This window comes from Lissotriton vulgaris, chromosome 6 (assembly GCF_964263255.1).
Source record: "Lissotriton vulgaris chromosome 6, aLisVul1.2, whole genome shotgun sequence".
Lineage (NCBI taxonomy): Eukaryota > Metazoa > Chordata > Amphibia > Caudata > Salamandridae > Lissotriton > Lissotriton vulgaris.
Window position 1 is genome coordinate 1,125,318,357 of NC_141694.1, and position 72,089 is coordinate 1,125,390,445.

Here is a 72,089-nt window from a genome sequence, read left to right on the forward strand (position 1 = left end):
TCACATTTCTCCCCACCTGAAAGCTCTAAACTGGCTACCATATGAGGCCAGAGTTCAAATGAAGTTAGCATGTATTACTCACAAAGCGGTGCACTATAACATGCCAGGATACCTAGCCAAGAAAATTAAGCTATCGGGAGGAATCAGACCATCCAGAAGCGCCAAGGAGCTGCTGCTGAGGCCAGCCATCTTCCGAAAGAAAAAGACCTATGATCGAGCATTCTCCGGAGCTGCCCCCAGAGTCTGGAACTCACTACCCCCAAGCATTAGGAAGATTCATAATATTGTACTATTTAAACGTGAAGTGAAAAGCCTCCTGATGAGTAAATACCTTGCATAGGGAAGCCAGTGGATCGCTGATATGATCATTTCCGTCAGCTGAAAGGTGGCCTTTTTATTGGATACCTTCACTGACAGGAGATTGACTCCACACATAAGCCTCGGCTGTATCATTATGACTACCACAGTCCTATGTGAACTTATAACGGTTTTCACAGCCAATCTTTATAACCTCTACCTCACCTTATCGAATGCTAAGGATCTTGATATAAGCTAAGCCTTCTCACCTTGTATTGCTAATTGCACATGTGTTTGGAACATTTGTATTTTGACACCTTTTATAGCCATAGTTTCCACTACCTCATATCTGTTTGTTGTATAATTGATACTGTACTGTCATTGTGTAACGTTCTTCGATGTTAAGCGCTCTGAAACCCACGGGTCTTGTTCGCGCTATACAAAACTCTATAATAAATAAATAAATAAATAAATAAACAAATTTACACAAGTAACATTATTTCACACAAAGTCTGTCTAGGATTATTTAAACCCCCAACTCTAAGGACTGCATACAAAGTTACTGCACACTAGTGCCCTAATGAGAATATGCACAATCACAGGAGAAATTTCATAAAAATATCTTTATTAGGTGATTTAACCGACCAATTGATTAAAAACAAGATCATTCACATTTATTCATTAGAAACATTACAATCTTAAAAGGGCTGAAAAAGCGTTGACGCGGCGTTTCGGTGATGTCAGTTGTCACCTTCTTCAGGACAATATTTCAAATATTAAAATCACTATTAAAAAAATACAAAGATTACAATTATTTCCATTCTCTTGAGTGACCAAAGCTTTGCACAAATATTAACACACTTAGTGGTACGGTGACTCCTTTGACAATTGCATTCCAATTATTAATTTATTTAAAAACCTTGTGCATATTCTTCATAGTCTCTACTATTTTCTATTAGGCCTTAGTCTATACAAAACAATGTATTTGGACAAACATCCTTTACTAGTCATTAACAAGCGTAAACACACATTTCTGAATCTCGCAACCTTCTATGGTCTAACCTTACTCTGGTATCCCTCTTTGCGCCGTTTGAAAAAATCCACGGACCCCTTTTTTTTTAAATTAAGAAAATTATACTGTCTTTATTGTACAGTGCAGGGCACCTATTTCAATTGGTGGCTGTGACTGGGCTATATGGTTTTGTTTACTTAAACCTCCTGCCCTGGAGGAGTAACATACTTCTTCTCTCATTTTCATACATTGGAATTTAGTCATTCAGAACTTTTATTTGTAGACCATACCTACTTGGTGGTTCATTGATCGCTTTTTTCAATTTGCGATTTCTGAGATTTTTACTCGTTTGGTACAGTTTCTAAAAATGAAAAACACGGATGGCATAAGTTTATAGGACTTTTTATTTAGTTAATCGACCAAAGGGATTATTCACAAGTTTTATCTACCTTAATTCTGTGACCTTTCACTTGAAGACAGAGTTTCCAATTCTCTATGTCATTATTGGGTCTGATAAAGGTTTTTTCTAGATGGCAGAGAAAAGTTTGTTCTATTATTTTTAGCAAAAAAAATGTTTTACATAGTACACCATTAGTTTTTGCTTAAATTTGATTGTCTGCACAAAAAAATTTTGCATTACAGTTTTTATGTTATTATCCTCTTTTAAAAAATGCCTTGCTACTTGGCTCCTTAAACGTACATGATTAGTTCTTGGATGAGGATGTTTAGGGGCATAGTTTGTTTTACTTAAGTACCATACGTATCTAAAGCTCATTTGTTTAAAGCGTTATTTACCTGGATTGATTTTGTTAAAATCCTACGGTGGACAGTGGTATTTACTCCTTGCCCAGCCGAACAGGGGGAAGTTTCCCTGAAAGTATATGAGGGAACTGTTACAAGTTTGACAATTTACCACTATTTGAGATAGTCTCATTACGTTGTTATATTATTCTTACCTTAATTAGATATCATATGTATATCTCTGTATACTCCCACTATTTCTTGGGCGGCGGCTTATGTTCAAGCCTGGGCGTTCAATCAATTCTGGCAGGAAGAATTTAAAAGACATTTTTTTTTATATTCTTTCTATTCTTTTGTCCACTCTAACTTGCTTAGGGCAATAGGTGGATAAAGCATACCTCCGTTCTAAAGCGGCTCAAATGAGGTCCCTTTGCTTACTTACTTGTTTTAGAGGCTTTTTCTGGCGTCTCGAGTGGGCATCTGCACCGACCGTCTCACCGGGCTGGAATGGCCTTGCTCATTCCTTCTCTGTTTAAATACCTTTCTTAATTGTTTCAATTGCAAGGTCTTAATGTTTTTCACCTGTGGGTGTCTGCTTGTTTCTATTCGATTGTGCAAAGACGGCGGCGGCCATCTTAAAGTTTCTTCTTCGTAATTGTTCGGCAGACCCGATCTGTCGAAATATTACTTTCTACTGATGTTAGGATGGTCTAATGCTGTTTTATGAGCGGGGTTCGCCTCTGCTTTACGTCTCTATATATTTAATGACAGGTTTAAGGTTTATTTTGGATGAGACTTCGTATTGCGATCCCGTGTTTTTTTAAAGCTAAAGGACCTGGTTTGTTTGTTTCATGCGTATCTATACGTTGTAAACAAACCGGGGTCAGGTTTGTTTAGATTGAGGGTTCGTGTATCAAACCTGTTGCCTCTCTGTCAGTACGTGTATGTTATACGTAACTGGGGCATCCATCTTGAAAAGTCTCTGAGAGCGCAAAAACAGCGCGTTTAATGTTTACAGGGTGTGTATACGACCTAATGGTGGCTGCTGATTCAAGTTAAATAAATATATGGTTGTGTTTATAATTTTTATTCTACATCTGTTCCGAATTTATCATGTTGTTGTCTAGTCCCACAGTGGTGGTTCTTTTTGTGGCTATTTTCTTAACCGCTTTATTCTCTGCCATAATTTGAGCGTGAGCCCACTGTCACCAGGTTTTATGGGCAGCCATCTTGCAATGGTTTACTCCATCTTACTCGGGGTGTATTTATCGGCTATTTGGCAGAGGTTTTTCATTTAGTTCTAATTTTTTTAAAATATTGTTTGGTCAATATATATTATTAGCAATTATTATGAGTATAATTGTGGTCATCAGGTATTATGTGGTATCCTATCTACTCCAAATCTCTCCACTATAGGTATCTCTTGTTTTTATTATGGATGGCAGAATAACATTATGGTGGCATTGTCTGTTCATAGAGATTAGTTCTTGTTTACTTTTTACGGGAGGTTGACAGGTATTACAGAATAGATGAGTTTGCATAGTGCATATTCTCATTAGGGCACTAGTGTGCAGTAACTTTGTATGCAGTCCTTAGAGTTGGGGGTTTAAATAATCCTAGACAGACTTTGTGTGAAATAATGTTACTTGTGTACATTTGTTAATCTCTATGCAACCGTGAATACATCATATGGTTCATCCTTAACCTGTTGGTAGAAAATCCCTCAGAGGTAGTATTTCCTCTTCAAAAAAAACTTATGAAAAGGGAACCTTTGTTTTTTTAGAGCATCTAATTACCCTGTATGCACCCTCTGCCCAAAGGGAGCTCCCTTCTCCTAGGTAAAACATTTCAAACATTGCAACCAAAGGTGCACCACATTCAAAGTATGTGATGTGTTTTAATCTTAAAAATGTAGGAATTGGCCACAATTCTTTTTCCATAATCCTTAAATAGTCCTCTTTTATTGATGCTTCTTGTAAACACTATAAAAGCCAGAAGGCTTTGAATGTGGTGTACCTTTGGTTGTAATGTTTACATTAAAAGATTGTACATGTTGCAGGTACTCAGATGAGGATGTCAGATTCTTATAACCCCCATCAAGATTGATAATGTATAGCAGCAAACAACCTGATCCAATTGTTTCCTGGCGTTTTGGAAACAAAGCATTCCCTTCTGCCTAACCAAGCCCCTTGCTCTTAGTAATATTGTTCTGGAGGATTGAGAGAGCACTATCAAAACAACTAATAGTTTAGTTACGGATCTCGATGCGTCTGTTCTAGCACTACGTCTGCCACCTTTTAGCTGCTTGCCTATATGTCAAATATCGATGGGTACTTAACCGCAGATGGTTATACAATTCTTATGCCTCACTCTTCCATGCTGTGTTTTTATGCTACAATTCGAGGAATTATTCACAATGGGGAATGCACCACTGATTTAGAGTTCCAGAATGATTATGTCCACCCAATACTTGTAATTCCAAAATTTCTTTATTCTTCACATCAAAAATTGTTAAAACACGGATTGGATGGACATAACCATTCTGGAACTCTAAATCGGTGGTGCATTCCACATTTGTGACTGATTCAGCATTGGTCTTGGTGACTGCACTCTGGAAACAGTGGGAGTGGTGGATATGCACACCCCATGATCCCAATACTCGGAAAATGTGAATTATTTTGGGGGATTTTTTCTATAGGGGAGGTGCGCTACATGTGCATTTTTATCTGGATGTTTGGCTTACTGTTTCATCCTGGTATTTAATGTGAGGAATTATGTTCTTATTCAAAAAGCACATTTCAATTCTTTCATTCACTTCACCTGTTATATCTGCAAAAAAGCTATAGACTATATATCCTCAGAGGATATGGTTGCCAGGCTGGTATTGCTTTAAAAATCTTTAATATGTTTCCTCTATTCAATATATCCCCCGTACCTCATGAGGCATATACCAGATAGATTATTATGCTGTCCCTACATGGCAAACCTAGTCTGGAAGGTTAGGTTCCCAGCAGAATTTATTGGAGGCCTCTGGACCATATATGGATGACTGATCCTGATGGGTAGGAACTTGACTCATGGCAGATATAGCGGTCAGATCAAAAAGCTCTGCCTTCGGCTTTTCTTCTTGAGTGGATCTCACTACCTTGCATTCCCTTTAGGATCAGAAGCAATGAGGTTGCTAATGCATGGTCCATTTTTGCTACTTAATAAAACTGTTGCATTCACACCAGCCTCTACAATGGGCACTGTCTTCTTTAAGAACTTGTACAGTTGTCAATGTTCTGTTTGTGATGTCTGGGACAGCTAACTGCTGTCCTTCTGATGGTCTATTAGAATCAGAGATGTGGAGGCCACAGCATCTTTAGGTGCATGCTTATGGCCCCTTTATCACATGGTGCGGCTTGCTAATGCTTGTTTAGTTTGGCATACATGCGTTAAAGCCAGAACAATTCTAACATGACCGCAATATGTGTGCGTACATGCACACACAATCACAGCCATCTTTGAATGTTTTTGTTCATGAAGCATAAACAACTATTCCAAGATCACTGTTAGACCTAGCATCTTCTGGTTTAGTGCCTCTGCGCACCTTATCACTGCTTTTCAGTGCTAATGTGCAAGTGTTACTACTGTAAATTGTGTCATGATTGGTGTTTCCCTGATTGCCTTATTTTGTTTTACTACTAAGTCCCTAGTACAGTGCACTGTGGGTGTACAGGGCCTTTAAATTAAATGCTGCTAGTGGCTCTGTGGCACTGATTCTGCCACCAACACAAGCAGCCCTTCAAAGGGTTCTCAGACCTGCGACTGCACTGTCTGCGCACAGTATTTACTGCCATGTCAACCTGGCAAATGCACCCACTTGCCAGCCCTTAACCTTCCTTTTTTTACATGTAAGGCACCCCTCAGGTAGGCCCAAGGTACCCCTGTGGGCAGGATGCAGAGTGTGTGAAAGGTGGGACATATACTAGTGTCTTGTACTGGTGTGTTGTAAATGTCCTCATAGTGTACTGGTGTGTTGTATATGTCCTTATAGTGAAATACGGTGCTTTTCGTTTTCACTGTTGAGAGGCTATCTCTCAATGGGGACTGCTTTGTAACACTATTACAAACGTATTTTTTTGTGTGTATTAGCTGTCTGGGTGTTAGACTGACAGGGCTGTTTTGTGCAATCGCACTAGACAGACCCAAGAGAGGGGGGTTGAGGAGTGTCCTGCCTTTCCTGGGTACCTCATAGCCAGCTGAATACACCTGGCTACATTTAGAGTAGTAGGATGAGTTGTTGCTTGCACATGAATGGAATGTGAATGCTTCTTACAAAGCTGTCCCCAACTCCTGGACAGAGCCTGGCCTGGGCCAGAAGGAATTGGCTTATGTGTGGCAGTGGATCTTTGTTGGTACCAACTTCAAAGAGAAATGTGGTATAAATATTGGGACCCTGACCCCAGAACTTTAGAACTCTTTTGGGATCAAGAAAGAAGACGAGTTGGAGAAGCTGTGAGGAGAGACTACCACTTTGCTATGTGTTTTGCTGGGTTGGACTGCAGCAGCTGTTTCGTCTTGGGCAGAGAAAGGACTGGACTAAACTTTCTGCAATCTTCTTTCTGAGTGTCTCCAAGGGCTTGAAGTAGAGCATGAACTCACTGTTCAAGAAGTCTCAGGAACAGCAAAGTCCTCACCTTCGCCTGGGTAATACCTCTGGGCTCGCATGCCTCAGTTGCACAGGGGGAAACTGCAATCCAATGCAATAACCAAGACTGCTGGCGGTTCTGTGACCTGAAGGCACCGCAGAGGGCACCGCCCCACTACAAATCTGGTCTCACTTACAAGGTCTGCCGCTGCCACCAAGCCACTGCTTGCACCACAACATGAAGGTACAGCACTCAGCACCGCTTCACTCCACCACCTTTGTCTCACCGACGACACTGCTGCCAGCTGACAACACTGCTGCAGTATGCACCTTGGTCTTGGGGCACTGCTCGTAAGCTACACAATGCACCGCCCCTTCCCACACCACAGCCATGGCATACCAACGCCAGCCCTATCGATTGCCAATCTCCGACGGACGCCTTTGCTTGCACTGTAACCGTCAGTACCGCGATGATCATCGTCCCACTTCACACCACAGCCCTGGTCTCGACGATGCCGCTGGATGACTGCCACGAGATGCGGCCTCCACCTTGACCTCAAAGGACCGCACCCCACAACACTCAGCTTCACACCACTGCCTCGTCGCCCACCACCACCGGCCTGTTACACGGCACCCAGTCGGAATAAAAGCTACTGTTTAAAAGGTCTTCCGATACCGCAGCAGGGCTTCACTGTTATGGTTGGCCAGAACCGTGGGATTTGTTAATCCACACCGCTGTGGTAGCCCCGGTCGGAGCTATCCACTTCAAGGAACTGTTTGTAAAGTCTATTTTTGCTTCATGAGTATTTTTGAATAACGGTAAAAAAAATATTGTTTTTGTCTTGTTTTACACAGATACGTATTGGATATTTTACTAAACTGATGTGGTGTCTTTTTGTAGTGTTTTCACTGTATTACTGTATGTTCTGTTCAAATGCTTTACACACTGCCTCTTAGAGAAGACTGACTGCTCGTGTCAAGTTACCAATGGGTGAGCAGGGGTTATTCCAGAAGTATAACTCTCTTATCCTGACTAGGAAGAAGGATCCCTACTTCGATACTGTAGCGACCTGCCAACGAGAGACCCCCACTTCTAACAATGAATCCAAGCACATTTTCACACATTTGTGGCCATCTAAGAAAGTGTTAAAGCAATAATTCCTAGATCACCGTGAATGCACGGCCATGCATGTTCATGTGTGGTGGCCAGCGTGTTATCATTTTTTGTTATACTCTTTGTCATAATCTTTTAATTAATGTATTTATTAATGTTTCTTTACAGCGCAGAGTTTTGATGCTGTATGGATGAGGTCCAATCAATAAGGGGTCATAACTAATTGCAAACAAAATTATCTTGTATTGCACTCAAATCAAATCAAAACGAGCTTTATTCGCTTTTGAACATTAAAATCATAAAAGCAAGCATAAAAACAGACATTCATTATCATATTTTACATTAAAAGAGAATTAATTTATACAGAATTAGCAATTGAAAAATTCTTGTAAATTCATATAAGCTTATGGACATACACAATTCCTTTGGGTGAGCATTCCAACATTCCAATATACATTTCCCACGGTTCAGTTGTTAATTGCTTTTCTTGTCCTTAATACATTCTTTAAAAAACCCGTCATAGACTCAATACAGTAATAATTATCCCTGCACTCATACTTCAAGCAATTCATAATGCTGCCAGAGAGTGCCTTGATCTTGGTGACGCTTTGTCACAATTTTTTGTTTTTCATAATATGGATATTAATATGCACTTTATATACAAATATTTAAAGTGTGACCTTCACATTAAGCTAGCCATGGTTTGAGTAACTCATCTTAAACTAAATGTTCTGCATCTGCTGTGTATTTCTCCTTTCTCAGGAGTCAAGCTGCAGTAGTTTATGTTAATTAGAATGTAGCAATTTTTTTAATTTTATGAGAATTGTTTATCTATATGCCTTCCATAAAGAATAAATAAAGAATTTCCATACCAGTGCTGAGAACAGGCCGACAGGGATGTATCATCCTGCGTCAAGATATCTCTTGAAGGTCAACTAGCATAAAACTTCCATTGTGTGATGGTTGGTGAGAAGGAACACACACACACATTGGGAAATGCTCACTCCTGATTGGTCTCCTCTCTCTGAGAGCCTTAGGGAGTTTTTAATTTTGAAGTGCCGAGCAAGTTAGTTGAAGAACCCTCTTTTCACTCTCTCAAGACTAATGCATTAATCTTTGCTCCAGCTCAAAGGGGTAGACTCCTGAGCAAATCCTTTCTCAATTACGTGACTGAATCTTTATTTGATCTTGACTTTTGCAAGCTGTACTTGCTGACACCTCCGGCTTGACTTCTCTGATGAAATTCACGATTTCCTCCTAGTTTAGCATATTAGGTAATCTTGCCTTCAATTTAAAGGGAATTGCCTCAATTTTGCTCAATGATAATACTCAAACTTTTGGTTTGCTTTTGCCAATTTAAATTGATTTGATCTATATAACAGAGACATGTACGTAACTGACTATTTATCCTGATAACCTTAAATTATTTGAGCTTGTAACTTTGTTCATCAGCTAATAAACCTTCAAGGCTTGAAAATCTACAACTTTCTGTCATCTTTGTGAGGCCTAGTGTGCTTTGCTGTTGTTGATGTATGGTTGATTTGTTGATTTTAAGCCTCAGCACGGGACTTCAAGTCCATTTGCCCGAGTGCATCTTGTACTTGAGTGTGCACCAACAATATGGTAGCACATGATCATACCCATTGAGGCTTAGAGAGTTACATTTTGCCCCTGAGACTGTTAGAATTTCCCCAAGCCCAGTCCTGTCCCTGAGGTTCATTCTCCAGATTGTTGTATTGGCGGTGTTCCAGCATTCCTGAAACAGTTGCAATGGCCTAGGAGTATGAGTATGAGTATGAGTAGGATTATGTATCTTTGATTGTGTGTTGGTGAGCGTTGCAGTGTTTTCAGTTTTGATGAGGTAGTGTGTGTCTCAACCTGGTGTCCATTTGGATACAGGAGGACTCTGTGTGGAAGTTGAGATTTGCAATGCTGTTTTGCTTATATATTTGCTTGTCCTTATAAAGGGACACATGCCTGCTGCAAAGTGCTAAAGTTTGCTTATCGGACTCATCGTAGTCTAAGATCCCAGGGTAGATATTGAGTTATAGTAAGTTGTGACTTGTGTGTTAAGGTTTTTGGTGTCCGACCGTGAAATACAATTGCCCACACTAACATTAGGAAGTTATTAAACTTCTATTGTGAGGTTGTATTAACTGAGATTGGTGTTTGATCAAATCCTTTGTGCATGGGAGCAGACTGCAGTAGTCAGGGTGATTTCCAGCTGGAAGAGAATTCCCCAGTCTTTCCCTAGAGTGATAGTTGACTTAGAATGTTATTTACAGAAGCAGACAAAAGTTATTGTTTTGTTTTGTTGAAGCTGATCGTTGTTGAGTGAGAGCTGCTGTGAGGTGCTTAAAGTCGCATCGAAAGCAGCCATGCTGGTACTGGTAGGTTGGTGCTGGGATTGATTTTTACGTTAGAAAATGCCCTGCTGTGGGTGGTTGGTTCAGTGGTGTCACACTAAGAATCGATGTTAACGCTGTTGCATATTTCCTTGTGATTTACTGAGAACTGCATTTTCACAACCCAAGGTACATCTACAGTGACAATAGCTGCTAGTACTTCAGGTACTGGTACTACCTTAGATTCTGTAGCAAGTCCAATCGGGAGTCACTTCTATCATGAGTGTGCTATTTGCAGAAGTTGACGAGAGTCCCGACCACTAACCTCAGAGAGGGATGCACTTTCAATGCTACTGGATATTTTGAGACAAAAGGCAGAATTTGAAGAAATTGTTACAGGAAATCTTGAGCTGGGATTCATTGATGGGTATAATGAAAAGAAACGCTTGCTCCTGTGATAAGAAGCTGCTAGATATGCTTGTGAGACTCATGAAATATGGCGGAAATAGCCAAAGAGTCTGGAGCTGATTTTTTCAAAAGTCAGAATCTAAAGAATTTCAAGGATGTTCATAAGTGAGGAAACTTTCAGGAAAATGCGAATGCCTGGACTAAAATGGCACCTGAGGCAATTAGTCTGGAACATCCAAAAGGAGAGTGATTTTCAAAATAATAAAGATCTGTGGGATCAGAAAGTAAAGAGAAAAAAAAAGAAAGACAATGCCGGAGGACCAGACGGGGAGGTTGTTAAGAGAGACTCAGCAGTAAAGGCATACCATTGGCAGAGACTCATTGGGGGTGTACATGTGCATGTACATTAGTGTTGTAGTGCTTTACATATTTCAAATCAATTTCCAAAACTGAGAGACAATCTTGAACTTAAGTACACTCAGGTTGAGGAGTTTGTGAAAATGTTAAAGGTGCTTTGGGTCTATAAACACATCATTGGGGAGGGCCTAAGGGATATTTAAAGACCACGCATAGGTTGTATCCCCTGTATACCAGAATATGCTCAACCTGAAAAACCTATGGGTCTGACTTCTGATTCATGTATCAGGAAAGGAGCTGTGGTCTCAAATTAATGAGAGTACCTGCTCAAGGCGTCATCCAGAAGATGGTTGCCCCTGTGTTAGCAAAATAAACACCCGTGTTGGATTCCCATCAATATCATGTATGACCAATATTCTCATGTGGTCCTCCGTCCTGGGTACAGTGTCTCTAGATCATTGAGACCAGGTAGTACCGTCTGTGGACACATGGTTTACACATGCCAACACAAGGAACAATCATAAGGATCTGGTCAGACGGGTAGGTGCAGTGCAACAAAGAAAAGTGTGTGAAAAGTTAAAATAGGATAGAGAATCTCATTCCAACTTTATTCTACCAAGACCTCTTCCTAATTAAAAACTAAGAACAGCGCAAAACTATACTACTGCAGTTTAACAAATATCTGCATAGGGGCCGACATGTTTCTGCCTAAGCGGGAATATGACCCTAGGCTTTCATCAGGGCCTCTGTTCTCCCAATAGTGCGACTGCAAAAATGTGTAGGTGCAAAACTCAAAACACTAATTATGTGATATATTATATAATTAATAAATAAATAAATAAATAAATAAATAAAGATCTGTGGGATCAGAAAGTAAAGAGAAAAAAAAAGAAAGACAATGCCGGAGGACCAGACGGGGAGGTTGTTAAGAGAGACTCAGCAGTAAAGGCATACCATTGGCAGAGACTCATTGGGGGTGTACATGTGCATGTACATTAGTGTTGTAGTGCTTTACATATTTCAAATCAATTTCCAAAACTGAGAGACAATCTTGAACTTAAGTACACTCAGGTTGAGGAGTTTGTGAAAATGTTAAAGGTGCTTTGGGAACACTTGAATACCTTCTCTGATATAATTGTTCCTAGAGAATTGTGGACTAAGTGCAAGGTATCAGTACAGTGGTGGACTAATAAACAGTCAACAGTTGCTCAAAAGGATGCCCATTCTGGTATTGTTTTGGAAAAGTATAACCAGGTGATAGCCTTTTGAAAACAAAGGTTCCACAGAAAGAGAATGATTGGTTGAAAATAATAAGGAGCACTCAAGAATCTAAAGAGTCTATCATTGTTTATTAGGAGTGGTTAATGCACGTTTTCCAGCAACATAGTGACATAGAATATCCAGAAAGAGGAAATCTCAGTAATTTTGTGTGGTGTGCAGAAAAAATATTGGAGATAAAATATTGTGTGGACAAAATATTGAATTAAGAATGTTGAGGACAAAAATATTGTGAAGGTAAGTTTCTATAGTCAAGCAAAGTTTTACTATACATAACACCACATTTATGTACCTTGATGATATATGTATATTCAAAGTACTTAGATGTGAAGTTAAGAATACTAAATCTATACTTACCTATTTGCACATACCATCTCGATATTTTGATCCTCGATATTTTTTACATGATATTCTGTCCACACGATATTTGTGTTTCAGATATTCCGTGAGTGGTTCTTATTGTGTCTCAGTTCGTTCATGGTTTGCGCTCGGGAATTAGCTTGCATATTCAGCTGAGTTTAATTTGTTGTCAGTCAAAGTCATTGGATGTAAACCTGCAGTACACTAAGTATTGTATAGATGATTTGGAAGCGAGATAGAGGAAGATATAAGAGAAATTTATGTTGACCCACACTAATCCAGTACAGAAAGACTCTCAGAAAGGCCTGTTTGTGGCAAATTCAGGTCATAGTGCTGGTGTAGAAATATAGAAAGGCAGCTATCAAGGCAGTGGTCAGATAATGCAGAATGGAAAAGGTATCCCACCAGGTAAGGGATGAGGAATGCCAGTTGACTCAAATTCAGGGTTTGAGATAGCTATGTTGAAGAAGCCTACGCCGTGCCATTATTGTAACAAGATGTGCCACTGGAAGCAGTAATATAAGTTGTAACCTAATTTTTTTCTTTTTTTCTGAGTTTTATATAGCGCAAACTTGACATCAAAGTGCTTTAAATGAGCATCGGTTGCATTACAGACGGATAATTTTTAATTATCTGTAAGGCGCGGGGAGATGAAGTGATGTGCCCAAAATCACAGGACATTGAGCATCCCCGCTGAGACTCGAACCCGGTTCACCGGCATCGAGGTCATCCATTTCAGCCATAAGGCCACATTCTCTGAATGTAAATCAATGGTCAGATGTTGAACAGGAATGTCATGCACATGCAAAATATGTAAATACAAAGACCTCAAAATGCTAATATGTTCTGAGGACCGTTAATGCTGCAAAGTATGAATGGTCCAGTGTTTTAGGTGACTCTGAACCCCAGAGTTCACCAAAGGCACTTTATGAGTCTTGGCAGTTTCCAACAGTTCCCAGTCTTTGACAATTTTGGAGATCCTGGTTCTGATCAATCACAATGATGGTGCCTGAATTTTTGATCAACAATGGAGCTGCCCACTCTTCTGTAAGAAATATAGTGAAAACAAGTCCAAGTTATAGGCATTTCCAATAAACAGAGATGCATTCTTATTCAGCTACCGTCCCTGTAAGAGAGGTCCCCTTGAAGAGGATGATCAGTTTGTGATATATGAATAAAGTCCAGTCTATCTATTGTACAGGAATTTACTCTGCAAGTTCAATTGTGCAATCTATTATACCCGGATGGTGTCGAGCTTCAGACAATCAATGAGGATGTAGAATTTAAACAGAGAACCTAAAAGGCAGTCATTGGTCTATTCCCAGCTGTGACAAGAGAGAACATACACCCTGGTCTTCAGGACTCCATGAAGGAGGTAGTCTGGGATTTTTATCGCAAAGATCTTGGCCTAATCAAAGATGTTGAACCTGTAAGAATGATAATTAAGCATTATGCAGAGTGTCCCCGAACGTCCCAGTACAACCCCTCATCAGAGGCGATGGCTGGTATTACAACTATAATTGAGTCTGTACTAGAGTGGGTCATTTTTAATAGAGATACTAGGGAGACCCTGCTATTCACCTTATAATGGGTTTGCAGAAGCCAAACAAGAAGTGGAGAATAGTTCATGACCTGCAAAAGGTCAATAATATTGTTGTCCCACGTTGTTCCGTGGTACTGAGTCTTGCTGTGATGCTTTTACAAATACCCCAAAATTCTGTGTAGTTCACAGTTATTGACCTGTGCAAGTGATTATTTTTTATTCTTTGGCATGAGGACAGCCAGTCCCTCTGTGCATTTTTATTCCAAAATAAAAGTCTGGCATGGTGCCAATTCTCTCAGCGGTATACAGCAATCCCTTCAATCTTTAATCAGATACTGCAGAACAAATGGAGATCTTACAGGTTACATGAAATTCAGTCCTAGTTCAATATATCGGATGCATGCTGAAAAGATGCCATAGCACTGTGAACCATTTGGACATAAAGTGTCCTCAACCAAACTGAAACATTGTCAGAGGAAGCTCTGTATCTAGGACGCCATACTGAGAATGGGAAAGTGTCCCAAGAGAGAATCTCTACTATGCTTAGAATGAACCCTCCCAAAATGCAAAGAGAAGTCAGGGTGCTTCTGGGAATCGTGGGCTACTCTTGTTAGTGGATTCCAAACGTTTCCCTAGTGGCATAACCTCTACAGAGGCTTACATACAAATATGTGTCTGATCTGCTACCTTAAGACAGCAAATTAATGAGCACTTTCCTTGAGCTAAGAGAACGTCTCTGTCGCACCCCAGCTCTAGGAATGCCAGATTATGACAAGGAGTTTGTATTCTATTGCTGTAAACAACCATAGGTGCTCACTGTTTGTACACAGAGCCGGGAAAATTCTAAACATCCTGGTGCTTATTATTCAGCACTCTTGACCCAGTAGCTGCAGAGTTGTCGGCTTGCCCAAAAGTGGTGCCCACAGTTGGTGTCAGCATTCAGCAATGTGATTGTATGGTCACGGGGTAGCTCCTTACAGTTATGGTTCCCCATTTGTTTCAGATCTTACTCACCCACAAGCAAACACAACACATGACACATAGCAGGCTGACCAGGTATGAGCAGCTAATTCTATCTGCAGACACCATTACTCTATGGGGGTGTTACTGTTTGAACGTAGCTACACTGTTGCCTTTGCCTGTTACTGATAAAAATATTGATGGGGTTGAGCATGCTTGTCTTGACATTACAGAGTAGTGTACAAGCCAAAATACTGACATTTGAGATGTCACTCTTGAAGAACCTGAATATATGTTGTTGGTGGACAGTACTTGTTTAAAAGATGGACAAGGAGTTTTGAATGCAGCTTAGAGGGTATTGTGGAAGTTTCCTATTTATGCAATTAACATCCGCACAAGTGAAAAAGTGACCTGTTGTGTCTCTAAAAATATGAGAGTCACTATCTACATTGATAGCCAATAAGTGTTTGGTGTGGTCTATGGCTTTGGACAGTTGTGGTCACAGACAGATTTCATGACCTCCTTTGGCTCCCCTATCTGGAAAGGGAATCATGGAATGGACATGTTAGAGGCTTTACAGTTGCCGGCGAAAGAGGGGTTGTGAAATGTGCAGTGCTCAAGAGTGGAAGTGATATTGTGACTGCTTGCAACCGATACATGGATGGATTGGCCATATAGTATGCTCTTGGGTCTTACACACTGAATAAAGACGGTTCAAAGGATTCTATAAATGATGTTGCTTCAAGCCTTTTGTTGACTGTAGCTGAAGCGAGGGAACAGATCAATAGTTTTCAGGAGGCATTTCTGAAAATGAATAGGAAGGATGGGCGAGAGCAGGTTGTGCGAAGAATCAGGATGACATATTTGTTTCGGCAGATGTGAGAACTGTCTTGCCAGATGATGTTGTCTGCAATGGCTAGATATTTTCTTGAACCAATCCGAATATGGTGAGACACAATGGTTCACTTGTTTAAGACACACTAGTTTAATTCCTGTTTTGTGTAATTGATGAGAATTTGTGTCACTAATGTGTCAACTTCTTGCAGTTAAATGTGGGCAAGAGCACAGTGGAAACTAGGAGTTACATAGGGAGATCAGGTTGTCCTTTCAATTGCATGCAGCTTGATTTTGTCGTGATGCCCTTATACACCAGAATCTGCTACATCTAATTTGTGGGGTGTATCTTTTTCTGTTGGGTGGAAGCATTCCCGACTATGAAGAAAGAGAGTCTCACTGTAGCCAGGCTGTTACTGAGGGAATTGATCCCTCACTTTTTCCTACCGGTTTCTCTAGAGTCAGATTATCAGACAAACTTCAAGAATTAGGTGATGAGAACACTGTGTTTAGCCCTCCATTTGGATCAGAGGTTTCATTGTAGTTACAAGCTTGAAGCGTCTACAGATCAATGGGACACTGAAGTCTCCCCTTGCCAAACTGTATGTCCATGTCCCTTAAGTGGCCTTATGCCCTTCCTTTGGTACTGACAGGTCGTTGAAGCACACCTCATAGGAGAACAGGAATGTCCCCCCACAAGATCCTCTTGGGGATAGCCATGAGACTTCCTGCTGTGCCTGCAGCTACACTCGTGAATATTACAGATTATATGGTTCTCGACTGCTGCAAAGCACTGGCTGATGTGGTATGCTCTATCTCTCCTCAGGTCCAGGCTGCTACACCTGTTCCAAGCTAAGATCAATGCCATGACATAGGTCCTGGTAATTGGGTCCTGGGGAAGAAAAACATCAGGAAGAGCTGTCTGGTGGCCCCCTGGTGTGGCCGCTTTCAAGTCATTCCTGGAAGGAATACTGCTGCAAAGTGTGGTGGGCTACCAAACTGGGTACATGCTACTCACACATGAAGAGTGAGACAAGCCAGGGAAGAGGTGATGACCACATCCTCTGATTGCGGAATCAAACTCAAGAGCACCCTGAATGACCAGTGCGGGGAGAAGAGTGTGTCCACATGTCTCAGAGGCAGCCAGACATAGGTACTTAATCTATGGTGTATGAGTTAGGAGCAACCACATTGAACGAAGCTGAAGAAACTGTGAACAATAACTCTGAGCCTGAAGAAGGACCAAGCAATGCAAACAGAAGGGGCTAACAATGAGAAGGTGACCAAGAAAGGTTGAGAGACTGGAAACAGAGACAAGTGAGCAAAGTAACATTAATGGTGAACAGCCAGTAGTCAGGAGATCAAAGAGAACATGTGTGCCTAGTTGAAGGTACTCAGCTCCTGAATGGACATACTTTTGTGAGAGTGTGCCTGACTGGAGAACACAGTAAATCTCAGTCTGCTTTATCATCACGGTCGTTTTGAGTATTGTTGATAAAATTCTGATTAGGAGTTTGATGTTGAGCCTCTACACAAAATGTAAATCCTCAATATAATGTGAGATATATGGAAAAGGTAAAGCATATCTTTAGGTTTCAAATAGAGATTAATGTTCCCAATTTTCATAAAGAAAAGGTAACATATAAGTTGACAAGACCTAAGTAGGATTTTATTGAAGGATTAGACGACCGAAGGGAAGGCAGTGCATTAAAGGCAGTGATGAAACATAAGAGTGGGAAAAGGAAGATGAGAAACTAAAAGTTGCTGGGATACACCAAAAGTTGTGTTTAGATTGGCAACAGTAATGAAAGCCTTGATTTATGAGGAAAAAGAAAAAATCAAATATTGAATCAATCAAAACATTTATAGAGCGTGCTACTCATCCGTGGGGGTCTCAAGGAGCTGGGTGGGGGGATGCAGCAGCTACAGATCGAACAGCCAGGTCTTAAGAAGTCTCCTGAAGGTCAATAGGTCTTGGGTATGTCGCAGGTGGATGGAGAGGGTGTTCCATGTCTTGGCGGTGAGGTGGGAGAAAGATCTGCCGCCGGTGGTCATTTGGCGGATGCGTCGGATGGTGGTGAGGGCGAGGTCAGCGGAGCGAAGCTGGCGGTTCGGGTGTAGAAGGTGAGTCGTTCGTTGAGGTATGCTGGTCCAGTGCTGTGAAGTGCTGTGTGGGTGAAGAGCTTGAAAGTGATCCTCTTGTTCACCGGGATACAGTGCAGGTCTCTCAGTTGGGCGGTGATGTGGCTGTGGCAAGGGATTCTGAGGATTCTAAAACAACCCATCTCATGTCTTCCTCTGTATGACCCATGTCCAAAAAATGGTGTGTCCGTTTTGTATTGGATTTTTTGCGTTTAATGGAGATCTTGTGTTTTATTATTCTTGTTTTCATTTTCTGTGTAGTCATCTCAACATATTTTAGCTTACATGGGCATTGGATAAGATACACCAAAGCCTCTGAGTTACGGTTTGTATGTTGAGACAAAATCCACAGTGTTTTCATGCCCAAATCCAATTGAGTAGTGAGTGTGATAAGATAGCATACAACACATGCACGACATGGAAAATGACCACGTACTGATTGTCTTGTCCACATAGCCCAAGGTACATCTGTGCATATGTTAGTGCACATCAGACCTAGACAATCACGGAGCACAGATATATGGGTCATACAGAGGAAAACATGAGATGGGTTGTTTTAGATAAACCACACTACCATAGAGATATGGGACCTCTGGAAACAATCTTATTTCGCAGTGAAGAAGGATGGGTATTTAGACTGGCTAGTCACCATACTGGGTTGAATGATGAGATACCCTGGTGCAGTGTATAACATGTTGATTGACTTTAGATATTAGGATTAGAATAGAGATGCATATTGTTTTCTGCTTTCCGACCAACGACTGACTCCACGCTGTAGAGAGACCCAGACATCGAAGGTAGTTGCAAATACAGGCTGCACTTGTGCATTAAAGTACTCTTTTGCATATGGTGAATTATGATATCCCCTCTTTATATCACTGTCGAGTATGCTATATACATATATTCGTGGAGTTACTATAAGTTTTGGTCATGAGAATCTGTACCTACCTGCGCTACATTAATATGTTTTCAAGGAGCATAACCTACCTTCTTTGTGTTTGTAGTTCTGACCTGTAGATACATCTGTTGATGAGTAATTGTTTGGACCATATCATTTTAATGACCTTTTTAGTGATGTCAGATGAAGCTTTCTCTATTCACCCCTTATGATTTATCTACAAAGTTACTCAGTAGAAATCGCTATTCACTTTAAATCACCATGGTTGTTGCTATAAACACATAATAATGACGATATATGCTTATCATCAATCCCCCCTTTTTTGACTTTTGTGATGCATGCGCAGTACTGTCATATATCCAACTTCCGTAATTCAGTATCAGAGACTTTGTACAAATCGTCTTTCTTTTTAAATCACCATGGTAACAGGCAACAATGACGACATTTGCGTAGCGTATACACGCTTTTTGACGTTTTTTGAGGCATGCACAGCACTCGCATTTCCATAGTTAAATATTTGGCGCTGGGATCTACATATTGCTCCAGTCCAGAGTTGAGAGAAGATGCGAGTTGCATACACGCAGGTGAGAGAATAGATTTAGACATCCTATGCTGAAAGCGATGGTTAAAACTTTTTAAAGTCGCCTTATTTTAAATCATTATATTGAGGGATTAGCATGTTTGTACGTCTACTTATAGACGGCGAGGTAGCATTAAGGTTTATATATCTAGGCGATAATGGTGACTAGCCAGTGCTTGATACTTGAAAGTAGAGGTAGCAATAATGATTCTGAAGCATGGGAATTGTTATAAATACCTAAATAAGTGGGGTAACCACCTCCACTTTAATGAATTGATATATAGATGGCTTGTGCCGTCTCAATAATTACCAATAAAATATGTATTTTTTCACATATTTCTAAGATCGGCACACAATGCGACTCTGGATATAGGTAGAGTCAATATATTAAATAGATACATTAGGTAAGAACTGATACCTTTTTGGGTGCAACACACTTGGTGGTGGTAGCCTTACAATGTATTGATTACACTTTTTGTTTTGTTTCACTTTACGACTTCTGACCTACCGAACTGAAGTACAATTGAAATATATGGTTGGTCAAGAATATTTTCCTAAATGTTTATGCTTTGCTACCATACACATGATTGAGCAGAGTGACTAGAGATTGGTCCTGATGAATACCCCTGAACATTGGATGGTCAAATAGGGCAGAAACATGTTGACCCACAGGGTAACATCCATTTTTTTTTTATTTTTTTTTTTTAACATCATTTTTATTGCATCACCAATATAAATGTACAGACAATACAATTATCAGTTATCATACAGCATGTACAGACTCAGTACGACCCAATCGATCTTCAACCGGGGGGTCACCTCAGCCGTGTTGCGGGTGACCTCATCCCTGCTCATTTCTCGCAGCTCCTTACAGTGTCTGATCGCTTTCTTAGGCAAATAACCCTGGGTTGCTTTTATGGTTTTCACCCCTCCCCCTCCCCAAATTTCGGTACCCCAACATCCCTCCAAAACAGCCTCCCACCCACCCTCCCCCGTGGTCGCTCTGCGCTGGACTAACAGTGTAAAAGTGTCCGGTGTGATGCAGGAGGAAGTAATCTTTCACTAAGGTGTGTTCTCCTGTATAGTGACGGGGTCCGCCCCGCCCAGTTCGCTCTCGCCATCCTGCCCTTCATCGTCCACATCCCGGAGCGCCTGCACCATCACTTCCCATGCAGTCGCCCTTTCCAGAGCTTTCTCGTCATTCAACCTCCAGGCCATCTGGTACCGTAAGGTACTTTCACACGCGGCCCATCTCAGGCATTCCCCATACCATCTTTTATACGTGGGCCCCACTTTGGACTTCCAGTTCCTTGTGATCTCCCGCTTGGCCAGAATGAGCCCCAAGTCTATAAATGTACTAGTCATCTTGTTCCTAGGCGTGTGTGGGAACCAATGAAGAACACCAACCGCTTTGGTAAACTGGATATCCCTATCCGTCGCGACGTTAAGGGCCCGCCCAACTTTCTGCCAATAGTCGCCCAGAGAGGGGCAATCCCACAGCATATGGCACAAATCCGCCCCAATTGCATTACATCTGGGGCAAGCAGCGTCGGTCGCCCCAAAATACTGTTGTATTTTCCCGGGGGTGAGGTATGCCCTATGGACGATATAGAAATAAATCAATTGGAACCTGGCGTTTCTCGAGCTCTTCCGTGCCCGCCTTAGCAACTGGCCCCAGGTCGTGTCCGGAATCTCCACCTGAAGGTCCTTCTCCCACTTGGCCTTCAGGGCCGCCAGAGGCTGCAAGGCCTCCCGCTGCATCCTAGCGTACAGGCACGTGACCGCCTTAAAGGTTCCCGCCGCCATCATGGTGTACTGGCAGGCCATCGAGGTGCCCGGTTCCTGCAGCCCTTCCCCCCAGTGAGCTTGCATGGCGCCTGTGACTGCTGCGTGCAGCAAGTAGTCGCCCCTCGGAAGGTCAAATCGCTCCTGCAGGCCCTGGAACGGCAGCAACACCCCATCTTCGTAAAGGTCACCCAGCATTTGTATTCCCGCCTCCTCCCATCCTATTAAGCGCGACCAGTCGCCTCCATGTGGAAGGGCGGTGACCATCCCCAGCGGAATTTCGGGGGCATACATAAAGCGGACCCCCGCCCGCTTACGGGCCCGGTCCCAGCAAAGACGGAACGTCTGCTCCTCGACCGTCAGGTCTCCCACCCGGAGCCTCTGGTGCAGCGTAATATACGCCAGAACATGTCGCGGGGTACCTTCCACTCTCGCGTCTTCGGGGCCTCTATATACCCTCGCCACCTCCTGAGTAAAGGTTTGCAGTTGCGCGGCTAAGTAGTATCCTTCAAAATCCGGCACCGCCATCCCTCCATCATCTTTGGGGCGCAACAGGGTGTCGAGCGCTATGCGCCTCCTTCCCGTGCCCCACAGAAAGGCTATGACCAATGACCTCAGGCGTCTGAAAACAGAGCTCGGGACCCATACCGGGAGCGTCCTAAAGTAGTACAAAAGCCTGGGCAGGGCTATCATCTTAAGCAGGGAGATTCTACCCGCCAGGGACAACGGCAGAGTTGCCCAGAAGTCCATGGACCCCCGCAGAGCGTTGATGCAGCGAGTAATATTGCCATCCAGTAGGTCGGACGGGGTGTGATATACATAGACCCCCAAATAATGCAGGCAGCGCGGTTCCCACCGGAGTTCCTGAGCAGTGAGTGGGCACGGTTCACCCGGCCTCAGGGGGAACAGACAGGACTTAGGCCAGTTGACCCTCAGGCCCGACAACCGGCCGAACTGCCCCAGTAGCTGCCGCGCTCCCTGAAGTTCGGGGCCCGCATCGGCCAAAAACATCAGCAGGTCATCCGCGTACAGTGATATGAATTGCGGTCTCCCCCTAAAAGATAAGCCTGCGTAGTGGCGGCCCAGTCTGGCTTCCGCCGCGAAGGGTTCCATCGCCAACGCGAAAAGGAGCGGGGATAGGGAACAACCCTGTCTAGTGCCACGTTTAATCGGGTATTGTCCCGAGATCAGTGTGCCCACCCGAACCCTCGCTACCGCCTCGGTGTACAGGACCTTGGTCCATTTTATATATCCGTCCCCAAGGCCGAAGCGACGCATCACCTCAAACAAGTATCCCCATTCAAGGCTGTCAAATGCCTTCTCAATATCAATGGAGAGGACAAACGGGGAGACGGCGTCAGGCCAGTCCGCTCCCATCAGTCTCGTGAGCCTACAAATGTTATGAGTGGTGTTGCGTGTCGGTTAGGCATGGGCGGAAAATCCGTTCCGCTCGCGGATTTTGCGGATTTTCGGGAAATCCGCAATCCGCGAGATTTGCGAATTTCCTGCAAAATCCGCAAATCCGCGAGCAGCGGATTTTGCTCGCACTGCTCGCACTGTTCGCGTGAGTTCGCGCCCCGCGAATAAGTGCGAAATTGCAGAAATACGATTTAAGCAAAACTGAAAGTAACTACTTACCAGGTTCAAAAGTTCAGGCACATCATTAGTAGCCATTTCCTGTAGTGCTTCCTGAGGGGCCCCTCCAGAGTTCAGTTGCCAGTTGAAACTATTATGTGACCCTGCTCTGAACCTCAGAATAGTTACACATATGCCACAAAGGTCATGAATTACAGCTAAGGGAGACAAGCAGGAGCCAGGCTGGAAGTTAAAATCCATTAATCAGCCCCTAATTCATTATTGTCAGTTGGGGCAGGGCAGGTGTTGTAACTAATTTTGCAACAATGAAAGCACTTAGCAAGTGCAAAAGATCACTAATCAGGGCGCACTAAGGAAGCAGGTGCCAGCTAAAAAAATATTCTGTGACACATTAATCAGCCCCAAATTAATTCAGGTCACTTGAGGCAGGGAAGGTGTGCTTTGCTTTGCCGAAAATAATGTACACTGGACAACCAGAGGGTGTGGTGATGAAACAGAGGGTGGCATGGGTGGGCCAGAGGGTGGCATGAGTAGTCAGAGAGTGGCAGTGGTGACAGAGAGTGGCAGTGATGAAGAAGAGTGTCCCAAACAGGTTGGACACGTAGAAACAACAAGTTCGCAAAACTTGCGACCCGACAGGTAAGTTCGCAAATTGCGAAATTGTAAAAACCCTCGCGAACTGGCAGAAACACGGGCGAACACAAAAAAAAAAAAAATCCGCAAATTCGCGGGAATTCGCGGATTTTGCGGATTGCGAGTTCGCAAATCCGCAAATTCGCGGATTGCCAATCCGCAAAATCCGCTCATGCTTAGTGTCGGTATGAAACCACACTGGTCACCGTGAACCAGGCTTGTCATGTGTACCAGCAGTCTGTTGGCCAGAATTTTACTGAGGATCTTGTAGTCCGTCGTCAACATAGACAACGGACGATACGAGGACAGAGCCGCACTCTCTCTGCCCGGTTTCAGGAGCGGGATCATGAGGGCCTCGCACATGGAGCCCGGGAGTCGGCCCTTCGCCTGTGCCTCGTTGTACACCTCGCGCAGCCGTGGGGCAAGGTGCTCTAGGTATTTACCATAAAATTCAACAGGCAGTCCGTCGAGTCCCGGGGTCTTATTTCTAGCCATCTGCTTTACAGCACAACCTATTTCCCCAAGAGAGATGGGCCGACCTAGCTCTTCCGCCTCCGAGTCCTCCACTCGCGGCAACTGCAACCCGTCCAGGAACTCTTCAAGCTCGTCCGCCCCTCCCGTTCCACCACTCTCATAGAGCCCCTCATAATAAGCACGAAACGTATTCAGGATCCCGGGTTGAGTGTGGCAGGGCTCCTCCCCTGGCTCCTGGATCCCCATGATCGGCACACCCCTCCGGATGGGGTTAGCAAGCCAAGCCAGCATCGACCCCGCCTTATCACCTTCCGCATGCGCCCTCGCCATGTACTCCTTATGATCAAAGCTGCGCAGCCGCTCTAGTTCTACCGCCAGCCCCTCCCGTGCCCCGCTAAGCCCCTCCTGCAGCTCAGGGTGATTCGGGCGCCTCTTCTCCAAGTCCCTCAGCCTCGTCTCAGCCTTATCTAAGTCATCCAGCAGTGTTTTCCGAGCCCCTGCCGTGTGGCCAATGCAGTGTCCCCGCACTACCACCTTAAACGCATCCCATTCGACCGCCCTAGTGGAGGCCGAGCCACTGTTCTCCTCAAAATATCTCTCAATGCGCTCACCCAGGGCCTCCCTGAACAACAAGTCATCCAGGGTGTCAGGTTGCAGGCGCCATGTTGGCACGCAGTTAACAGTCACCATCCATTCCAGAGACATCAACAAAGGGTTGTGGTCCGATAGCGTCCTGGCCAAGTATTCCGCCCCTCCCACCGCGGGGAGCACACACGCCGAACAAAGAAACGCACCCAACCTCACATGCAGGTCATGTAGGTGCGAGTGAAAGGAATAGTCCCTAGTGGTGGGGTGCAACGCCCTCCATGCATCCGTGAGGGCCCAGCTTTCCTGCCATTCCAACCTACGCTTAGCGACCCTATGCAGTGGGGACGCGCGCAGCGGGGGATGGGACCTATCTAGTAACACATCCTCAACCGAGTTGAAGTCCCCCCCCAAGAGGACCGGCCCTGCCAAATAACCCGCCAATTTGCCCGAGATAGTAGACAAGAAGGCGGGGAGGTCTACATTAGGAGCATACACATTACAGAGAGATATCGCCCTGCCTCTCAGCCTCCCCTCCACCGCCACATATCTGCCCTCCGGGTCCACCACTGACTTCGAGACCTGGAAGGGGACCCCCGCCCGTATCCAAATCAGTGCCCCCCCTGCAAAAGCTGAAAATGTCGTGTAGAATAACTGCCCCCTCCAGCGCCTCTGCAGAGCAGCCCCCTCCTGCTTGTTAAGATGCGTCTCCTGCAGGAATGCTATATGAACCCCCCTACGCTTGAGGTACGCCTGGACCTTATGTCTGCGCGTCATGGACTGCATACCCCGCACATTCCAGGTCACACATTTCAGGGCCCCGGTACTAGCCATCCCCCCCTACACAACCGGACCAAAGAGCAAAGAACATTGTCCGCAAAAGTCCCGCGACCACGGGTCCGCCCACCCACCCACTCCAAACAGGAAGCCGAACCCCTCCAACAACAACTACCCCCCGAGCAACCCCAACTGCTCGCTTCTCCCACCCCCCCAGGACAGGACCCCCCGCAACTGGAAGTACCCCCATCCAAACCAACACTCCCGACCACCCCTCAAGGAAAGGCGGTAACAATCGCAGTCCCCACTGCGGTGACCTTAGGGGCCAGTAAGGCGTGGCTCAATGCAATGTAAACCCCAAAACAAGTCAGCCCCGTGCACTCCATCCCACAATCCCCACCTTACAGCCCCCCAAAACCTCAATCAATAACGGTCCATTGCTGCGGGCCCAGTGCCCCGGTGTCCAAACAACGAGTTCACTCCACCAGTTCAGTTCAACACGCCTCCAGTATCTCCCCCGAAGTCTGCGGCGTCACGATAGGGCCCCGGGCTCCACCAAATTCCGACTGTCCCGTCTCTGAGCCCGTGCCCGGGTCTTCCGATTCCGTGCCCTTCCCGGACCGACTCCTGGCGGTCCTAGATAAGTCCACTACCGCCTGCAGTGCCGCCTGCCTCTCCGCCTCCGTCTGCGACACCGATGGTTTTCCAGTCCTCTTGCGGTTCCTCCTGATCCGTTGGGATTGCCTGACCGGTTGCGCCACCTTAGCCTCCTCCTCCCTGGCCTTAGCACCATCCGTGCCCGCTTTATAAGTGTCCCACCAGTCCCAAGCGTCTGCGGAGGTCGTGAAGAATAATGTTTTCTCATCCACCACCACTCTTAGCTTGGCAGGGAACAACAGGGAGTACTTGATGCCTTCCTGGCGGAGCTCCCGTTTGAGGGACAGAAAGTTTGCCCGGAGTCGCTGCGTCTCAAATGTATAGTCCGGGAACATGGTGACTCTATTGTTATCCACTTGAAATGGCCCCGCTTCTCTCGCCCTCTGTAGGAGCCAGTCTCTGTCCCGGTAGTGGAGCAACTTAAACACCACTGGGCGAGGAGGAAGGCCCAAGGCTGGTGGGCGCGCTGGAACTCTATGTGCCCGCTCCAGGGAGAAGAAGGGGGACAATCCTTCCGGTGCCACCTCCGTCCGCAACCAATTATCAAGGTAGCCCACCATGTCGTCGCCTTCGATTTTTTCCGGCAGGCCCACTAGGCGAACGTTGTTGCGCCTGTTTCGGTTTTCCGCATCTTCGGCCCTCCTTTCTAACACCCTCAGACGGTCCATCACGTCCGCCATCTGGGCCTTCATTGTGGCTTGGCCCGGGGCTAATTCTTTAACCGTGGTCTCCACGGACTTCACCCTGTCCTTAAGCTTGTCATGGTCGGCCTTCAGGAGGCCCAAACCCGTCGCCACCTGAGCTATATCCTGCTGCAGGGCGTCCTTTGTGGTGGCGATGGCCTCCAGGATACGATCCTGCATCCGCTGCAATGCCGCTTGGTCTCGCTCCGCTCCCTCCGCGGCCTCAGTATCAGTCGCGCCATCTCCCTTCCCTTTCGTCTTCCCCATCTGGGCCGTCTCGTTCGGTGGCCTCCGGGTACTTCCCTGGCCGTCCTCCGTGTGCCGTTGGGTATCGCCCTCCGGCAGGGCTCCCGGGCCCGAAGTTATCACAACAAAGCAGGAAACACTGCATGACCGCAGCCCGGCCGGCGCCAGTCGTGCCAGGGGCCCAGGGTTCTTGTTGCTGGGTCACTATCGCACTGTCGTCGCCCCTACCAGGGGGGGTCCCCAGTCTCCGCCCGAGGGCGCGCCCAAGGTCCACTCGGCACCTGGGGGGAGAGGCGCGATGCAGCCGTCAACACCCCTGAGTCGCCAGGGAGCAGTCCTTTGCAGGTCTCCAGGCAGATGTCTCCGTCGCTTCAGGGTCTCATGCCCTCGCCGCCATTTTGGGGTCCGCGACTTCTCGCCTGGGTCCAACTTTCAAAGCCGAAATATCGCTGCGGAATGGCTCGGTGTCGTCTTCCGTGGGGCCCGGGCCCTCCGCAGTGCCTTCCAGTACCGGATGATACTGGTTACACCGGGGTCCGATCAGATATTCAGGATATTTTCCGGGATCGGGCACGGAGCTCCGGGCTCACGCTGCCTACCTCCTCGGCATCCAAGCCACGCCCCCCCACAGAGTAACATCCATAACCCTGTATCACGTTGCCATTTTTAATTTCCCCAATAGGAAGTAAAAATTAAAGTTGGTTATTCCTATTGAGAGAATTTTAGATTTCTGCATGTTTTCTTCTGCTTTGTTTTTTTCGCACTTTGCCCCTCACTGACACTCATTGAGGCTATTATAACGCACGTGCTTATCTTGAGAACACTCCTGCTCCTTCCCACTGGGAAGTTGTAGCCCACATTGGGCACCTTTGTGTTTGGAGGAAACCTATGATGAAGCATGTCACCCTTGGGTGAGTGAGGGTTTTCGTCCATATAAAGGCTATGCCCAACTATATACATATTTTTTTTCTAGCAAAGCTGTCCTACACATAGTGTGAGTTCAATATTAGTGGATGAGTGTAGGTGAGCTGTAATATCTGAGTAAATTTTTAAAAAGCTATGGTGGTTAACAGGAGCCTTATGATGGAAAGAAGAATAGGGGCACTGTCCAGATTCTTGAAAATTTTGGGAACAAAGCCTGTGGACGTAATTAAAAAGATCTACAAAGCAAAAATCTCATCTGTTGTAACCTATTGGTCTGCTTTCTGGGGAAGTACCCAAGCTTTGCAACAAACTGAGGATTGTTTTTGGAAGTACTTGTTGGGTCTCCCTAAGTCTTGCTCTTCATATAGTTGTCACCTTGAACTGGATGTTCCTTTTATATCGGACATGATCCATATTGCTCCTCTACGTTTGTGGCACTCGGTATGGGGAAGGGGAGACTTAACGTTAACACATGACATATTAAATGATTTACTAAACCTTGATGGCGTAGATGAAGTTAAATGGTTACAATATATAAATATTAGTTTTTATTCAGTCGGGCAAGCCAATATTTGGGATGTTTCTCTTGCATGTAGAGCTACATCAAGAGGCAAGTTGAAGGCCTTCTTTTGGCAAAAGAGAAGAATTTAAGAAATGTCCTTAATGCTAAAAAGAAATCTTGGGCCAATTTATATTTTCAAGCACCTAGACCTAGCTTGCAGGATCACTCATACTTGTACTTTGTGATGAATCTTCAACATAGATTTTTGTTAGTCAGGTTTCATTCAAATTGTATTCCCTTACTGCTGGGCCATCCTCCTGATAAATTTGTATGGAGGTACTCTCACTCTGCCCTTGTGACTCCCATTAATCCCAATGTGACTTACATTTCTTATTTTTTTGTTGACTCTAATGGGAGGAAAGGAAGAGATATATATTGCCACTCTTGCGCAGAATGAATTTTAGACAGTGTCGCCCAGCTTTATACTTTTTTCAAAGTTTACCGGATCCTTTTTACGTGTTTTTGTCTGGCCTCCATCATACAATGTGCTCTAATAAGGAGGAAAAAGACTCTGTCATGATGAGCAATTTTGTGCGTGTTCTTACAGTTTGTATTTGCTTTCTTTTAACTATTTGTCTTTATTATCAACATGTGTAATTAGTATTGCTTGCATGGAATTAATGATGAATGTAGTGTATTTTATCTTGTATTCATGTAGTATACTTTGTATGCAATTGCTCTATTCACTGGCGAAATAAAGTAAAGTTGACTTGATTCATTGTGTTACCAACAGTGAACATTGACACGCATTCTTATTGTTCCACTTCCCATAGGCACTATTAATGGTCTTGTTAAATAGGACAGTAAATGTCACATGGACAGTTTGTTAGGTATGCAGCAGACCATTTATGTCTAATCAGCTCCTACATTGCTAGATCGACTTCTAAGGAAGATTTAAAACGGCAATGATACACTCAATGCTGTGAAGGCCCAACTCTAAATGTACAGTGACAACTATGGTTAAAAATGGCAGCATACGTAAGGACATCAGAAACCTATTCTAAGTAGGTATCAAAACACAATGAAGCATATTTATGAAAGAGTTGCATCATGCTTGCACCACACAACAGGGCAAAAGAGTGACACAACGCTTAAGTTTGATTTGTCGAGCCACACACAACCACCTTAAGTGGCCTTGCATGGCTTGTTAAATCTTGAGTTATGCAAGACAGCGCAAATCGCTGTGTTGCGTTATTCTGATCAGAGAGTCATTCCATGGGGGGAGTGCGTGTGTTCACATGCATCCACCCATATATTTTGGTGCATTCCCAGATTTACCATTGTTGGTAGACCTGGGAATGCATCGAAGTGCTACGCCTTCCTAAGGGAGGCGTAACAAGAAGAAATATCTTTATTTCCCACGTTACTTCCTATTTCTATATGCGCTGCATTTTGCAGCACACATAGAAAGAGGAAAATGTGTCAGGGTATTGTTTTTGTGCAGGAACGTTTAACTTCCTGCACAAAAACAATCCTTCTTACAAAGCAGGCAACTTTGTACCATGGTGCAAGAGTGCCTGCATTGGCGCTGGACAGCACATTGTGCGCCAGCACTGGGAAATGTCAGGAATGTGCTGTGCATTGTTATGTACAGTGCATTCCTAGCCTTTTCCTATCTCACAGCTCAGCAGGGTGACTTGCTGTGCTGCATGATTATTTTTTAAATGTACTCCCAAGGGTGTGACTATAAGTCAAGCAGAAGGGAAGAGAAAGGCGGAGGCCGGCATCGGCCCTGCCACATGTATGGCGGGGCACCTGCCCCCCTCCCCCCACCACATCATTATGACACGGTGGGCGCACTGTGTCAGGGATTGGCTGAAAGGGCTCCAAAGTGACCCGTAAGCGATTGAATCACTTCCGGGTTTCTGAGGAGCAGATATCAGGACGGTTAGAACCGGCCTGGCCAGTAGGGGGGTTTAAAAGGCCAGGGAGCGCGGGAGTCAGCCTCTCCCTCTGGCGCCAGGGAAGACGGTTGGTCCAGCAACCACAATAGAATTTTTAGGCATTGAGTTAGACTCTGAACAGGGGTGTTTCCGGTTACCTAAAGACAAAATATTGAAATTTAGAGCAGCACTCCAGCAATGTTTGGCAAAAGATAAGGTAACCTTACATCAGCTACAGCAGATAGTTGGCCAGTTGAACTTTGCACTTAGGGTAATACCTATGGCACGACCGTTCTCCCGTTCCATCTCTCAGGCCATGACAGGCCTCCAGGGAAAACACCATCACACAAGACTGTCGTCTGAGGTTCGCCAGGATATGCAGATTTGGATCGCATTACTGGAGGGTTTCAATGGCAGGGTAGTGTGGCCAGGTACCCCCACTACTTCCGGAGAGTTAAGTTTATGGACTGATGCTGCGGGCAGTGTGGGATTTGGTGCCATACTCAGGAACAAATGGGTGGCACAACATTGGCCGGCTTGGTGAGTGGAGAGTGGTGTGACAGCCACACCACCCTTTCCCATCTGTGTTGCACTGACTGTTTGGCCTCATCATTTGCGTAACCAATCTGTGATTTTCTGGTCAGACAACATGACAGTGGTTGAATGCATCAATGAGCAGGCTACACGGTGTAAAATGATCCTCCGCCTGTTGCAAGAGATAGTGCTGTTGTGTATGAAGCTGAACATACAGTAAAAGGCTAAACATGTCCCGGGGGTGCTGAATTATGCTGCTGACGCACTCTCTCTTCAAGATGCAGGCTTTCAGGGAACACCTACCCTCTGCAGAGGCGACACCAACACACTTCCAGGAAGTGCTCTGGCAGATTGGTGCCCCCAGCGACAGAACCTCGTGGCAGCTAGCCTAGCGCCCAAGACCAGGAATGCTTACGAAGGGGCGTTTTGGTCTTTCTGCGCTCTTTTGGGGCAGGATTGGGCGGATAGCTGGCATAAGTCAGTGGCATTTCTCCGGGATTTAACACTTTCAATAAGGAAGGGCGCTGTGCAGCAACAGCTAGGCGACATGTGGCAGCGGTTTCTTTCTTTGCGCAGATCAAGGACACCAGGGACCCCACGAATAGTTTAATTGTAAGGAAGGCACTAAAGGGGGGGTGGCACCTCCAGGGGGCATCTCCGGACACGAGAGAACCGATTGCCTTAGAGCGGCTGACATCACTGCTAACAGCCCTGGGTGGTATTTGCAGTTCAATAGGAGAGGCATTGCTATTCAGACCCGCCTTTGCACTGGCATTTTATGGGGCATTCAGGGTGGGGGAACTGGTGGCGCGCAATAAACAGGATGTGCAAGGTGGGCACCAGCTGGAGCATGCGAGGATACAGGGCGAAACTTTGCTATAAACCATTAAAAAACCCAAAATTGATCAGGAAGCCCATGGTGAAGGGATAGTACTTCACCGGGCACAGGATAATCAATGCTGCCCAGTGATGCACCTAGAAACCTTCCTCCGACAGAGGAATAGTGCAATAGAGGGCATTATTAATGCATGCTGAAAGTACCCCTCTAACCAGGTTCCAATTTAAAAGGGTATTGGCCATGGCAAGAGACAGGACAGGTTTGGATCCAAAGGACTTTGGGACTCATTCATTCAGAATAGGGGCTGCCAAAGAAGCAACAGCTAGAGGGTTGCACAGCAACAGTGTGAAGAGAATTGGAAGATGGTCCTCCAATCGTTACAAGCGCTATGTGCAGCTACACATGTTGTGAGGGTGGCAATGCAACTGTGTCCTGATGCCTGTCCTATTTGTCTGCTTACATTTCGGTTTCTCGAACCTGTCATGCAGGGGGGAAACTGCCGTCGTCACATCACCAGCAAGATACTTCACAACGACGGCCACATCCACAGGACAAGGGAGCACATGTTGTGTGGGTCATTGGTCATTCCTATGTACGGCGTATGGAATTTGTTTTTCTTTCAGGTAATTACAGACAAAGAGCTGAGCAGGATGGTTTCAAGGTTTCTTTCCATGGTAAAGGGGGTGTCTGCCGCCGTCAGTTTAGGGTTTTCGTTACAGATCTGTTGAGTAGACACTGTCCTCCACCCACGATAGTCATTTTGCATTTGGGTGGGAACGATCTGGTATATATGGGTAGAAGGGTCTTGATGGAGGACAAAAACTCTGAAGTGGGCTGGTTAACTAAAGCATGCCAGGGCTGCACCATAGTTTGGTCTCAGATGATAGCCAGATTTAAATGGAGGGGGGAGATTCTGTGAAAGCGTTGAATCACTCGGTAAGGAGGATCAACAATAAAATAGGGAAATTGTTCAGGTCTCCTCAGCTACAAAACATCGCGCATGAGTGTGTCAGGGATGAACTGTGCTTCTTAAAAGATGGTGTCCACCTGTCTAGGTTAGGTAACGAAATCCTTTTGGAAATTATAATGGCTTGGCTAGGTAGTGTCAAGGGCAGGGCATGACCTTTCAGTGTAGGAGTGTAGGAGGGCCAGATAGTCGGTCAACTACGCTGGCCTATGGTGGTAAGGTCATGATTGGTGAGCAGTAAATTTAAGGTCCTAAGAGGGCGGCGCCATTCTTGAATGGGGTCGTTCAGGGGGGGGGGACAAGTGGTCTCTCTTAGAACTCCAGGGGCGGTACATCCAGTTGGCTGGATGGGTGCGGGGAGCGGGAGTCACGCTTTCTTTAGGCTGGTTGGCCACCCCGCACAGGCACAATCACTAAACGGCGCAGAGTGCAAGGGCCCCCTTTAATGGAGTTAATTGAGCGTACAGGGGTAACAGGAGGGGGGAAGTACCCTCACGGTAAGTGGGCCTTCTGCGCATGCGCACTCCTATGGGAGGGCTTGGCTATTTGATATGGATCTGACACCAGTTAGCAACCTTGCCGTGGACCCAAAAAGGATACACAGAAAAGTAATTACTGTATGATTATATTTCAGATGTTAGACTCAGATAGGAAATACCTTGTACTAGAAGTATGTTAAGGTTAGCCATCTGATATCTGTACATAATAATTGTAATCAAATGTCATGCTACGTTTTCTGCGTAAAAATGTGTAAATTTTGTTTATTTCAATTTTTATTTGATTTTAAGTTTTAATAAATACGGCCGAGGGTTGTACGACCCCCTCCTCCAATGAAATCCTTCTCATGCCCATCTTTAAAAAAGTTTTTGTTTAAACACAAGGCGGGGGAGGGGGATGTTCGGTAGTCCCTGGCAATATTACCTCATGCACTTCCACTTCTCCTGATTCTGAGTAATTCATCATTTTGTGGGGTTTGACTTGTATATGCATGGTGCGAAATTACTTCACTGCAATGGTAAAATCACATGCAACAGTACCAGTACTCCAGTACTCTGTAACATTCAAAAGCAGAAGCTTAATGCATTAATGAGATTCTGTTTTTCTCAGTCCAAACACCTCAAGAAACATTGATCATAATCAAAACTTGCATCGCTTGCAGTACGTTCTAGTTTGCAACTGTTAATATAAAGATTCGCAACTGCTAACCTGTACATAAATACCCCGATCTGCGCCGAGCGAGAAACCAAAGCAAATGAGTCTGACTTTTTCTGGAAATAAAGGTCCCATCCCCCAAAAAACTTTTGAAAAGATGAGTCCAAATACTACATTGTACAGCAAGAAAACACCGTAGGTACTCAAGGCGCACTGATGTATTAAAGGACTTTCAAGGTTCACTAATGTAGTCAGGTCCTAACCCGGAATACTGTAGGTTCATCATTCAGGACCCTTTAAAACGTAGAAAATGTTGGCGAAATGGTGCCTTGTTCTGAACAATTTCCCTAAATATGACTGAAAGGCAACAAGTAATACAGGAAGTTAGAAACACACAATTTCAGGTAGCCTATAATTTTTAGGTCGAGCTTATCAGTTAGGCCAGCTGTGTAGTTGCAAAAGACAAATTGTGCACTTTCCAAGAACATAGAGGGGCTTAGACCTACCTATTATTGCTTACCATTGGTTGGCTTTACCTTCATTCTCATTTGCCTGCTTCTGATTCCACGGAATGGCTTGCCTTGTCCTCCTTGGATCTGTCCCTTCTGTGGAGCATTAGCCATCTTACATGTGTCCTTCGTGAATTTTAGGGAACTACTTTTGTCTTTTTTATTAAGCACTCCACAAGAGTGCATGTGTTTTCCAGCTGTCTCCCTATTGATCTTCTATTCCCTGCTCAATGTTGCAATTTCTCTCTTATCTGTGTGCTTCTCCCTGCCCCCTCTGTGATGCTCTCACCCTCATGTGCTTCTCCCACTCCCCTGCGATGCTTTCTCACCTGTGTATTTCTACGCCCATATCTAAGTTGCTCTCTCTCTCTTTCTTGCCCATTTGTTTTCTCCATACTCCACATTGCGTTCTTATTCTCATTTGCTTTTCTAAGCCACTGTGGATGCTTCCCCTCGCCCATGCCCATGTGTTAGTTTCCCCATCCAAGCACCTGTGTTGCTACTGTCCCATCAGCGGTGTCTCCTCCGCTAAGGTGGGGGATCATCTCCCAACTGTTCCCAGAGCTGTGTAAAATGCTAAAATAAAACGAAAATAACTGTGGTTATTTCTTTTAATATTATTTTATTTTGGTATCAGCCAGGTTGGGCAGGGCGGGGGAGGGGGGGGGCTGGGCTACTATGACGTCCGGGAGGAGGAGTACTTGTTGCACTCCAAAGTGGGCATGACTGCTTGTCTAGCCCTCATGGGCCGACCAAACAGTCATGCACACTTTTCTTGTTCCCCACCAGGCTGCATTACACAGCCTGGTGAGGAACATGCGCTGCCTCCCATTCCCCATGTGAGCACCAAACTACGGCACTCAGGCCAATTTCATTGGCTATGGGGAGGGAGCCTGTGTGCTTCCTGCTTCCCCACAGAGAGACAATGAGGGACGGCGGCAACGAGGAGGTAAGTGTGTTTTTTATTTTTATTTTGTACCGCCCCCGTGACCCCCTTCCCCTGCCCCTCCACTCTCGTTCCCCGCCAACCGCTACTGCATCCCACTGCTATCCCATTAATCCTTCATGCTTTAGCTACCACCCACCATTTTGCTTCCCCATCCACTTTTGAGCTTTTTTTACTATACCAATCCAACTTGAATAGGTAAATAAAAAGAAAAAAAGTGTCTGCATCATTTTGTAGGCACACACAGGCATGGTGCAAGCACCTACAAAATGATTCAGGTGACTCTCTCTCCAACCCGCCCAGCCTTTCCGACGTAGCACCCTAAATAAAACCACTGTAGGGCAAGGTGTCTCAAGACACTACATCATAGGCGTTATTTCCCTTCCTCGATCTTATCAATGATTCTTGCAATTAATACCTTCCTTGTTCCTGTGCTGCCTTAGCCTTGATGGGTTCTTCTCTTTGCTTTTCTCCATCTTTGCTTCCTACAGCACGGTTGTTCCACTGCGTTGTATTTTGTGTGACAACTCCATTTTTGCTCCCATAGACGATTTTTCTCCATGCTTATTACCTTCTTTCAGCATAATTTGTGTGATTTGTGAATTTTTTCTGCACAGTGTGCTGTGGCACCCGCTCCGATCATCACTGAATTCTCACCTTTTATTATTTCTATTTTTGGTTGTGCTGGTTTATTTACAAAGCTTTCTGCCTGTAATGTCCTCTAAGTCTTTTCTTCACTTAATTTTTTCATATTTTCATATTGTAGAATATTTTGTTTATGCTCGAAAGAGTGTTTTTTTGGGCTGCAGTAAGACGCCTAACTTTAGGACTCCTAAATACCTTCTGTGAATACCAAAAGTCTTAAAGTTAGGATTTTTCTCAGTTTAGGAGAACTAAAGTTGGCTTTACTACTCCTAAACTGAAAAAAATCCTAACTTTAAGACTTTCGGTATTCATAGAAGGCATTAAGGAGTCCTAAAGTTAGGACTCCTAACTTTTGTGAATACCGAAATGAGTAAGTGCCTTCTGTGAATATCAAAATGAGTAAGTGCCTTATGTGAAACCAAAATGGTTGTAAATTTAGGATTTTGTCTTAAGTTAGTTCTGTGAATCGGGCCCACAGACACACACACGCACACAGTGCGTTTCTCTAAAAGTGACGCCACACCCACAAACTTTGATGTAGTGATTTCATGGCTTGTCACATTGCCTTGTCTGGAACACTGCCAATCACACTTAGCGCATTGCCAGCGGCAATATACATGATCATACCACATGTATTAACTTTTCATATGCTACCAGACCAACTCTCACTCAACAGATACAGCAGTGGCATGCATGTTCTACTCATGAATGTCCAACCTTGCCCTTGGGGAACCCTGATATAGTATGCATCTTTTTATATAGGGCTTTGCAAATCATTGTCACAGTCTCTTGGCGCTGTTCTCAGCTAGATTCTGGTGATGGTTACCGCACTGGTGGATACTCCAATGGCCCTCTAGCCTCAAAACTTTCCCCACAACTTTGTACTTTCTCACCCTTACCACCTCATTCTGAGCGTCTGATTTCAGATGACAAGTTTTGTGCAAATCACAACTGGGACAGTTTTGTATTGCTTGCACAAGTTTGTGAGGAAATGTCTATGTACAAAGGGAGTGAGCGAGCTTGCAGCAGTGCCGATTGTACAGATATGTTGCTCCCTTACTGTGTAAGGGAAATCTCATGTGCATAAGCACCCTAGCACCATGAAGTAACTGTATTTCCTCATAGGTGGTATTTGGGTCTGATACTCTTCTCTTCTGATACTTGGAATTAGGTGCCGCCAGTGCTACCAGACTCTGGTGCTACTCTGGGGGTATTAACCCACGTCCCTGCCAGTTTGTTCTTTAGTAGCCTTGAATTCTGATGCTCCTGCTGCAAGTCGTGGTTGCTAGCACAAGGTAGTGGGTTATCTCTGTGGGGTCTTCGTGAGCTCCGGACCTGTCATGTGGCGTCCCCACACACCAATATCTGATGAGAGATGGTATCCATGCCCGTCTCTTTTGATCTTGCGGTATATCTGTCTTTCTCTGTCCCACTTATTTTTATGTCTCGCGTTCAAGACAGTGCAAGATGTCTGTGTGCGAAAAGATCTGTCAGTTTTCAGTAGGCTTAGAGCCTGGCCATTGCTTACCATAGCTTGGCTTTCTTGTCACTCTCATTTGCCTGCTTTGTAGGTTGAGGTTTAGGATTTTTAACATAAAGTAAGAGAAACTGAGGAGTAGTTCGTTTTGGCCCTTATGAGTTCCACATAGCGGATACTCAGCACTGGAACGGTAATTGCTCCCAGAGTGCAGCAGGATATTTTCCTGCCGCATTTTTACGGTAGAGGCTAGTGTGTATTTTTCTTTCTTCAATTTCTAAGTGAATGTCAAGTAGGTCTGCCTGTTTGTTGCTGATGGTAGTGGTGAAAGAAAGATTCTGGTAATTGTATCCTATCCTGTTTACAAATTGCTTTGCTTTCTCAAAACCACCATTCAGTATGAGAAATAGATCATCTAAGTAGTGCATCCACAAAAAATATGATCACAAATTTCGCAAATTGCTCAGACTGGGCCAACTGGGCATCCCTCCAATCAGGCTCTTTAAGTTCGACAACCCAACCCTCCCAACGGAGTCAGAGCTTGTCAAGGTCATGTGGAGCATTCACAATTAGTGAGCAGTAAACCTGGGAGATTGCACCACTATCAATAAAGCCCATCAACAACTTGGCTTCCGGGGGACTATATTCCAGTATGTCAGTGTGTAGAGGAATGTTAGACAGGAGTGCATGATGTAACTGTAGGTATTTATGGAATTGGCCCGATGAAGCACGTTGCAATCATGTATTTCTCCGAAAGGCAAAATGAGTTTCCCCGCCAAAACATCCCCAAGGACGAGACTCCAATCATGTCCCATTTATGGAAGCCCTCTAGGTCGGCTGTGTTTTGGAGCCAACGACCTCTCCAGAGGTGAGTCATCCCGTCAGGGTACCATTCCTGCCTACAAACCGGACAGGTAAACTCCAACCAAAAAAATATCACGGAAGTGATAGCAGGTAGGGTGATGGCTATGAGAGCGCCATACAGCAGGTCCAGAGTACGATGAAAGTCTAAAGAGCAAAGTTCCCCCGCAGAATGTTGGATCTTCCGTCCCACCTCAAGCCAATCATTGATCACACAAGTTGGGAGGCCAGGTAGTAACATTAGAGATCCACCATGCATAGCCCACTGTCATAGGAGACTGTCGACCGTTATGAAACGCTACTCAGGAGCGACCACCCAACCAGACAAAGAGTGAAGGGTGGAATTAAGTGTGCAAAACCATCTCGGGGATTGGAAGTGGGAAATGTTGAAAGATGTAGAGGAAGCAGGGGAGGATCAGCATTTTGAAAAGCGCTATAAGGGCCATCACATGCAGGGGAAGCCCCTACCACTTCTGCATGTCGCCTTTTATTTTGGACACCAGCAAGGACAAATTGAGGTGCATCATGAGACAAGGAAGCAGAAAGATATGGAATCTTAAAGGGATGTCAGAGTGCCAGAAATGGGTGCTGGTGCCACCTCTGATCAGGACCAACAGAGATTTGGAAGTGTTCACCTGGAGGCCAGAGGCCTCCCTGAATAAGGTAAGGAGATTGAGACGGCAGACTCAGTCAAGTACAACAGAACATTATCAGCATTGAGAGCTATCCTCTCCTCCGGCCCTTTTGCCCACAACCACCTGCTGAGATGGGCGTCGCAGCGAATAAGCCTCGCCATGGGCTCAATCATGAGGGCAAATAATATTGGGAACAGCCCTGGCACAAAACCCGCCGGATAGGGAAACAATCTGCAATGAGCCATTGACCTGGACCACAGCATGGGGCTGACAATAAAGGTTCCCAATAAGACATCTTATGTACCGCCCAACACATGCGTGCTCAAGAACTGCCTTAAGAAATGACCAATTCACAGATTCAAACGCCTTCTTATAATCCAGGAGAAGCAGCGCCACAGGAAGATGGGACGCACCAAGTCTGGAGAGTGCCACTTGGACCACCTAGACGCAGTGTCTAGCACTTCACCCAGGGATAAAGCCACATTGATCGTAATGAATCAAGTAATTTGGCTAGAATTTTAGCATACACCTTTGACTTCGCTGTTAATCAATGAGATAGGCCTAAATGAGAAGGACTTCTCAGGGGGATGTCCTTGGTTGGGAAGGACTTGAGGCAATGTCCAATTCAGGAGGGAATGCACCCCGCTTGGCCACTTCATTATAGAAGTAATGCCGGGTCTGATGGTTTAGTGTACTAATGCATCCACTGCAGGGGCTTGCGTTCGAGTTCTTGGTCTCAAGTTAAATTCTCAGCGAGTCCACTCAGCCTTTCTTCCTTTCTGAGGTCGAAAAAATAAGTTGGGTAACAGTAAACATCTGTTATTCAGCACCAAGATACCCCTTTGGGGGTGAACATGCACTTTACAAATGCACATGTTATGTAAGTGGAGACATTTACACCTGCTACTAGGTGTACATTTCTATCCTTAGTTGCTCAATTGCATCCAGAGGCTAATGTCCATTGCCCAGGCAATGACAGAAATAGAAATTCCCTAAAATACTGTCCTTTTGCCATCTAAGATTTTGAAATTGGCCTTTTTATATCCCACACCAGATCAGGGATGAATTGGAAAGGGATGAGCCAATGAGGAATAAGAAAGCTAAAGGCGAAGGATCTAGCTTTTGTATAAGATATGGCAATAGCATCTCCCAGGAGAACAGGTCTCACATTTTTTTAAAGGTTTTATGAAGCACATTATGTAGAAATTTAGTTATTGTAGAGTAGTGAATATAGGGCAGGAGAAACAACTAGGAAGGGGGGTTGTTGAGTCTGAATGGAGGGGTCAGAAATTAGTCTGATGCTCTTCAAGGGAGGCTAAGGAAGCCACACATATATCTGTTGAAGAAAAGACTAAATTGTTCAGTATTCAAAGGCTTCCTAGACCACTTGTAATGTGGTCCAGACTTCAGATTTTTTAGTATGGCATTTTAGACTCCAAATGGATTTTCCTGATTCATGCCCTTATATAGGTACAATTCACGTTGCCCTTATATAGGCATAGAAACCAAGCCCTTATTTAGGCATAGCCCATGCAACCCAAATACAGCATGGCTACTTCCATCCGTTCACCAAACGTCACATGACGTTCATATGCCCGACTTTATGTCAAACATGGCATTCCTAAACACCTTCAAGGTATAAATATGCCTTCGCTTGCTATAGCAAAGCACGGTGGTTCGGAGCAGTTTGATTAATTACTTGCCCGACGCAGCTAGCTACAGCAAGTGCCGAAGGAAGCTGACTCTCCAGCTGACGCACTGATCAGGAATCTGCCCTCTCCTGCTGAGAATTCAACTCCAGAGTTTCTGGCTCCCCTTGCGGGGTGTTGGGAAATCGAGTCCCCGAAACAGAGATACCAGACCTCCTTCATTCTAAAGGTATGGAGCTGATTAGAACCTAGAGAAACCTTTGGTATATTCTTTGCAAAAACTAAACCTATGCTAAAGACCATACTTACATCTTCCCATGTACTAGACCTAGGTTAGGTACATTGGGGTAGGCGTATTCTAGAAGCACCAGTTGAGTATTTTAGTGTATGTTATTTATGTATGTATTTTTATATGGCTTAGAATCCATACAATGCTATTACAGTATTATTTTAAAATACTATTCACGCTGTACGCATTATCCTTTGCAATCTGTCTAACGATTGTAGCAGTTCACCTCTTGCATGAGAAAGAAGACTGTTCAATAAACCTTTTATTGAAAACGCCTGCCTCACTATTGCTCTGCAACTCGGTTGAAACAAAGCATGCACGATTGACTGAGTAAAATAGTTATCTATTGTTTCCACGACTCTGAGAGATATGTTCTTTTTCTTGGGGAAACAAAGTTGTCATGTTTATGTGGTTGTCAGAAACTAATCCCTTCTTGTGAAATCGAGAAAGTTTCTAATGACCTCTGAGCTAGCTGGCACTCACTAGTAAGTTTAGTATATTCGATAGAGACCTATTGACTTAAGTCCTACATCAAATCTACAGGATAAATTATTCCAATGCACAGAGCCTATTGGGAATATAGGAACTACACTACAATTTAGTAATCCGGAAAGGCTCCGAATGGCATTAGATTAGTCCAAATCCGATTCGGAACCTGCCTTTCTGACCGACTCGGACATGTTTCCCAATGACCGATTACGATGGCTGGAAAGTGTTCAAACTGTCCGACTCTTTTCCAAAAGGCATTGGGAGAAAATGAGTCGGGCGGAGCCGAATCGTAGCGGTCTACCGACCACATTTCCAGTCGAGCGATTAGGATGTCAGATTCGGACAGCCTTTACAGATCGGTTGTGTAGATATGGATAGGCTATTGGAATCTGACTTTGCGAGCCTGTAGCAGGCCCCCCTTCACCTGGGGCCCTCCGAATCAGGCCTGTGGGGGTACCCATGGGTTCCCCCTTTCCCTGCATGCACAGTGTGGCAGGCACCATAGGGTGCCTGCCACAGGATACAAGGTTTCTCCCTCCCTGCCCATTTTTAGGTCTCGCCTACGCAGCACGAATGCGCTGCTTAGGAGACCTTTATCAGTCTCTCTGGTCCTCTTCAAGCACACACTTGTGCTTGTGGCGGCATCCACCTTGCGGGAGCGTGCAGGGGCATGCCACAATCATGAGTGCAGTGCTTGAAAATGAGCCGGCTGCCCTTCCAAATGCTCGTGCGCACCACTATTTTCTGGTCTCATTACAGTAGCCTGTTTTCTTTCAGCATCTCAATCCAGTTTTTAATATGCCCTTGAGGGACTGTGTACTGTAATTTAAGAAGTTTCATCTGATATCTTAAGAAACAGTCCTCCTACCATTGCTCAGGAATGTCAAACTGTAAAGTCTTTATTATCGGACAATCGTATTTGGAGTAGTTGAGGTAATGGCTGCGAGCAGGTGTCAGAGCCTGCAGATGAAATTCTGTCACACCCTGTCCTCCCCTAGCCAGCTGGGTATTGCAGATGGGTAGAGTACCTGCTGCTATTCCAGACTCATTTTAGACATTCGTTTTACACAAAGAAAAGGGTTGAGGCAAAGAGAAGATGCACCTGCTTTAATCTGTGGCTTGAGAGTCGTGATGATGGTGCTTGTGAATCCAAGGAACACAACCCTGTCTGTTCCTTCAAGGGTAAAACCCACAATGCAATGAAATATTGTAGCAGGGTTTCCGTTCTCCCACAGAACTGTGCACAGAGATCTAGAACCTGGGTGAGTTAGGGTGACCCAAAACTCACCTTAGTATCAGAAATCCTCTTACCGAGCTAGCTACAGTGTCTCATTGGTTCTAATAAACTCCCAATGACTTAGACAATCCAGAACATGAACTTAGAGTACCTCAGGTATCGTGAAACACATGAACACGCTTTCGTTATATAATCATTGCAAACCAAAACTGGGAGTCAAAGAACACACGTGCAAGTTTTAAATGTTTATTTTTCAATGCAAGGTTCTCAAACGCAGTATCTTATATAATACCAACATACATATTATAAAAATCAGAGTTATCAGCATAGTCACTAATCCATAGTAAGCAAATGGTGATAGCATATTATAATGCAAAAATCTATAGAAATCTGTATCACCTATATTTCGCGCACCCTATTTAGCATACTATATTATATATAAGAAGGTCTCATTTGGGTTTTTAGCAGGGCGGGCCCATACCTCTAATGGTCAGTAGGAGCAGATCACATCAACAGCTACCGGCTCTCTGCATGCGAAGCATCAAGTGAGTGGTTCATTCCCTGTAACTCTATCTTAAACCCACGTAGAGCCCAATGTTGGCAGCAACATTATTTGTGTTATGTCTAATGTGGTGCGAGGATCAGGCCTTCAGCAACCCTGTGTTAGGTTATTCTTAGACGGTGCAGTTCTCAGTGTGCAGACAGTTGTACCAAGTGTACCAAGCACAACTGATATCAGAGCAATAACATATTATTCTCAAATAAATCACATCTTTCGTCTAGGTTGAAAGCTACAATAACAATTAGGTGTCGTGTACAAACTGAAGCCGAAGGAAAATATGGGGGCAGATTTATGAGGCCCTTGCGCCACGTTTACGCCGCTGTTGCGTCACGCAAGGCGGCCTAAACGTGGCGCATCCCTACAAACGATTTACAACGTGACGCATCTAGGCAGATGCGTCAAGTTGTAAAGCCCTGCGCCGCTTGTGGGCGTTCCAGCGCAGGGTGAGCGTTCCGGGGCAGGTGCGCCTCGCAAAAGTGGCTGAGTGAAATCTATGAGATTTCACTCAGTCACTTTTAAGCCAATGCTGCGTCAAAACACTGCGCCTACTTGAAGCAGGCGTAGGTCTTGATGCAGCATTGTTAAAATGGGGCACCCGAGCCTTGCTGGAGCTGCGTCGCGCTTGCGACACAACTCCAGCAATGCGCCACATTTCCGGCACAGATGCGTCACGCATCTGTGCCGTTTTTGCACCATGGTGCGCCGCATTATAAATGCGGCGCACCATGGCTGGCGGAGCTGTGGCGCACTGTGGCGCATGTTAACTGGCGCATCCCTGGGGTTGCGCCAGTTAACATAAATCTGCCCCTTGGTGTTTAAACATTTAATAAACTCATGCTAACTTAACACAATATATTGAAACGCAGTAACCAAATGACACCCCCCCAATGATCCGAGGACGGTCAAAAAAGGAAAAAAACAAGTCAATACTATAAGAAAGGCAAAACATGAAAGCAGAGTTCAACAATATTGAGCCAAGCTAAATGTATGTAAATGTATATAAAAATCAATAGTACAAAAATATGTATGAATGCCTATAGTGGCCACACAAAAGTATAAAAAAAAACTTGAACTTGAGGCCATTTATAAAATCATAGGCCCAGAACATATAAAAGTCCAATGTTCGTAACAGAAAAAAGGCACCATTCAGAATTACTAAAAAGTCACGTGCCATAATAGTGAAAGTCTCCAAAGCCACTCATGGGTGGATAGAATATGCAAAATAGGTAGCCACAGAATCCAACAGGAAATCACTGTCATCATCCGAAAACAGTTCAGCCATCCAATTAAGCAATGGGAAAGAACATACGTGCTCCTCCAGCACTGAATCCTCTAGCAACATCAGAGGACAACTCAGTGGGTTCTCGAGAACGCTATGTGCCAGAAAGTCATGCGCCGCTGCGGATATGTCCCACTGACCCATTAGTCCATGCATCGCTGCCACGGCCATAACCCTTTCGCCAGAACAAACCAACTCGTGAGCAACTACGGGGCTCATCAGCTGATCAAAATCGACGTCAGGAGAAGTCGTCAAGCAGAGACACAAATCAATGGCCCAGTCGAAATCACAGCTCAGGCAATGAAACACAGGCTGGACACATGTGAAATAGGAAAATCAAAATGATAATCCAAAAGCCGTGCTTAAAGTCGCAAGCGGCAAGGTGCCATAGTAATCAAGCATCCGGTTGCGAAACAGTGTCAGAAGGGGCTGAGCGTTTTCTTGCGCAGGATGGGCATCCATGTTTTATAAAGCAAAATATCACCAAAACGCCTGCAGCCAAAGCCAGCAAAACAGGGAATCCGCCAAACAAACTTGCTAATATAGAATGAAAGAACGCAGGGATAATACCAAATACTTTTTCAAACGTAGTCACGAGACCACTGCTAACCAATTTAAAAAAATGTGCGAGTTCAGACTTGGAGGAGGCATTAAAGATTTGATGAACCAGCTCGCAGAAATGAAACGGCAAATCAGTATTTAAAAGTGCCTGCACCTCTGTGCTTGTGTTAGCTATGTGAAGGACATAAGTTTCACGGGCCGAGCTCAGGGCCACTTCTTTTTGAGACAAAAGGGCTCTTATTCGGCTCAAACCGTTGAACTCCGCTCTCAAGGTTGGGATGCGCGGCCAGATGGAAACTTCTGAATTCCCATGCGTGGGTGGATATAACACGTTCTTGCAACACACCACACGTTCTGATACAGTAACCACATAGGCGATACCGACCATTAACCCACAACACTCCTCGTTATTTAAAAGTAAATAACTACCGTTAGTCAATAAAGTGAATGTGGGAACTATTGCAGGAACCGGTGTGCCTTTTAAAACACAGGCCAAATTAGGCCGGTCCTGATTACAAGAACCATGCAACTGGATGTGCCTGCACATCAGTGAATGGTCAGGCGACTGTGTGCATTCTTCACCATTCAGATTAACTTCCTTTCCCTCTTTCAGACATCTGTATGTGTATGGTAAAGACCATGTCTCATGTAGGAAAGCTCTGCCTAGTGGTTCATATCGCCCTATAGCAATGTATCGCATACAATTTGTAAATTTATACAGAGCAAATGGTGAAGTAATAATACCATGGATAAGCCATGTAGCAGCAGTTGCCTCAGCAACAGAAAAGGGCAAAGATTCTAATTTTTCAATGTGTAACATAGAAAATGATGCATCTCGCATGGAAAGCATGCGCTGCCTGTCAGTCAAATTAAATGGGGCAAATAGTGATGAGACGTTCATGTAACTCCAAGGCACTCGACCAGCTTTCAGAGTCTGTAGTGTCCAAGCAAACTGCATAACAGAACGCAATTGATTTTGACCATGATATAATACGGACACTTCCTCATGCACAATGTCAACAACAGAAGAAACAATATTGTTTAACGTGTAAATTCGGGAAGAAAGCATGTTAATACTGTTATCGACAATTGCAAGTACTTTTTCCAAATTTGCTTGGTCAATTGCCCTTAGGCGCTTAGCAGCCTCAATTTGAGAAACTTTCCAAATTTCATTGTAAACAGCATAAATCCACCGTTTAGATCTACCCTTAGCCGGGCCTTTTATAAAATCATTTAAATCCACATTTTCAGTTAACTGAGACAGATGTAGTTTAACTGCAGCTAACGTGGAATGTTGTAACCAATTCTGACACAGTTTCCCCACAGAGTAAGTGGTGACAGTATAATCAGTTTCAAAACGGGGATCTGGTCGTACTTGTGTGAACTCTTCAGCCAACCCCAGAAAGCTACGTTGGCAAGAATCAGCACTCCTTTGCCACAACAGCCAACCCTTTGGATCCAAACTGGATACATTAAAGGACAAATTGTGTATTAGAGACTGTATCTCACGAATAGACAAATCAGAAAAATTACCCCAACCTGAATATTCTTCTAATTCGGGGATAATTGGTGTATTTAATTTTTTAGAAGTAGCCAATCCAAAGCATGTTGTTTGGGAAATAGTAGAATTTAGAAACAACATGTGATTCGGGATGAGACATGCACGGTGCAAAGCCTCAGTGCCTTGTACCTGCCAATCTTTGGTACCCCAAACCGATTTAAGGTCAATTATTCCCTTCCAGAACTCGTAGCCATCTACAGCCAACTTGTCTAGAAAGGACTTCGAATACAGCAACTTTGTATCGGTAAGTCTAACTTTGGACATGGACTTTTCTGTCATTCTGAAGTAAAATGGCTCAGGATTTGATTGATTAAAATCTGTAAAATAACTGTATTTTTTCAGAAATGTACTGGAGCTTCCTATTAAAGGAGCTGGGCAGTGCTCCCACTGCGTGTAATTCACAGCAACCCTCCTGGAATTCGTCTTATGGAGAAAATGATTACCATAATGTTGGAAGCAAAACAAATCACCATAATTAATAGAATCTAAATATAAGTCTTCAGCATCAAAAGCCGCATAGTATTTTAAAACAGAGAATAATGGTTCTACGGCCTGAATATCCCAATCATCAGAATGTATATTTTGTTTAATCACATCCCCCATGTTTACTCTAAGCACATTCGGAACATTAATCACTTCAGTGGGGCCATGTATTTGAAATCTAACCGCATCCCACACAATCCCATCAAGGACAGGCCAAGCAGTAATGTTGACTGTATTCAATTCTCGTTTCAGTCTGTGTGCTGAATGTGAGGAGGAAAGAGGGGCCAATGTTCCATTAAGGTACCGAATTCCTGTTCTTTCTTTGACATAATGACCATCGATCAGGCGGAAAAAATAAAACACAAACCAATTGACATAAAAAGATAAAATGAAAATAGAATCAACCAAATGTATGTCCAAGGGGGAATTAAAAAATGTTTTTTAAACAACGTGGCATATTTCGCAATAGTTGAGGGTTTCTTTGAAAGTTCCGAAACAGAGTCAAAAGATAATCTGGACTGTTCTGCCAAACGAGTCTGCAAATCAGGCATTGATAAATCAGCAGGATAGGTGTAGTTCAGCTCATCAATGTTAGTAACAGGAATAGTATTTAATAAAGGACTGGAAATTGCAGGCATCTCGAGGGACACCTCCGGTTCTGCACCAGAAGTAATAGCCAGCACAGAGTGCCTCACCATGGAAGGACAGGATACAGCCGGTGTCATGCTATGAAGAATCGGCCATCCAGTGTGCCTTGACATTGTCAATTGAGATAAATCTGTTTTCCTTGCGACCTGGAAGTGGTGGTAAAATGACTGTTCTTGTGCCCTTCACTCCAAGAACCCGAACCGGTGCACGATATAAGGGACCAAACTCTTTCTTGTTATCGATCTTCTCTCGAACCAGTTCTCCAACTTGGGGTAGCCAGCCAATTACCGGGATCTGCAACGCATCATCCGATGTGGAGGGCAAATGTTCCTTAGCTAGACTGTCTCTGGTCTTTTGTAGATCCTGTAAAACATTGCAATGTTCATCTACGTCAAAGGCCGCGGCCTGGGCCTTGCAGTCTAGACCGTCGAGGTCAGGTACATACATCTTGATACCAAAGAGCATTTTGTACGGGGTCCGCCCACCCAGAGACCTTCTAGGGAGATTATTAAGCGCACGCTGCACGCCATTGAGGTGGGCCAACCAGTTTCTGCCAGTGCCTATAACTCGGGCTGTCAAAGATTGCTTTAAGTCACGGTTCATTCGTTCCACTACACTATTACCCCTGGGTCTGTACGGACTCGAAAACTTGACTTGGACCCCCAACAAAACCATAGAATCCTTATACGCCTTAGAGGCGAAAGCCGGACCCTGATCCGAATGGAAGGTACCACAGGCAAAAATCCCTATAAAGACTCGCAAATCCTTGATGACAGTCCGTGAATCAGCACTCCGATGTGGCCATACCCACACAAAGCGTGCGCATGAATCAACTGCGACCAAGATGTACTTGTATGCAGTATCAGAAGAAAATGGACCGCAGTGATCTAAATAAACGCATCCAAGCGGTTTATTAGAGATGTACAACTGTGTCTGAGGCGGACGTGCAGCCGTTGAAGGTTTAATCTGCTGGCAAATGTCACATTGAAGGACATAATCGCGCGTCTGTTTGTACAGTCCCCGCCACCAGAACCTTTGTTGTAGCTGAGTTACAGTGGCCGAGACGCCCGCATGCGCAGACGCAACACCTTCATGAGCCGCTGTAATCAAAGCAGCTCTGCGATCCGAGTTGGGAACTAGACGTTTGCCAACATCAGGAATTTTCGCATAAGGAACCTTATCGGGACTTAAGTGGTATGTGTATTTAGAAGGGAACCCCGCAGGATATTTACCTCCCTTCTCGGTGGCAGCCACAGCTGCCAAGATGTCATCATCTATCTTGCTTTTGGACCTCGTGACTGCTGCAACTAAGTATTTTGATACCGCTGACTTCGCCGCTTCATCAGCAAGCGAATTACCAACAGCGTGGACCCCCACGCGCTGATGGCCGGGAGTATGAATCACAAACACGAGTGGCAACTTCTCTTTAAGTTCCGCCACTCGGACCCAGATCATTTTATGTTTTATTGTGCTACCTTTGGAATCACGAAATTCATTCTGAATCCAAAAGAACAAGTTTTCATTGTAAGACTGGACACAGTAGTAAGAGTCACTTATGATCAAAGTCATCACACTAGGATCTGCGTACTCCAATGCAAGCATCAGAGCACGAAGCTCTGCTAATTGTGCGGTGCAGTCTCCAAGCGTCTGCGAGTGCACGACACTGGACTTGAACTCATCGTTCACCATGGCACCGACCACAATGGCGCATGCGGAAACGTAGGCATGTTTAGAGCCATGCGCAACCTGCGCCGAACCATCAGTGTAAATGATGCAATGGAAATCCTCCAACGGCCGCATGCTAAAGGAGCAGGATGAACAAATTCAATTCATACTGTAAATACTCCTGCGACCGTAAAGTGGCCTCAAAAATAAACGTGACATCCTGGGACATCAAGGATGCAGCCCACTGAATCCACCTAGGGTGCAAAGCTTTGGAATTAGGTACACTGGCTTTCGTAACTGCCTCCAAGGCAGGACACGGGGTAACAACCAACATGCGTTTTCCTTGTGACAGGGCACGTTCTTTAAGAATTGCCATCTGCACAGCCGTTAAAACTTTCTCCACAGTGGAAAAACGCAGTTCAGCCGAAGTGTACAAGTGTGACTTGTAAGCAATAGGTACTGTATCTCCTTCATTAAAAGTCAGGTACGTGAAACCCACCGCCCCAGGGATAATTCTTATCACCAGGTTGGTCTGGTTATCACGAGTCTGTAAGTATTCAGAAGCGAGCAAATCAGCCTGCAAAGTCTGCAGAATGACTGAATGCTCAGGCAGCCAGCATGATTTGGAAAAAGATGGTTGTATCAAAGCATACAAAGCATACAAAGGCTTGATACGCTGGGCATATTCCGGAATGTAAGTCCTCCCGAAATTCAAAAAGCCCAGTAAAGATTGTAATTTTTCCAGTGTTGTCGGAGAACGCAACTGCGCGCATTTCTCCAGGAAGTGAGGTGCCAACCCCTTTCCCTCGTTGTTTAGCTCGTAGCCTAGAAACAACACTGTGTACTCTGCAATGTGCGATTTTGCAAAGTTAAACTTGTAACCTATGTCTGCAAAGTTACAAATTATGCTATTAACTCGACACAGATGCTCCCAAAGATCGTCGTCTGTGAGATAAATGTCATCCACATACGAACAAGCAACTGGGTCGATACCCTCCAAAAGAGAGACTATGCGGGCGGAGAATACTCCAGGACTATTCTTATAGCCCATCGGGAGACGCCGAAACATTTTTTGCACACCGCTGCAAGTAAAGCTGGTCCATTGGGAACTTAGACCATCTAATCTATGGGCATAAAAACCATTGGAAATGTCAAGCGTGGTTTTGAACCTTTTACGCTCGAGACTATTCACTAAAGCAGAGCCATGAGTATTCTGTACTGCGCAGTTACGGCAATGCGAGTTTAAATGCCTATAATCCAAAACCAAACGATATGAGCCGTCCGGCTTGTTTACAGTAAAAAGGGGGTTATTCATCGGTGACACACACGTTTCAATTACATCTTGATATTCCAATTGTTCAAGGATAGCCGCGACTGAAGCTTTGGGATATTGAGGTTGAGGCTGCGGCTGAGACCGTAAAGGAATCTCGTGGCTTGGAGACAATTTATCCCAGCCACACTGATTGCGGTACACAGCCGGCGCAAGCGCCAGAGCCAACTCTTCTGCAAAATGCAGCGCTTCCACTCTCGATACAGTATGCGCAAAACTGGGGAGGATCACCTCCTCCCCTCGCGGAGCTGCGAGAACAAAAGGTGGGGGCCAGTCAGCCTCCGAAAGCAAAATGTCATACGTAGACAAAAGATTTTCCCAAAATACCCCTTTTACAGTTTGCTGCATGTCACCTTCGATTAACAGGACAATTTCAAAAAGACGTTCAGGCGGAGCAGCATGCGTATCAGCAGTTTCAATTACAACATAAGTGTCAGTCGCTGTCACCTTCAACAGTGGACGGAGGGCCTCTCTCACTATGGTAATCTCCGCCGCGCTGTCCAGCAAGGTCAGAGCCCACGTCAGATTCCAAAGCCGCGTTCTCACTATCTGGGGCATATCGATGCGCTGTCAGGGCGGCGACTTTCTTCGTGGCAAACTGTGGTCTCTTGGGCGTAGCGCCTTCCTGCTGATCTCCACCGTTACGCGGGCGGGGTTGACCACGTCCTTGCTGGCCACCCGGCCCCTGCCGCCCCCTCCACCACCGGTTGACAGAGCCGATGAGTCCTGAAAGGAACGAGGAGAGCGTTGGTCAGAAGCCTGAAACCTTTCAGGTGATTTAATCATCGCGCGATCGCGCAAATCATAAACTCGATCAGACTGCGCAGGCAACGGAGACGCAGGAGCAGAAACCTGTGTTTGTTGTTGTTGTTGCTTACCATGATTCTGCTTTTTAGGCCAATTCTGTTTCTTGGACTTAGGTTGACCACTAGTTTCCGTAGACTGACCCTGGGGCTGCTTTTTCTCTTTATCAGAAAAAGTCTTAAGACTCTTTGCATTGCAGCCAACCGTTTTATAAGCCGCCACAATTATCCTTGCTAACTGACGGGGTTTCTCGGCCTCGGGAATTAACGCTAAAGCGTTAGCAACCTGAAAGTTCATTGCATCCCCCTTGACATTTGCAAGGATCAGATCGCAAACTATATCAAAGGTGCCACACAGGCGCATACCCAACTCAACCGCCGACTCCGGTCTGCGATCATCTTGAACACGTTTAAGGACCGCACCCAGATTGCTCACAGACGGGGTGCCATAGCACCTCGAATAGACCGCTGCAAAAGTCTTACCCCAGGTCTCACAGTCAACAAGTTCAGGGGCCAAATCTTTCGGTAAACTAAGCGTAAGAATCCGGTGTTTGTCACCAGGATTCGTATTAGGAAACACAGCTTCCAGCTGGCCGAATTTCTCCGCAAGCCAGAAAGGAAAATCATCCTTATCTTGGGGCTTCTTGCCCATTACGGAATTCACCATGACAGGATTGATTTTTAAACCAGCCTGCTCTGCTCGAAGCTGCGCACCCCTAGGGGCTGCGTCCTGAACATTACGGCTTGTGTAATGAACAAGCGCTCTAATCACAGACACTGCGACCTCATGAAGCCGCCGCAGATCAGCCACGTTACAAGTGGCGCGATTAGGGTGAGGAGTGAATCCAGCCAAAGCGGGCCAATTAGTGCCCGGAATGGACAAAGGACCCAACCTTGGAGCCGTTAAAGCGTGTGGTAGGGCGCCACCAAACCAAACTCCATGCTGCCAAGCATCAATAGGAACCTCCAGCGCCCTGTACGGAGCATACACAACCGGTACAGCTGAAGCAGTGTATGAATGGAACACTCCAGAATTAGCGTCCACCACCGGAAATGTCACCCACGAATAAAACAGTTCGTACGGGTAAGCATGTTCCGCACTCACCACCAGAACCACAGCCAAGCCTTCAACAGGGACATTAAAAGCCCGCAAGTGGTCACGCACCGCAATGCGACTATGCTGCGGGATGTCCACGGCTTGTGCCATGGTAGCACAGGAACTCGAAAAAACAAAGAATACTTTGTAGCGCAACTGGGTAGTAATTCAAAGAAACCGTTTTAGATAAATTCAAGCTTGAAAAAGACCTATTTCAAAAATAGGTAGGTTGTCCGACACCACCGTTTTCCGGAAACGGGAATGAAGGTGTTAAGGTTTGAATGATATACTACTCGAGTGTCATGATATAAGGCCAACAACGTGTGGGCGCCATGTAGCAGGGTTTCCGTTCTCCCACAGAACTGTGCACAGAGATCTAGAACCTGGGTGAGTTAGGGTGACCCGAAACTCACCTTAGTATCAGAAATCCCCTTACCGAGTTAGCTACAGTGTCTCATTGGTTCTAATAAACTCCCAATGACTTAGACAATCCAGAACATGAACTTAGAGTACCTCAGGTATCGTGGAATACATGAACACTCTTTCGTTATATAATCATTGCAAACCAAAACTGGGAGTCAAAGAACACACGTGCAAGTTTGAAATGTTTATTTTTCAATGCAAGGTTCTCAAACGCAGTATCTTATATAATACCAACATACATATTATAAAAATCAGAGTTGTCAGCATAGTCACTAATCCATAGTAAGCAATTGGTGATAGCATATTATAATGCAAAAATCTATAGAAATCTGTATCACCTATATTTTGCGCACCCCAATTTAGCATACTATATTATATCTAAGAAGGTCTCATTTGGGGTTTTAGCAGGGCGGGCCCATACCTCTAATGGTCAGTAGGAGCAGATCACATCAACAGCTACCGGCTCTCTGCATGCAAAGCATCAAGTGTGTGGTTCATTCCCTGTAACTCTATCTTAAACCCGCGTAGAGCCCAATGTTGGCAGCAACATTATTTGTGTTATGTCTAATGTGGTGCGAGGATCAGGCCTTCAGCAACCTTGTGTTAGGTTATTCTTAGAGGGTGCAGTTCTCAGTGTGCAGACAGTTGTACCAAGTGTACCAAGCACAACTGATATCAGAGCAATAACATATTATTCTCAAATAAATCACATCTTTCATCTAGGTTGAAAGCTACAATAACAATTAGGTGTCGTGTGCAAACTGAAGCCGAAGGAAAATATGGTGTTTAAACATTTATTAACTCATGCTAACTTAACACAATATATAGAAACGCAGTAACCATATGACAAGATAAGGAATCAGCACCCATCCAAGAAGTGTTTCATTCATTAAATGCAAAAGTCCATAATACGTATGAGAGTCCTGTGATAAATGAATCCGGAATTCAGTAAGATTTTTTTTTTTCAAAGTTCTTTATTTTCACAATACAGGTCAGGAAAAAATCCAAGAACACAAATGGATTCCCTTCTTAGCCAACGCGTTTCGTCTCACACATTGAGACTTCTTCAGGGCTAAGGATGAAACATACAGCAATTATACACTAATCCACATCTATACATATAAAAGTTAAAAACATAGGATATACATTAAAATACCCAGGCATGTTATATTTACAGAAATAATTCGAGTTGGTCAATGCTTATATTGGAGAAAAAAAACATCTAACTGTATAATAAATTCTTAGATTCATACCTCCAAAAACGAATAGTTATCAACATTCAGTACATCTTGTTGTTGTTTCTTGACAGCAGCAGATTAAACTAATTTCTTGGAGGCTGGTGAGTAATCTAGTTTTTGAAAGGACATATATTATTCAGTTGTATTTAATATACAGTTTGTCTCAAGAAGCAAACATGATCACACAGAAGAGAATTTTTACCTATAGTTCTTAATTTAAAAAGAAACTTCACATTGTTAATATTGGGTACCTGTTTATATGCAAATTACTGATCTAAAAAGTGCAGATTGTATTGGGCATGCTCATGGGCATATCTTATTAAATATCCCATTGCTCAAGTATATTCCAAAGCAAGCGATCTAGCTATTCAATACGGTATCCTATTTTCTAGAGCTTATATTCTGAAAACCATTCAGTTATTACCTTTGTATCTTGAGGAGGTGATTTACAAAAATGTAGCTCATGCAGGTTCTGTAGTCCCTGTCTATAATCCCCTTGGGCCTGTGCTGCTGCAGATAAACATAGTATTTGTTTTAACTTTTAGAGCTTTATGTATATATTTTAATTAATGATATTGTTTTAAATAGGGAAATACCTGTTCTTGTCGTGCTCGAACTTGTTAAACTAGAAAATAAGCCAAAGAAGAAAAGAGAAATAACCAAATCTGTATTTTCATTACTTTGTAACAGTTTTTTAAAAAGGTTTTTTTGTCAAATACTATATATTAATACTGCCACGTAAAAATGTTTTTACAACAAGCATAATTGGTCACTATTGTTGCACACAATATCCTCAATCATAATGTCTGATGTGTGCTCAGTCTACCTGAGCCCTTATTTATCCCAAATTTTGAGAAGACACCAAACAATGGTAAAGCCAATGAGAGCAAAATAAATGATTATATTAAAATTGATTAGAGTCAAATTACAGAGCAAATATTTAAAGATAAGGTTCAAAGTTTGGACCAAACATACCTATTTCTTTATAAAAATTTGTCTAAAAAGATTCAGTAATATACTGAAATAGGAATATAAGGGAAGAGGCCACATCATGAGTAATTTGATGTGTCTCTAAGATCTAAAATAACCTATCTATGGACTTACCAGAGAAGGGCATGGTGGCCAGCACAAGTTTGAACATCACAGGTAGGACAGCATCTCCAGAATGAGGTGTCTGGCCTCCTGCCTTTTATACCCCATGCTATTTTAGATTAAGCACACCTGAATTCAATTTGGTGATTAGAATGGCGGCAAAAAGTAAGCCGTGTTGATTATATAGAATACAGCGGCCATCTTGTAATAGGTTAATAACATCGATCGCAAAGTGTGTCTTAAACCGTAATGTGACTTGGAAGACACAAAAGAGGCTTGAGGATTAATTCAAAATATGTTCTTGTTTGTTGTAATAATTGTCAGGAAGAAGCGAAGTAGAACATCTACCTTTTTGTATTTTTTTATATTAGACTTCTCGAGTCTTGACATAAATTATCGTCAAGCTCTAAATAAGCATAATGTAAATAGGATTGTTTTCAGTTACATCCAGTATAAAATAAATATAAAAATGCGATTTTTTGGTGTTTAGACTGAAATACAAAAGGTTAATCCAAGCCGTGTTACCACATCGAAACTGGCCGCCATCTTTAAATGTCATTCTTTCATTGAAACCCACAAATGAGTGCAAGTTTATTTCTAAAGTTAAGGCATATCATCGCCAGGTTCTAGACAAAAGTAGTGTTATAAGCACAACGAGGTACACAGAAGAGTAGTACGAATCTTCTTTATTCCATCTCATCACCACCACAGGTTCCAGTCAGCTGAAGGCAGCTCTGGAATGTTCATGTAATGTCAAGCGGAACATACCAACTGGGGCAGGAAGGAGGGGGGGGGGGGAATGGGAAAGACCAAGTGAGATTACAACACATGTCCTTAAGGGGGGAACAGAAATGAACAGAAATTACATAGCACATATAATATGTCCCAATACATAAAAATGCCCCCAGAAAGCAGCAAGCCAACCACCATAACAAGTGACAAGAAGATTATCATGTGGTGTAGTAATCCTTGCTCCAGCCGGGTGCAACTGTGGGTCTGGACGACCTTCTGGGGGTCACCGGACTCCTTGCTGGAGGTATCCCTTGCAATTGGGGAACCCTGACCTCTTTGTATGGAACAATTCTATCCATGCTCCAGGTTTGACCATTTGCTAGCTGTACCACGTTCTTACCCACTTTGCTCACCTCAATGGGATCAGAGACCTGGTGGCACCTCTCCTTCTCAACTTGGGGAGATCAATGCGCACCAAATCTCCTTCACGCACCTGTCTGGTTTTCACATGTTTGTCAGCATTGTACCTTGCTACATACTTCTCTTGGTGGCTTTTGTAAAATTCACCAATCATCTCTCTGTCCACCAAGCGATTGATTTGTCTCTCAATAGGGGGAGAAAGTTTAGTCTTAGGATCCCTCCCCTTCAACGATGTAAAGGGAGACACCCCCGTGACCAGGTTGGGAGTGGTGCGGTGTGCCCAGACAGTTTCTTTAAGAACCTGTACAGCTGGTGTGTTTAACATTTCCGCCCGTTGTAAGCACTCTTTCACTACCCGATTCATCCGTTCCACTAACCCATTTGCATGGGGACAGTTTAAGGCAGACTTCTGGTGAATGATGCGCATGTCTGAAAGAAATGCTTTCATCTCCTCCGATGTGAACTGCACCCCATTATCCGTGACTAGAATGTCTGGGATGCCTTTCTCGAAAAAAAATTCATTAAGGAAGCTCACAAGTGCCTTAGTGTCAATCTGGTGTATACATTGGAAAGCCACCCACTTCGAGTGATAGTCCACCAATACCGCAATGAATCTTTCCTTCAAGGTTTTCAAGTTTAGTGGACCTATAATGTCCAGAGCCAATTTGGACCAGGGCTTGTCGAGTATGAGCACCGATGACAGGGGTGGTTTCCGGGTTTGATGGGTTTTATCCACCTTGCAACACTCCATACAGTCTCTCACTACGCGTTCCGCCATGGCATCCATCCCCGGCCACCAGTAGTCCAGTCTGATCTTACTCTTAGTTAAACTGCGACCCACCCTCGTTGCCAGTGTTATAAGGACAATGAGGTACACAGAAGAGTAGTACAAATCTTCTTTATTCCATCTCATCACCACCACAGGTTCCAGTCAGCTGAAGGCAGCTCTGGAATGTTCATGTAATGTCAAGCGGAGCATACCAACTGGGGCAGCAAGGAGGGGGGGGGGAATGGGAAAGACCAAGTGAGATTACAACAAGTAATATAGGGAAACTTATATAATTTAAACCAGTGTGTGGGGGAAACCTAAATACGACTGATCAGTGTCTTTCCTAATATATAAGGGGTTACGTGCGATCCGTGTTTTCGTTCGAAACTGGCCGACATCTTTGAATATCATAGTTCTTTATTGGAAACTATAAGTGAGTGATAAAAGTTCAAAATAAGAACACATTAAAGTTGCGTTATGCTGGGCAAGGATTTCTTTCGTGTACCACCAAAAAGTAGACCAAAACCCAAAAAGAATGAGCCAGGGTACCACATCGCAGCAGCGTTTTACCCGAGGTCGCAAACCTGTATTTTAATCGCACAGACATGTAATAGTCGAAATCCTAGCAATGAAAGATTAAGAATATAGGAATAAATGTATACGCAACGAATATTTATAAATACTAACATGTCTAATATTGGTCATTCGAACCAATCCCCGAAGGGCGGCCATCTTAGACTGTTTTGAAAAAGCGTGTTGGAATATAGTTGCAGAGCAAAGGTCTCATTTTAACAGAACATGAATAAATGTCTACATTAGCTGTTTAAACTATCCTTAATGATGACATAAAAATAAGACTTCTGCCCAGGATATTGGTGATATTAAAGGTGGTTTTAACTTGAAGAATTGTAATTTGAAAAGACGATTAGTTAAACAATATAGTATGTGTAAAATGAATAACACGAAATTGTGACGTGTGTGTCCTTGGTAAAACCTATTGAAAAAATGGGCAAAAAACATTAAGAAATTAATGAGCATGAATTATATCATATGTACCCCTTGTGAAGTGCCTATTGAACATGATGAGGATATTATTTGCAACAAAGTTTACACAAGTAACAGATGACGCAACAAAAAACAAATTGTCTTGATCACATACATTGTATTAAAAAAGATTATTATTCCAAAGGTTGTTATTCATAAATGAATCTACTAATACAGAAACAGTTTGTAATAATAGACTCAATGAAACATTGGTAAGTGTACAGATTCATAAAAAATGATGGAATTCAGAATTTTGATTAAGTCCATGTTGTACACTTCTCAAACGGCAAATCCATTTACATTCAAGTTGTCTAAGGGCAAGCTCTTTATTCCCCCCTCTTATTCCTGCTTTCAAATGATCAATGGCATGGAATTCTATATTCCTATCATTTGGATGTTCTTTGGAAATGTGAATTGCCATTGGATATTTTGCATCTACACTGTTGATTGCTCTAACATGTTCTTCTAGACGAATCTTCAGGCAACGGATACTACTGCCTACATATGTTTTTCCACACGCACATAGTATTATATATACCGTGAATGTGGTATTGCAATTGATGAATTCTCTTATCTCAAAGTTCTTTGAGCCATTGTGCGTAAAATGGTTGACCTTATTCATCCCAAATTTACAGACAGAGCAGCCACCACATACAAAGAATCCTCTTGGTTTCTCCGGAAACCAATTAGTCTTTTTATGGACAGTCCTTACATAACTTGGGCCTAGTTTGTCCTTCAGAGTTGTTCCTCTTTAGTAGACAATCTTAGGTTTGGCAGAGACAATGTCTTCAGGAATACTTCCTGCCCTTAACAGAGACCAATTCTTGCGTAGTATGTTATACAAATGGCTGCTATATGAGTTGTACTTGTTTATGAAGGGCACTTGTGATGAGTAGGTCTTATTCATTTTTTTTGTTTTGTCATGAATCAAGTGCAAGCTCTGTCTAAGGTGAGTGCTCTTGATTCTGCTTTATCCAAGCATGACAAATCATAGCCTCTACGTTGGAAGTTATGTCTGATCTGTTTCAAATTTTTGGTAAAATCACAGTCTCTACTGCAATTACGCCTGGCGCGCATCATCTCACCATAGGGTATGGCTTTTATCGTTGATTGAGGATGAGCGCTCATGGCGTGCAATACACTACTGCATGCTGTTGGTTTCTTAAAGATCTCACTGTGAATTCTTCCATCAAGAGCAAATAATCTTAAGTCCAGGAAATCTATTTCTTCAGCTGAGTATTTGATGGTTAATTTGAGATTGAAGTAATTTTCATTAAGATAGTCAAAGTAGGTCAGTAAGCTCGTCACCGATCTATACCATATCATGATGACATTGTCTATGTAACTGGCATAGAATATAATTTGATCACACCAGTTTTTGGCTCTTGGACCCCAGGCATGCTCCACCTCAAACAGCCCCATGAAGAGGTTGGCTTAGGATGGAGCAAACCTGGAGCCCATTGCTGTACCACATTTCTGTATAAACCCTTCTTCATTACTCAGAAATGCATTGTTCATTAGAATTAATTCAGTCGTTTCGAGTAGCATAAAGGTGTGTTCCAGTTTGTCACAATCTCGCTTGATCAGAAAGTGTTTCAAAGCCCGCACACCTTTCCTTTGTTCAATACAGGTGTACAGGCTTTCGACATCCAATGTAACAAATAATAACTGGGGATCCTGCCACGTGAAGTCTTCTAGTTGGCACAATAAATCACCACGGTCTCATATAAAAGAAGGGAGATTTTGTACATATGGTTCGATGTAAGAGTCAACAAACTCTGAGAGATGCTCAGTGGGGCCTCCATTGCCCGAGATGATTGGTCTTCCGGGAGGAAACATCCCCCCCTTGTGAATCTTTGGCAAAATGTATAGACACGGGAATCTAGAGTGCTGTGCCTGTAAGTATCGATACTCATTATCAGATAGTAGACATGATTCGTGCCATTCATACAGTTTGACATTGATTAAGGTTTCAATTTTAGCGGTGGGATTTGAGTTCAGTTTCTGATAACATTTAGAATCAGACAGTTGTCTGTTAATTTTGCATTGGTAATCTTTTTTGTTCATAAGAACAATACTACCCCCTTTATCCGCTTCTTTGATTACCAGCTCATCATCTTGCCTTAGAGTGTTCAATAGACTCCACTCATTTTTTGACATATTAGTTTTATGTTTACATTTCAGATTTCCCAGATGGCTATCCTCTAATTTGTAAAGATCTAGAGTTACTTTGTTATGGAACTCATCAATTACAGAGTCTTTGGACTGGGGGGGTATAAATTTGGATTTGTGACGTAGTCCGCTATCTTCACTACAATCTTCATAGATACCAAGCAAATTTGTGAATTCAACCACATCCCCAATGTCCTCCCCATCGCAAATGGTAGCCAACATGTGTGAATGATGTACATCACTAATACTGGGTAAGTCAACATTAGGAGTCAAATTGGACACTGGAGTCACCTGTGGATGCTCAGCAAAAAGAAATTTATTTTCAATTTTCTTGTGAACTTAAAAAGATCCACATGTACATCATCAAAGTCGGATTTGTTAGTAGGACAAAAATGCAATCCCTTACATAGTACATCTCTCTCATCATCAGTTAGCACTCTTGCTGACGAAATCACAACACTTATATCCTTTACACTTGAGCCGGATTCTACCACAGGGGTTGGGCAATCAGTAAATCTCTCTATTTTTTGTTCTGCTCTCTTGCTCTTGTGCCTGCTCTGGTATTTTGCGCCACCCCTCCTTGTTCTTGATTTTGATTTTTCCGGTTGCCTAGGCGATATCTTTGTATCTCCTCTAAAAAAGCAGACAAAGTATTTTCTGCAGTCATAGTGCTAGTGCCCTCTCCAGGGTCAGTTTCAAATACAGTTGGTAACTATTTAGCTCTTTCTTAAGAATTGTATTGTTTTTTTGTATTATGTCTTTAAGACTGGACTCATTAATTTATTTTTCTAGTTTCACAATTTCCTCCCTGATCTTTACTACCTTCCTTTCAGCATTGGTAATTAGAATGGTCATCATTTTATAAGAGGCATCATGTAAATTTGAAACAGATCAGACATAACTTCCAACATAGAGGTTATGATTTGTCATGCTTGGATAAAGCAGAAACAAGAGCACTCACCTTAGACAGAGCTTGCACGTTGATTCATGACAAAACCAAAAAACGAATAAGACCTACTCATCACAAGTGCCCTTCATAACCAAGTACAACTCATATAGCAGCCATTTGTATAACATACTACGCAAGAATTGGTCTCTGTTAAGGGCAGGAAGTATTCCTGAAGACATTGTCTCTGCCAAACCTAAGATTGTCTACAAAAGAGGAACAACTCTTCATGGGGCTGTTTGAGGTGGAGCATGCCTGGGGTCCAAGAGCCAAAAACTGGTGTGATCAAATTATATTCTATGCCCGTTACATAGACGATGTCATCATGATATGGAATGGATCGGTGACGAGCTTACTGACCTACTTTGACTATCTTAATGAAAATGACTTCAATGTCAAATTAACCATCAAATACTCAGCTGAAGAAATAGATTTCTTGGACTTAAGACTATTTGCTCTTGATGGAAGAATTCACAATGAGATCTTTAAGAAACCAACAGCATCCAATAGTGTATTGCACGCCATGAGCGCTCATCCTCAATCAACGATAAAAGCCATACCCTATGGTGAGATGGTGCGCGCCAGGCATAATTGCAGTAGAGACTGTGATTTTACCAAAAATTTGAAACAAATCGGACATATCTTCCAACGTAGAGGTTATGATTTGTCATGCTTGGACAAAGCAGAAACAAGAGCACTCACCTTAGACAGAGCTTGCACGTTGATTCATGACAAAACAAAAAAAACTAATAAGACCTACTCATCACAAGTGCCCTTCATAACCAAGTACAACTCATATAGCAGCCATTTGTATAACATACTACGCAAGAATTGGTCTCTGTTAAGGGCAGGAAGTATTCCTGAAGACATTGTCTCTGCCAAACCTAAGATTGTCTACAAAAGAGGAACAACTCTGAAGGACAAACTATGCCCTAGTTATGTAAGGACTATCCATAAAAAGACTAATTGGTTTCCGGAGAAACCAAGAGGATTCTTTGCATGTGGTGGCTGCTCTGTCTGTAAATTAGGGATGAATAATATCAACCATTTTACGTACAATGGCTCAAAGAACTTTGAGATAAGAGAATTCATTAATTGCAATACCACATTCACGGTATATATAATACTATGTGCGTGTGGAAAAACATATGTAGGCAGTAGTATCCATTGCCTAAAGATTTGTCTACAAGAACATGTTAGAGCAATCAACAGTGTAGATGCAAAATATCAAATGGCAATTCACATTTCCAAAGAACATCCAAATGATAGGAATATAGAATTCCATGCCATTGATCATTTGAAAGCAGGAATAAGAGGGGGGAATAGAGAGCTTGCCCTTAGACAACTTGAATGTAAATGGATTTGCCGTTTGAGAAGTGTACAACATGGACTTAATCAAAATTCTGAATTCCATCATTTTTTATGAATCTGTACACATACCAATGTTTCATTGAGTCTATGATTACAAACTGTTTCTGTATTAGTAGATTAATTTATGAATAACAACCTTTGGAATAATAACCTTTTTTAATACAAGGTATGTGATCAAGACAATTTGTTTTTTGTTGCGTCATCTGTTACTTGTGTAAACTTTGTTGCAAATAATATCCTCATCATGTTCAATAGGCACTTCACAAGGGGTACATACGATATAATTCATGCTCATTCATTTCTTAATGTTTTTTGCCCATTTTTTCAATAGGTTTTACCAAGGACACACACGTCACAATTTCGTGTTATTCATTTAACACATACTATTTTGTCTAACTAATCGTCTTTTCAAATTACAATTCTTCAAGTTAAAACCACCTTTAAAATCACCAATATCCTGGTCAGAAGTCTTATTTTTATGTCATCATTAAGGATAGTTTAAACAGCTAATGTAGACATTTATTAATGTTCTGTTAAAATGAGACCTTTGCTCTGCAACTATATTCCAACACGCTTTTTCAAAACAGTCTAAGATGGCCGCCCTTCGGGGATTGGTTCGAATGACCAATATTAGACATGTTAGTATTTATAAATATTCGTTGCATGTACATTTATTCCTATATTCTTAATCTTTTATTGCTAGGATTTCGACTATTACATGTCTGTGCGATTAAAATACAGGTTTGCGACCTCGGGTAAAACGCTGTTTCGATGTGGTACCCTGGCTCATTCTTTTTGGGTTTTAGTCTACTTTTTGGTGGTACACGAAAGAAATCCTTGCCCAGCATAACGCAACTTTAATGTGTTCTTATTTTGAACTTTTATCACTCACTTATAGTTTCCAATAAAGAACTATGATAATCAAAGATGGCGGCCAGTTTTGAACGAAAACACGGATTGCACGTAACCCCCTATATATTAGGAAAGACACTGATCAGTCGTATTTAGGTTTCCCCCACACACTGGTTTAAATTATATAAGTTTCCCTATATTACTTTTGTCTAGAACCTGGCGATGATATGCTTTAACTTTAGAAATAAACTTGCACTCATTTGTGGGTTTCAATGTAAGAATGACATTTAAAGATGGCGGCCAGTTTCGATGTGGTAACACGGCTTCGATTAACCTTTTGTATTTCAGTCTAAACACCAAAAAATCGCATTTTTATATTTATTTTATACTGGATGTAACTGAAAACAATCCTATTTACATTATGCTTATTTAGAGCTTGACGATAATTTATGTCAAGACTCGAGAAGTCTAATATAAAAAATACAAAAAGGTAGATGTTCTACTTCGCTTTTTCCTGACAATTATTACAACAAACAAGAACATATTTAGAATTAATCCTCAAGCCTCTTTTGTGTCTTCCAAGTCACATTACGGTTTAAGACACACTTTGCGATCGATGTTATTAACCTATTACAAGATGGCCGCCGTATTCTATATAATCAACACGGCTTACTTTTTGCCGCCATTCTAATCACCAAATTGAATTCAGGTGTGCTTAATCTAAAATAGCATGGGGTATAAAAGGCAGGAGGCCAGACACCTCATTCTGGAGATGATGTCCTACCTGTGATGTTCAAACTTGTGCTGGCCACCATGCCCTTCTCTGGTAAGTCCATAGATAGGTTCTTTTAGATCTTAGAGACACATCAAATTACTCATGACGTGGTCTCTTCCCTTATTCTCCTATTTCAGTATATTACTGAATCTTTTTAGACACATTTTTATAAAGAAATAGGTATGTTTGGTTCAAACTTTGAACCTTATCTTTAAATATTTGCTCTGTAATTTGACTCTAATCAATTTTAATATAATCATTTATTTTGCTCTCATTCGCTTTACCATTGTTTGGTGTCGTCTCAAAATTTGGAATAAATAAGGGCTCAGGTAGACTGAGCACACATCAGACATTATGATTGAGGATATTGTGTGCAACAATAGTGACCAATTATGCTTGTTGTAAAAACATTTTTACGTGGCAGTATTATTATATAGTATTTGACAAAAAAAAACTTTTAAAAAAACTGTTACAAAGTAATGAAAATACAGATTTGGTTATTTCTCTTTTCTTCTTTGGCTTATTTTCTAGTTTAATAAGTTCGAGCACGACAAGAACAGGTATTTCCCTATTTAAAAAAATATCATTAATTAAAATATATACATAAAGCTCTAAAAGGTTAAAACAAATACTATGTTTATCTGCAGCAGCACAGGCCCAAGGAGATTATAGACAGGGACTACAGAACCTGCACGAGCTACATTTTTGTAAATCACGTCCTCAAGATACAAAGGTAATAACTGAATGGTTTTCAGAATAACAAGCTCTAGAAAATAGGATACTGTATTTAATAGCTGGATCGCTTGCTTTGGAATATACATGAGCAATGGGATATTTAATAAGATATGTCCATGAGCATGCCCAATACAATCTGCACTTTTTAGATCAGTAATTTGCATATAAACAGGTATCCAATATTAACAATGTGAAGTTTCTTTTTAAATTAAGAACTATAGGTAAAAATTCTCTTCTGTGTGATCATGTTTGCTTCTTGAGACAAACTGTATATTAAATACAACTGAAAAATATATGTCCTTTCAAAAACTAGATTACTCTCCAGCCTCTAAGAAATTAGTTTAATCTGCTGCTGTCAAGAAACAACAACAAGATGTACTGAATGTTGATAACTATTCGTTTTTGGAGGTATGAATCTGTTTGGTATTTTCTGAAATTTTCTATCTCCCTGTTTCTTGTACCATCCACTCTGTATATAGATTGTACTTGGTATCATGAGTCTCCAGGATTTAGAAGCTCCACCGTAACCCAACATTTGTGTTTGAAGATCAGTGCTTCCTTCTGTTCTTTGATACATCTAAGAATTTATTATACAGTTAGAATTTGTTTCCAATATAAGCATTGACCAACTCGGATTATTTCTGTAAATATAACATGCCTGGGTATTTTAATGTATATCCTATGTTTTTAACTTTTATATGTATAGATGTGGATTAGTGTATAATTGCTTTATGTTTCATCCTTAGCCCTGAGGAAGTCTCAATGTGTGAGACGAAACGCGTCGGCTAAGAAGGGAATCCATTTGTGTTCTTGGATTTTTTCCTGACCTGTATCGTGAAAATAAAGAACTTTGGAAAAGAAAAATCTTACTGAATTCCAGATTCATTTATCACAGGACTCTCATACGTATTATGGACTTTTGCATTTAATGAATGAAACACTTCTTGGATGGGTGCTGATTCCTTATCTTTCATTGCATTGTGGGTTTTACCCTTGAAGGAACAGACAGGGTTGTGTTCCTTGGATTCACAAGCACCATCATCACGACTCTCAAGCCACAGGTTAAAGCAGGTGCATCTTCTCTTTGCCTCAACCCTTTTCTTTGTGTAAAACGAATTGCTTGGGCACTATTGCACTGCTTGTTCTAGGCTTTATTGATATTTTTTGTAATATTGTATCTGAGCATGGATTTTAATGATAACCATGACCAAATGTTTGGTGATCTATTCGGTAATACAACCAAAGATAAGTCAGTGACACAAGATAAAAACACAGGCAGTAATGAAGGGCTTAAATCCAAGTTCACACGTTTAGAGAAACTAAAAAAATCCGAGTTGGCTAAGTGGTGGGACGGGGCCACTTTAAAAAAGTATATTGAAAATAAGCGTATTCCCCGGGGGTTAAGAATAATGATCTTCCCCAGCTTTAAAGATTTGGACAAAGATCTACTAACAGATTGGGAGGAAGGCTTACATGATGCCTCTTATAAAATGATGACCATTTTGATTACCAATGCTGAAAGGAAGGTAGTAAAGATCAGGGATGAAATTGTTAAACTAGAAAAAGAAATTAATGATTCCAGTCTTAAAGACATAATACAAAAAAACAATGAAATTCTTAAGAAAGAGCTAAATAGTTACCAACTGTATTTGAAAGAAAAGAAGCAGAGAAAAATACGTAGGGACGATGGCGACTATAAGTAGGGTCGCATTTTCACCTTTGCTCGCAAGTACGATGAAATAGTCAGAAAATCTAAAGATAAGAGTGAAAAAGACAATACTAGCACAACCTCCAGTAACACCTCGCTGTCTTCAGTATAAACTTATCCTGGAGAGGGCACTAGCACTATGACTGCAGAAAATACTTTGTCTTCTTTTTTAGAGGAGATACAAAGATATCGCCTAGGCAATCGGAAAAATCAAAATCAAGAACAAGGAGGGGTGGCGCAAAATACCAGAGAAGGCACAAGAGCAAGAGAGCAGAACAAAAAATAGAGAGATTTACTGATTGCCCAACCCCTGTGGTAGAATCCGGCTCAAGTGTAAAGGATATAAGTGTTGTGAATTTGTCAGCAAGAGTGCTAACTTATGATGAGAGAGATGTACTATGTAAGGGATTAAATTTTTGTCCTACTAACAAATGCGACTCTGATGATGTACATGTGGATCTTTTTAAGTTCACAAGAAAATTGAAAATACATTTTTTTTTTGCTGCGCATCCACAGGTGACTCCAGTGTCCAATTTGACTCCTAATGTTGACTTACCCAGTATTAGTGATGTACATCATTCACACATGTTGGCTACCATTTGCGATGGGGAGGACATTGGGGATGTGGTTGAATTCACAAATTTGCTTGATATCTATGAAGATTGTAGTGAAGATAGCGGACTACGTCACAAATCCAAATTTATACCCCCCCAGTCCAAAGACTCCGTAATTGATGAGTTCCATAACAAAGTAACTCTAGATCTTTACAAATTAGAGGATAGCCATCTGGGAAATCAGAAATGTAAACATAAAACTAATATGTCAAAAAATGAGTGGAGTCTATTGAACACTCTAAGGCAAGATGATGAGCTGGTAATCAAAGAAGCGGATAAAGGGGGTAGTATTGTTCATATGAACAAAAAAGATTACCAATGCGAAATTAACAGACAACTGTCTGATTCTGAATGTTATCAAAAACTGAACTCAAATCCCACCGCTAAAATTGAAACCTTAATCAATGGTAAATTGTATGAATGGCACGAATCATGTCTACTATCTGATAATGAGTATCGATACTTACAGGCACAGCACTCTAGATTCCCGTGTCTATACATTTTGCCAAAGATTCACAAGGGGGGGGGGATTTTTCCTCCCGGAAGACCAATCATCTCGGGCAATGGAGGCCCCACTGAGCATCTCTCAGAGTTTGTTGACTCTTACATCAAACCATATGTACAAAATCTCCCTTCTTATATACGAGACAGTGGTGATTTATTAAGCAAACTAGAAGACTTCACGTGGCAGGATCCCCAGTTATTATTTGTTACATTGTATGTCGAAAGCCTGTACATCTGTATTGAACAAAGGCAAGGTGTGCGGGCTTTGAAACACTTTCTGTTCAAGCGAGATTGTGACAAACTGGAACACACCTTTATGCTACTCGAAATGACTGAATTAATTTTAATGAACAATGCATTTCTGAGTAATGAAGAATGGTTTATACAGAAACGTGGTACAGCAATGGGCTCCAGGTTTGCTCCATCCTACGCCAACCTCTTCATGGGGCTGTTTGAGGTGGAGCATGCCTGGGGTCCAAGAGCCAAAAACTGGTGTGATCAAATTATATTCTATGCCCGTTACATAGACGATGTCATCATGATATGGAATGGATCGGTGACGAGCTTACTGACCTACTTTGACTATCTTAATGAAAATGACTTCAATGTCAAATTAACCATCAAATACTCAGCTGAAGAAATAGATTTCTTGGACTTAAGACTATTTGCTCTTGATGGAAGAATTCACAGTGAGATCTTTAAGAAACCAACAGCATCCAATAGTGTATTGCACGCCATGAGCGCTCATCCTCAATCAACGATAAAAGCCATACCCTATGGTGAGATGGTGCGCGCCAGGCATAATTGCAGTAGAGACTGTGATTTTACCAAAAATTTGAAACAAATCGGACATATCTTCCAACGTAGAGGTTATGATTTGTCATGCTTGGACAAAGCAGAAACAAGAGCACTCACCTTAGACAGAGCTTGCACGTTGATTCATGACAAAACAAAAAAAACTAATAAGACCTACTCATCACAAGTGCCCTTCATAACCAAGTACAACTCATATAGCAGCCATTTGTATAACATACTACGCAAGAATTGGTCTCTGTTAAGGGCAGGAAGTATTCCTGAAGACATTGTCTCTGCCAAACCTAAGATTGTCTACAAAAGAGGAACAACTCTGAAGGACAAACTATGCCCTAGTTATGTAAGGACTATCCATAAAAAGACTAATTGGTTTCCGGAGAAACCAAGAGGATTCTTTGCATGTGGTGGCTGCTCTGTCTGTAAATTAGGGATGAATAATATCAACCATTTTACGTACAATGGCTCAAAGAACTTTGAGATAAGAGAATTCATCAATTGCAATACCACATTCACGGTATATATAATACTATGTGCGTGTGGAAAAACTTATGTAGGCAGTAGTATCCATTGCCTAAAGATTTGTCTACAAGAACATGTTAGAGCAATCAACAGTGTAGATGCAAAATATCAAATGGCAATTCACATTTCCAAAGAACATCCAAATGATAGGAATATAGAATTCCATGCCATTGATCATTTGAAAGCAGGAATAAGAGGGGGGAATAGAGAGCTTGCCCTTAGACAACTTGAATGTAAATGGATTTGCCGTTTGAGAAGTGTACAACATGGACTTAATCAAAATTCTGAATTCCATCATTTTTTATGAATCTGTACACTTACCAATGTTTCATTGAGTCTATGATTACAAACTGTTTCTGTATTAGTAGATTCATTTATGAATAACAACCTTTGGAATAATAACCTTTTTTAATACAAGGTATGTGATCAAGACAATTTGTTTTTTGTTGCGTCATCTGTTACTTGTGTAAACTTTGTTGCAAATAATATCCTCATCATGTTCAATAGGCACTTCACAAGGGGTACATACGATATAATTCATGCTCATTCATTTCTTAATGTTTTTTGCCCATTTTTTCAATAGGTTTTACCAAGGACACACACGTCACAATTTCGTGTTATTCATTTAACACATACTATTTTGTCTAACTAATCGTCTTTTCAAATTACAATTCTTCAAGTTAAAACCACCTTTTAAATCACCAATATCCTGGTCAGAAGTCTTATTTTTATGTCATCATTAAGGATAGTTTAAACAGCTAATGTAGACATTTATTAATGTTCTGTTAAAATGAGACCTTTGCTCTGCAACTATATTCCAACACGCTTTTTCAAAACAGTCTAAGATGGCCGCCCTTCGGGGATTGGTTCGAATGACCAATATTAGACATGTTAGTATTTATAAATATTCGTTGCATGTACATTTATTCCTATATTCTTAATCTTTTATTGCTAGGATTTCGACTATTACATGTCTGTGCGATTAAAATACAGGTTTGCGACCTCGGGTAAAACGCTGTTTCGATGTGGTACCCTGGCTCATTCTTTTTGGGTTTTAGTCTACTTTTTGGTGGTACACGAAAGAAATCCTTGCCCAGCATAACGCAACTTTAATGTGTTCTTATTTTGAACTTTTATCACTCACTTATAGTTTCCAATAAAGAACTATGATAATCAAAGATGGCGGCCAGTTTTGAACGAAAACACGGATCGCACGTAACCCCCTATATATTAGGAAAGACACTGATCAGTCGTATTTAGGTTTCCCCCACACACTGGTTTAAATTATATAAGTTTCCCTATATTACTTTTGTCTAGAACCTGGCGATGATATGCTTTAACTTTAGAAATAAACTTGCACTCATTTGTGGGTTTCAATGTAAGAATGACATTTAAAGATGGCGGCCAGTTTCGATGTGGTAACACGGCTTCGATTAACCTTTTGTATTTCAGTCTAAACACCAAAAAATCGCATTTTTATATTTATTTTATACTGGATGTAACTGAAAACAATCCTATTTACATTATGTTTATTTAGAGCTTGACGATAATTTATGTCAAGACTCGAGAAGTCTAATATAAAAAATACAAAAAGGTAGATGTTCTACTTCGCTTTTTCCTGACAATTATTACAACAAACAAGAACATATTTAGAATTAATCCTCAAGCCTCTTTTGTGTCTTCCAAGTCACATTACGGTTTAAGACACACTTTGCGATCGATGTTATTAACCTATTACAAGATGGCCGCCGTATTCCATATAATCAACACGGCTTACTTTTTGCCGCCATTCTAATCACCGAATTGAATTCAGGTGTGCTTAATCTAAAATAGCATGGGGTATAAAAGGCAGGAGGCCAGACACCTCATTCTGGAGATGATGTCCTACCTGTGATGTTCAAACTTGTGCTGGCCACCATGCCCTTCTCTGGTAAGTCCATAGATAGGTTCTTTTAGATCTTAGAGACACATCAAATTACTCATGACGTGGTCTCTTCCCTTATTCTCCTATTTCAGTATATTACTGAATCTTTTTAGACACATTTTTATAAAGAAATAGGTATGTTTGGTTCAAACTTTGAACCTTATCTTTAAATATTTGCTCTGTAATTTGACTCTAATCAATTTTAATATAATCATTTATTTTGCTCTCATTCGCTTTACCATTGTTTGGTGTCGTCTCAAAATTTGGAATAAATAAGGGCTCAGGTAGACTGAGCACACATCAGACATTATGATTGAGGATATTGTGTGCAACAATAGTGACCAATTATGCTTGTTGTAAAAACATTTTTACGTGGCAGTATTATTATATAGTATTTGACAAAAAAAACCTTTTAAAAAAACTGTTACAAAGTAATGAAAATACAGATTTGGTTATTTCTCTTTTCTTCTTTGGCTTATTTTCTAGTTTAATAAGTTCGAGCACGACAAGAACAGGTATTTCCCTATTTAAAAAAATATCATTAATTAAAATATATACATAAAGCTCTAAAAGGTTAAAACAAATACTATGTTTATCTGCAGCAGCACAGGCCCAAGGAGATTATAGACAGGGACTACAGAACCTGCACGAGCTACATTTTTGTAAATCACGTCCTCAAGATACAAAGGTAATAACTGAATGGTTTTCAGAATAACAAGCTCTAGAAAATAGGATACTGTATTTAATAGCTGGATCGCTTGCTTTGGAATATACATGAGCAATGGGATATTTAATAAGATGTGTCCATGAGCATGCCCAATACAATCTGCACTTTTTAGATCAGTAATTTGCATATAAACAGGTATCCAATATTAACAATGTGAAGTTTCTTTTTAAATTGAGAACTATAGGTAA